The sequence below is a fragment of the Barbus barbus genome (genome assembly GCF_936440315.1).
Source record: "Barbus barbus genome assembly, chromosome: 9".
In the NCBI taxonomy this organism is placed as follows: domain Eukaryota; kingdom Metazoa; phylum Chordata; class Actinopteri; order Cypriniformes; family Cyprinidae; genus Barbus; species Barbus barbus.
In genome coordinates, this window is record NC_136737.1 from 26,816,615 (window position 1) to 26,888,703 (window position 72,089).

General features: G+C 39.4%; 1 protein-coding gene across 5 annotated transcripts; it reads left to right on the forward strand.

Moving 5' to 3' along the window:
* The first annotated feature begins 8,169 nt into the window (after positions 1–8,169).
* Positions 8,170–56,392, forward strand: LOC306874512 (ephrin type-B receptor 3-like). 5 transcript variants are annotated; one of them, XM_079424623.1, is made up of 16 exons: positions 8,170–8,489; positions 33,699–33,763; positions 37,906–38,578; positions 41,611–41,766; positions 42,436–42,771; positions 44,489–44,625; positions 45,708–45,870; positions 46,051–46,159; positions 47,486–47,538; positions 47,650–47,859; positions 48,799–49,046; positions 49,418–49,633; positions 49,735–49,884; positions 49,969–50,162; positions 51,840–51,995; positions 53,310–56,392. In XM_079424623.1, the coding sequence occupies exons 1-16, from the start codon at positions 8,426–8,428 to the stop codon at positions 53,416–53,418; spliced, it is 3,039 nt and encodes a 1,012-aa protein (XP_079280749.1). In that variant the 5' UTR covers positions 8,170–8,425; the 3' UTR covers positions 53,419–56,392. The 5 variants fall into 5 exon arrangements, with proteins under 5 accessions (XP_079280749.1, XP_079280750.1, XP_079280751.1 ...); XM_079424624.1 differs by having other exon boundaries at positions 45,714–45,870; XM_079424625.1 differs by having other exon boundaries at positions 44,489–44,613.
* Positions 56,393–72,089: the final 15,697 nt, after the last annotated feature.

Below are 72,089 nucleotides of genomic sequence, written 5' to 3' on the forward strand. Positions count from 1 at the left end.
GCTAATCCTTGACTATGAGAGCCAAAAGCCTGCCTTGAACATGTGTATGTATGTAACTCACAAAATTTACATCCAGTATGGGGTGGCACATCATTTTTCAGGCAAATTGTGGTGTTTAAGATAATAGGTTAATGATAATGTTCTGGTTTGGTGTTCTTTATACTTTTACAATTCAACAAGATACAGTATATAAATTGTGGTTCTAGCACATATATATATTTTTGTATGTTTTGAATGCAAACTAAAATGTACATTATTAAGTACATTAAGGGTATGTTTATGAAGCATTTTAGGTTCAATCATAAGTTGGTTTTATTGTATTAAATACATGACAGTTGGCATTATAACAGTTTGATTCTGTTCTGTGTGATTCTGCTGCCGTATTCTTGTCACATATAAGTTGTTTCTAAGGATTTCATCACTTTACCCAAGACTAAAACTTAAGATGTTAAAATTTATGTCATACTTTAATCATTATTTAATCATTTAATTATAATTTTGTTTGCCATGGGAAATGACGTATATCTTAAATAAAATAAGAAACACTGGACTGCAATAATCTGTGCTTGGATTTTATTGGGAAACTGTGCTTGGATTGTATTGTAGTTTGCTTGCATTGTTGAAGGCTGCACTTCAACATAGTTGTATATTTAAGATTTATACATATATATTGATCAATTTTGATCACCTTTGATCAATTTAATGCATCATTGCTGAATAAAAGTATGAATTTCTTTTAAAACAATTCAGAAAAAACACAGAAATAAATGCATAAAAAATATTCATATTTAAAATATATTCAAATAGAAAACAGTTATTTTAAATTGTAATAATATTTCATAATATTACTTTCTTACTGTATTTTTTGATCAAATAAACAGAGCCTTGGAGAGCATAAGAAACTTCTTTCAAAAACATCAATCAATCAAAATATGACTCGGATATGAGCAATCCATCAGACGCTGAAAAATATGAAAACCTGGTAACCAGTAGAATACAGCAACCAGCATCCAAAACATTTTAAGGCATTGATTTAGTGTTTTTAGCTTGAGATTTGATTAACTCAATATATCTTCGTGACTGTGGCATATTTATTGAGCTGGATTTCTCTCCGTTTGTAGTTTCCTGCATCCACGATGAATCTGCATTTGGGCTGCGTTCATAAACGTTGCTCAATATCTCCAGGTGTTTGCTATGACGCAATCTACAATAAGATTAATGAAGCCTACAAAACATTCCGACACTTGGAGACAAAGAACAATGATCAAGTGTGTGGATGTTTTGTAATGTCGGGATTTCTCCTCCTGAACGCATGCATCAGTCAACAGATTCCAGAGAACATCAGTCAGACGCAGGGCGTTTGGGCCTTTCGGCTCCACCAAAACATCGCCAGTGACTCTGGTTCCCATTACCCATGAGCTCTTGAGCCGGGAAATACGGGTGGTTTGATTGCACGCCGCACAGCCTTAGGGGAGCATGTTAGAAGTAGCATGGCTCTAATTCGAACAAGACACACTTGTGGGAAGGTGCATTACAGTAAACACTAAAGAGAGCTTTCAGCAAAGGTGCAAGAATGACTTTGCCCACCATTAGGCTGAAAACATTATAAAACATAAAACAAATTAAATGAGATTGTAATGGAACGGGTCTGACACAGAAGGTAAGTGAAATGACAAGGTGTTTATTTACAGGGTGAAACAGCAAACAGCAATCGTGTGGATTCTTCGGACTTGGTGAGTGTCACTTCGTGAGGTTAAGGAGATAAGAATGTCAATCACAATCAGTCTCTCTGTCTTGACAGATCCCGGGAATTGGCCGCGGCAGAGCGGCAGAGACATACGAGGATCCGACCAAGCCACCGGAACAGACGAGGAGGAGAACTGGAAGAGGACAAGGCAGAAGGTAAGTAAGGACAGGTAAGTAATCGCAGGTAGTTATACTCAGCTTATCGGGAAGCAGAGATGGTCCATGGAGTAATCCTGAGATCGGACAACTGGTGACTTTGGTGACTGAGTTTATATGTGGCTGGTGATAATGAGGTGCAGGTGCAGGTGATTAAAACTCAGGTAACTGGCTCTGGGAGGAGCCTGGTCCTTCTGTTACAGAGATGACAGATGGGCTTTTAATGCCCGTATATACGTAATGGACTTTTCTGGATAAAGAACTTATCAACTTCCTTGACCTTGGGATCACTTCAATCCTGTAATAACCCAGTAATGGTATCCGCAGTGCATTTGGAAATGAAAGTGAATTCCCTCTTGCCCCCCGAACGTCCCGCTTCCTATCAGGCTTTAGAGGCTGTGTTGACATTGACCTATTGAGATCGACTCTTAATAGCCGCTGCCGCTGTACGGGTATCACAGCGGTAATACGGCAAGACGGGACTGATTTAGATGATTGTGTACGAGAGGTCAGAGGTCAAATAGGAGAAGGGCAATGAGACTGAAGGGACGTCGCTTTGTATTTACATTTGTATTAGACTCTTTATGCAATATTGGTGGGATCTGAGTGGCTATTTGTCAGTGTGGTAATAGGCTGAGAGACATTTACCATCACATGTAAAAGGCCAATATAGACAGTATATATTACATATAATATAAATGTTTTTCTTCTTTAATATTTTAAAATATATTTATTTATTATATACATATATATTTAAAAAAAATTGTACATTTAGCATTTTGTAAAAAAAAAAAAAAAAAAAAAAGTGTCATGGATTTATTGCATTTTGTTTGGGGGGGGGCAGTTTTTATAATAAATCTTTGAAAATCAAAATCTGGATTTTTTTATGTTATTATAAGCTAAAGATGCTATGCGAAAGTTTGAAACAGAAAATAGTGGTTTTCATCTTGCCACTTACTTGGTAAATAAAACATATTTTTACTCAAATTAATCTAAATGGATTTTGGAACCAAACTCGTCATATATATATATATATTTATAGTAAATCTATAATAAAAACTTTACAACACCAACGATATATATATACTGTATATATTGTTGTTGTTATTTTTTTATTATAGATTTACTATAAATATATATATATATATATATATATATATATATATATATATATATATATATATAGATATATATATATATATATATATATATATACTGTATACATATTTGTATTTAATTATAAGAATTTGTTACACATTTGTTATTATAGTGGTTACAAATATATTGTTCTCAAGAGTATTATTTTTTGTCATATTAAATGTTACATTATAATTGTAATGTATTTATTTATTATACATATTATAGCATAAGACAATTAATTATAATAGTGTTTTGTCCATTGTTAAGCAATATTATTATTAATAATAAAAAAGTAAATAAATAAATAATGTACTTTAAAGTATATATCTGGCACATGTATTTGTCTATAATTGTATATATTTATTGTCCACAGTGCATATTTTTATGAATATATATTGTAATCTTTTTTTTTTTAGCATTATATTAGGAGTCAGGCATGACTTTCTGTAAGACCTTTGGTACTAATCAGAAACCTGAATGCAGGCGTTCAGTTCTGGGAACTGTATCAGTGTTTTCTGTTGGCACAGCCTGCTCTCTGTGGCACAGCAATCATGTTTTGTTCTGTGAGACAATACATTTCCAAAACCCTATACTTAAAGTGGGTGAAACCTGTCAGCCAGCATTTCACGCTCATGCCCTTATGCACATGAGCCCATACATGTCAGGTGTGTGTGTGTGTGTGTGTGTGTGCACGCACTGTTTTGGAAGGTTTATAAGGACCCAAATTTGTATAATGACATGGGTATGACAGAGGTATTACAATGTGAATGTGGTTTATGAGGACACTGCTTATGTCTCCATTTTTTAAAAGGCTTAAAAACATACTTAATGTTTATGTATATATATATTCTCCTCCAACGACACCATAAATTACATTTCTACATACAGTAACTTACAAGCACCTCACACATCACAATCTTGTTTGAAACTACTACTAGATTTGAGAAGATATTTCAGCATCCAAACTCATTTATGTGAGGTCAGGCAAATGGTGAAAATAAAGTGGCCAGAGCTGCTTTACAGTGCATTGAAATTACAAACGCCATCTATTTCTGTCATTTTGTCATATTAATAAAATATTAATTTGTGTCTAATAATTTTAAGAAATCTGTTTACAGAATAATAAGTTTAAGTATATATTAAACTTTAAAACCTAGGTATATATATATTTTTTACATTAAATTGTTATCCTTCCCAAAAATCCTGAGAAAATATTTTAGCAACCAAAGCTATTTATTTCAGCAATTTCATGCAAATGTAAATAAGAACATCATGCATAGAGCAAATATTTTTTTCACAATAATTCTGTCTTTTTTCTTAATATTAATAAAATATTTTGTGTATAATAATAGAAGTATTATTTACAGAATAATGTATTAACTAATGATATATTAAATAATATTTTTACAGCTTTAACAGATTTTTTTTTTGTACAAGAAATGAAATGGTAATTAAAGCATTAAGCATTTTACTTAGAATGTGAAACTGTAGTTTTCATTTTTTTTTTTTTTTTTTTTTTATCCTACACCCCAGGCCACTGGCATTACTCATTACTGGTTCAAGTCCAACATGTTTAAGCAGCTGATACAAAGCCCAATTTTCCTGCCCAGAACCATCTTTTCTTGTCTTCTTTTGAACCTTGCAGAATTCTGCCAAAAGCAGACACTAACTTCAGTAGACCAGGGCTGTATATCTCACAGCCTGAAGTTCATCTACACATTTTCACTGTATACACCCAGAAGAAAACAATATGCTCATATCCATATTGCTTTAGCGCTAGTGTTAGTCCAGCATCAAAGTTAGCGGCGGTGTTGGGCAGACAGGCCAGTAGTGGAAGGGGATCGGGTGTAAGTTTGAGAAATTTCCATATGTCCACATGGCAATAAAATGTCTGCCACTTTACTTATTGAGTTTGTAATGAATGCCAGATGCATAGTCTGTTTTTTCAAGGCACTCCATGGACATGCAACTAAAAGTATGTTTAAAGAAATCTCGCTGTTAGACCAAAAATAGACTTTTCAACTATTATAAAACAAGCAGAATGGTTATTACCATTTACAGGGACAATAAAACAGAAAAAAAGAGTTCTCAATGAAATCTAGAATTCAAATAACATTTAACCTTTAAAAACAGTTCACATATAATGACAAATAACCAAGCAATAAAAGTTTTGCAAAACAACACAGAATCTAAAGGCAATGAGGCAATCGCTCTATTAACTAGAATTTTCCATTCATGCAAAATAGACCCCAGAGTTTTGGCTCGACCTTATATTTATGGCTTCACACACATACTTCTTTTACTTTAACAAACATTCGTATTAGAAGACTTCCTCAGTGTGCGGCTAATCCCTGTTCTCATGACCCAACCCTCTTTCAGATCGCACATATGATTCCATTAAAACACAAGACTGCCTACACAATAAAACAAATCTCACTTGTGTCTTTATACAAAGGCAGCTCTATAATAAATATGTGACATAAATGTGGAATTACAATTGATAAGCTCTTGATTACACTTAGACTCATTCACTAGTGTATTTTTGTCGCAGTATTTAACTGGCCCTTTATTGTTAAAATAGGAACGGAAATTTGAAAATAGATAAATATAGTGTTTTCATTTTAGAAAGTTGAAATCTAAGATTATGATGTGAAGTAACCCATACTCAGAATTTGTGCTCTGCATTTAACCCATCCAAGTGAACACACACACGGAGCAGTGGGCAGCCAATGCTGCGGCGCAGTTGGGGGTTTGGTGCCTTGCTCAAGGATCTCACCTCACGTGGTATTGAAGGAGGAGAGAGAGCTGATCACTCCCCCCACTGACAATTCCTGCCAGACCTGAGACACAAACCCACAACCTTCTGGTTACAAGTCCGACTCTCTATGCATTATGCCACGACTGCCCCTTGGTTTAGCAAATAAAATAAAAATGATGCAGCTCTAGGTTAAGTAATTTATAACTTTGAATACAAAATGATAATGGATATGGATGCAGCTATATAAACACAACATTGTGCCAACTCCTGAAGCACTTGGCCTCTCAAGCAGGTAAAATATCTAAATTTGATCTGAAATACTTTTGCTTTTATTGGCAATCAACATTAAGCTAAAACTAAATTGAACATTTGGTGTGAATCAAGGCTCTATACTGGGTCATTTTATATTTAACCTTTATTTATACCTCAAAACAATATTATATTCTAATATTCTCATGAGAAGTACATATAATACTGTAGTTACACTTAAAACACGCTGCTACAAATTTCTAGATAATTATCTATTTTAGCCATACACTGTATATGTTTCAATGTATCAAGAGTATTAATCATATATGTCACAAAATATTTAGCTAAACAGGGGAATAAAAGAAGTCCAGAAAGAGAAACTGAAACACACTCATTTAAAAACAGCAATGTATTGTGAGAATTACATCAGAAAACCTTTTTAATATTTTAAAATCACTGTCATAGTGCATTGTCTCAGTTCCTCTCAATAACACACAGATATCGATGTATGACTTCATTACTAGCAGACTGAAAGGCAGTGCTCCCCCGTACAGTCTCCCCAACAAAAGTCTAGACCACGAATTATACGAACTGCTGCAACGCAAATGAACTAGACCATTCATTATCATTTCACCATTACTTCATTGATTTAAGAGAAATTATAGAATCCCTCAATTCACTTTCCCCTTTATAAATGTATACATCGTCAATAGTCTGCATGTAAACTAAATCGATAGTCTCCTTTATTGTCTCCTTTTTGTTTAACTTATTTTGTTCATGCAAAGCATTTTTCTGAAAGCTGTAAAAGGTCTGTTTTCTTGTACTCAACATACAAGCAGCTACTGTATGTATAACTTAGATTTATGAAATCGAGGCATGTGATTCAAAGTTGGTTGCTAAACTAACACTGAAGATAAATAAATAACATTTAAAAAATTCAATGGATTGAGAAATTAATTTATAGTATTTTTAAGTATAAATTAACCTATTCAAAATCAAATGTGATGCCTAGAACTTAAACCTACAGTAACAAAGAAAGTAAACAAACATTCAGCAGTATAGTAGAAGTAATAATAATAATAATTTAAAATACTACTGCATTTTACAATTTTACAAAGTGCAATAATGATAGCAGTACTTTTAAGAAAGAACCCGTTTAGTTTGGATACAGTCTCAATATTTAAAGGAGGCCTCAAAATTGTTATCTACTTCTTTTACCAGAAGTTATAAAAGGCAGAGAGAATAAGCGGGATTTCAGTGTGTAAAAGACAGCAAAAGCAAGATGAGAAGAACTTTGAGTAAGTCCGCTTGCAAAAGTACAGCATATAGCCTCTTCATGTAAAACACATTTTAACAGTATTTTTAGGGTTATGTCATCAATCATAACATGACAAAAAAAAAAAAAAAAAAAAAAAGATCAGACAGGTCAACGTGGCACATCTGAAGCCTTTCGCCAGACCTTTAACAAGCTGTATAAACTGTACTGTTTATAATAATAATCAAACCATCACAGTGAATATTTACTATAATATAGTTATGCATGTAAGTATTAAGCAATACCAACGAGCAAGTTTTGCTTATAGCCTACTTTGAGATAAATCTCGCAATAAATCTAGCTACGCATTTTTGCTGTCGTAAACGTACAACTCTAATAATTATTAAAATAATGCGCGTGTGCACATTGTAACATACAATGTTTCCAGAAGAGCATATACATTAGGTTTGTTCGTTTCCACGAGTTTGAAGACATGCAAGCGCTCAAACCCGCAGAGCGGCGCTCTCACCCTGCCAACTGCGCCAGATCTTCAGGGGGCGTGATCAGCAGAATGACTGACAGCTGATTCTGAGCGACAACTCCTCCCCCCACCGCCTTTCTCTCTCACTCTTTCACTCTTTCTTGATTTCAGAGCATTCCAGTGCACATGGAAAGGCAGAGGAGCAGGAACGGTCAGCGCTCGGAAGGTGAAACGCGCTCAGGGATTTTACGCGTAAAGCCGCTATAAGGTGATTTTTATACGGGGCGAGCTTTATTATTGGACTACAACAGAATGCTATTTGAGGAGGAATGGACATTTAAACAACTGTTCTCCGTGTAGGGATTTCACTGTGCAACATTTATAAACTGATGTTCTCCACTGATGAAAAATAAACTGGAAGGAGCATTTACCCGGTGGATGAGTTTTAAAGCTCTTTCAGTGCTGCTTTAGATATTTTTTTTTATTTTATTTTTTTTTTTGCATTTGAGGTTTATGGAAACAGAGCTGAGAAGAACACAGCTGAAGTTGGAGAAGAGGGTCTCGGAAGCTGGACTGAGGGTCTGACGGATTTTACAATCTACTTCTGGAGCTCCACTTTCATGTCCGAAGTCTCTGGTTTATGACAATGGATTATTTGTTGTTTTTATGCGGCTTTTTGCTGCCTCTGTCCTCTGCTGTTGAAGGTAAGATCGTTTTTTTTTTTTTTTTTTCCCATGCTTATCAACCCAAACTAGAGTCTGGGAGGCAAGTCACGGGTCGATATTATTGATGCGCGTCTACAGGAGTTGCGCTTCGGACTCCGTAAATAATAACCGGGTTTTACGGTTTTAGTTTCATGCATTTTAATCAATGCAGAAACACGCGCCCGGTCCGATGCTTTCCTGGGGAATAGATATGGCTATTGAATGAAACCAATACACATGCAATTACACTGCAGTACTTCTCCCTCCTAATTGTTGTTTATTTTCTTTCACCAAGACAATAGTTTCTGTCTTTCGTAAAGGAAATGTCTCTACAGGGAGTCCGACTTCAACAGTCTCTCTGTCAGTCAAGATGCAAATCCAGGTTCCTCAAAAGACACATGGTGGATTTTAAGCTTTTAATTTTTCTGAACAAACACAACGACGTTTGGGCAACCCATAAATTGGCATTTTATTTGCTTCTTTGTATCTGGAGGTTGCTCCCGTGTTGTGAATCAATTATGGCCCTTTTGGCGTACGTGCGCCTTTTAATCACAATTATGATTCGTTTATTTCATAATGACTCAGATCGGTGGTTTAGTTGGCTTTTGATTCAATTAATTCTTCGAAGTCTGGACCCCCATTAGACCGGGGGACCTTTTGACACCAATAAAGATGAAAATGAATGGGCGCTTAATAGATTTTCAGGGAGAACAACAATGTCGATTTATTTATTTTTTTATTGGTATTTTTTAACCATACAATTGGCGACAAGCATGAAATCGTGGACACTTGCTTATTGTACTGCTGCTCAGACTTGTCTATTGTGAGTGAAATTCTTTTAAACAGCACTTATTATTTAATACAACTCGTATAGTATTAATGTCGAGATATAACTAGCCTCTTTAGCCACAGTTAATCTTAAAATAAATAAATAAAAGATGAAAAGGCTTGCCTTACATTTTACTGCTTAATGTTGGATTAGTAGGCTACTATCTACACACTATTAGAAAATGAGAGGATATGTTGGTTCCCTTCTTTATTTTTTTTATTATTTGAATGTTTTAATGAGTGAAGTGGACGGATGTTGAATGCGGGAAGTTATTAGGAGTTCATACGGGTTGTTTAGTTAATTTTATTTATTAGTTTCCCCCACCGTGGTGTATATTTCTATATTAGCTTTGTAAAAGTTATTTTTAAAAAAAACTTCGCTGCGTGATTTATAATTTTGTCAGATAATATATCAGAACAAAATGAGTGAATGTTTATATGAAAGGCGCAGTCGATTACTAGCCTATATTGTTTGATATATTGCTGTACGCTCGAAAGCATCTCGAAAACCATGCAGAGCTTATTATTACTTATTACCGTTAATTGTTAAGTATCATATATATATATATATATTAATGAAAAGCATAATTTAACAAAACGTGATAAAAATAAAATAACTTAATCAGCGACTCAAATGACTCAATATATTGCTTAGGGCTTAAGACTCATCTTATGTCTCCATTTATACTAATAGATTTTACGATTTTAATTAATATTCTAGTGTTCTAGCTGACAACATTCATGCCATATTCTTGGGCCCTAAAGATTTTCCCAATGCAAGAGCCCACTGTATAAAAAAAGGGGATCAAAGCTGTCCAACATGCTTTAAAATGTGATTTTTAATGCATTTCTGATTTTTCCTGTAGCCTATATAGAATTAGTTACAAGTGAGTCTCTTCTTGTCCAATCAGTCAAAGCATTGCTTTTAATTCCTACTGTACTTATTATTTAGCACATAAGCGTATGATAAACATATTTTGTCCTGTATACTTATTCTGAGATAAATACAGTAGATTAAGATCTCATCGGAGCTATGGTAAAATAGTGAGAATGATGTAGACCATTTGACCTCACAAATCAACGTGCTTAAAATACTGAATTTACTCTTGTTTATCTTTCACCCCACATACAATGTATTTACAATATTTTAGTCATTAAAAGCAAGCGTCCTGCGCCTGTAGGAAAATGTTCTGCTGTTTTGTAGCATATCTATCTTCTTCATGTCCCAATGAAGTGGTAATTCAAAGGTAAACGCAGTTAACGCAGATAGAGCCCTTACTGACTAAATAACAGACTCATTTTGGGGGGCTAAACTGCATTAACATGAGAAACAAGAGAATAATTACAGGCCACATTCACTGCAAAAGAGCCGTAAAATGAGCTTGAAGAGAGGCCTAAGCAAAACATTCATTTGTATTTTTAGAATTCAATTCACTCTCTTTTTTTTGGAAAGCTGACATGTTATAGGCCAGGATGTGTCCATTTTATTTAAACCATTTTTGCCATTTTGCATTTACTGAGAATGTTTGCACTTTTAGTAACCATTTATTTATAGAACTGCTGATGGCAAACAATAAATGATGAAAAACGCTAAAGAAATCGTGACAGTCACATCGCATGAATTTTAGCCTTAAGCATAAACAATTTAGACTAAAATCTTGGTTCTGATGTTTTGACTTACGTTGTCGTTGTCAACGACAGTAATTTATAGACTAGGTACATCGCTATTAGCTATTTTTCCGCTGCTATTATTTTAATAGCTTGTAAATATAACATAAATTAATAATAATAATTATTATTATTAATAGCAGTATTAGTAGTAGGCTATATATTATGACAGCTGTTGAGCGCAACACCCGAATCCTGTAAATCGATGCGACTTCATCGATCTGTAAAATCTGCGGTCAAAAGGTTGAAAAAGAGGTCAAAGCATTGATCTGTTCTTCACACCAAACACACGGCCTACACTCCGCTGAGAGGCTCTTTTCTCAACTTAGTCAATTACAGAAAAGCCGTTTTAAATGAGCACAGTTCGGTCTAGTAAAATAATCAAAGAAAGTTATAGGTAAATTGTTTTGCTAAACTGTGTTTTTTTGACCTTGCCTATCTATTTTATCTATAAATGTAACCAAATATTCAAAATTGGAGAGGCCCAAATGTACAAGTTTAAGAAAACCCCATTCTGATTATTGGGTGGGACACGTTTCCCTGTTTCTGATGGTGGGCCTGCATTTAATGTATGCGCCACAGAACTTAAGTGTGCAGCCTTGTAGTCATTCCCTTTGTGTAGTATATTTAATTGCTTATTCATTTATTTTTTCATGAAATAAATATTTTTGCTTTTATATATTAGTTTTGAGCGAGAGCCATGGAAAGGTAATATGTTAAACAGAGGATAGGGTCCCCTGGCTTTGTTTCAGACTCTCATAAGGAGCTCAAAGGGGTCTCAGACTCAAGGCTTAAAGATGCTATGAAAACCAGGCAGAATCACGAGTGGCTTACTGTGGTGGTCCGTGTAAGCTCGCACCGCTAGCCTATAAACATTGGCACTGATAACCTTTTGAACGCAGGAATGCTTTGGCTGGAAAATTTGACAGCATTCTGAGCCCAGCGTGGAACAATAACGTGCGCTGAAGGGCAATATTTAACCAAGTGCTCTGTTAATTGATGAAGAAGTGGACTGGACGCTGACTGGAATGTACGATTTGTTCCTTTTGGAGTGTCCACTCAAAAGGACCATCCTGGCAGCTGACGCAAAGGCCTTATAGAAAAATAGGTCTTTGACACTCACGATAGTGTGAGGAAAGAATGTCTGGGCCCGAACACTGCCAAACCCCCCCCTCGGTGCTGTCTGCAGCTACAGAAGCGGAATGAGAGAGCAAAAGATAGGCCGAAAGAAAGAGGGATTGAGAGAAAAAGAGACATCGGAGCTTGGTTTCTGTCTTCGGTTGGTCAGGAGCAAGATGGGTGGCGCTGGCAGGGAATATATCTGCTACCAAAACGCCCATTGAAAAGGGGGGCAGCAGCGCAGAATACCCAAACAAAGTCACATGATGACAGGAACAATAATTTTTTCTTTCCATCTGAATGGTTTTCCCTCTCCAACTCAGCCACAGGGATTTTTAAAAAAGTTTAAAAATTTTGGAGTCGGACTGCTTGTGTGCATTGGTTCAGTGAATTTGCAGTCAGAGCCAATTTGATTAGAAAAAACACAGCAGAGAGTTTTTCCCTGCCCAGAAACTACTTTTTTTAATGCTTTTGAAATTTGTCACATTCGTGCACCATCTATGACTGTTATAAGATGTGTTTTATGGACACTTGAGGATCGTACCTCTGTAAAATCTAAAACTAGCAGCATTTTGTGACATGGTGGTTGTTTAAAACGATTTGCTTCAGTTTCAAACCACCATATAAAAGCAGCTCCATATTTCTATATGCGTGTAGTATACAAAGCACCTAAACGTAGCACACAATGTGAGCTCTGACCATGCAGATGACATATGATCGGACACACACATGTAGTCTGCTATACTGCTGAGAAATGGCTAACACATTTTTACAAGAATGTCATAGCCATTACTCTATAGTGAAGACGTTCAGCAAGTAGGAGTTTGGAAAAGCTTCCAGACTTTTTGCTACAGTGTGTTTCATCCTTTGCTGGACAATGTTTATGAGCTTTAAACCAGTCTGGCCTGCTCTGCTGATAAAGCAGAAGAGATCTTTGATAATAATGAAATAAATGCAGCTTTTAAACCCAAAAACAAACGAAAAGCTTGTATTAAGTGATAGTGAACTGACAAACTGTTAGAGAGATACTGTGCTAGTTCTCAACCGTAGTTCAATTGGGGGAATGTGTGATGTTAGAAGCCCTGCAAGAAATGGCTACTGCTAACACTAGGTGGAAATGTCTGCTTTGATTAGCAATACGGACATGTGCGAACAGGGTGGGGGGGTGTTAGGGCTAATGATGGCTTCTAAACTTCACGCTACCAATCAGAACAGGCCTCTAGATGGTTAAAACATGCTCCTAATCTCCACATCAAACACAGAGAGCCCCAGGCAGCGGCCCAAAAGCACACTGGCCCTTTACCCTCTCTGTTAAATCTAGACTTGAATTTGCACTTTTGAGTCATGCTGTTCAGTTACACATCTGTGGACTTTCTTAGCCATTCATTTTGTTAATGCGTGTATCTACAGAAATGTTCTGACTGGTTTATTTTTTGCATTTGGGAATATTTGAGGAAGAGGAAAAGGCTGGAATATTTTATTGTTGTGATTTATAGATTTCATGAATCCGTAAAAATACAACACTTACTGTTCTTACTGTAAAATAATTGTAAACTAAAATGGTACATTATTTAAATATTGTTCAAAAAGCATTTTGGATATTTATCAGTCTTTATTTTTTCAACATCTGCAATAACTATATTGGTGGTTATACTTTCTTGTATGGTGTAATTACGCATTTAATTAATATTAATTAACTTCATGTACTTTCTATCTGGTTAGGATTAGTATGAAGTTTTGGTTTAGGTTTATTGTTATAAAATTTATTGTATAAAGTTTATTGTTATACTATATTCTATAGTAAGTACATGTAGCAAGGACACAGTGAAATAAAGTGTTACCAACATTTTTTTGTATGCTTATGTAAGCATCATTTGTTTTAGCCGACAACACAAAATTAACTGGTGTTAGACATTAACTCTTTTAATGCTTACGTGATCTGACACCTCTTCATTTGGTGTTCGAGGTGAGAGCAATGGCACTTTGGCACGGTGCAAATGCAGGTACTTGTGAAATAGTGTGTGTCGTAAAAGTCCCTGAGGGCATTGCAAGTCTTTCTGTTTTAGCTGCACTTCGAGTGTTTTGAAATTCAGCTTGCTGGAAGTGGATCAGACGATTCATGTAAATGTAAAGCAAGTGCCACGTATGCATGTGCCACACTGTTATTTGGTGAATTCCTTCAAGACATTGATGGCAATCTCACTGTGCAGATAACATTTTTGTTTGAGTATGAACTTAAGATATTGCACAGTGTTCTATGTAATTTATTAATGACTTTGCTTCTGGAAGTATAAGCCGATATGTTTTTTCTCTCTGTTGCTCTAACATCACATTCAGTTTCAGCAGGGTCACCATACACATCCAATCAGGGATTCTGAATTAATATTTTGTGACTGATTCATTTATAGCTTGTTGTCAGGCTTGATTGATCACACTTCCTTCTCACTTAGCCTTTCTGGCAACTGCCCTTTCGAAATGTGCCAAGCCTTCTAGAGCTTCTCATTACCAGCTTATTAAGAGTGACAGGATAGAAGATCCAATGAGTTAGAATATAGTATCTGTCCAGTGATCTTCCGGTCAACTTCCTGTGCAGCTGGCATAGGCCAGAACTGCCATGGAAAAAGGGCGCTCGTCATGTCTCAAGAGCAACCCTGGAGATGAAATGACATGTTTCTGCAGCAACCTCAGAACTGCCCTTTTCCAGTCATGTCCCAAGTCTAAAGAACATTAGAGGCATTAGATATAAGGCAGGTAGTCGTGCTCCTGGCGATCTACTGTTCAATTGAACCCTTAACTATACTCCCAGAACCTGAAATAGATAATCAAAGTTTTGAGTGTTGATTAAAAAAAAAAAACAGTTGTGTTACAGCACTAAAGGTAGATGGTAGATCTCTAAGAGGAGGACTGAATACCCCTTGATATAAGGTATGCCGGGCACCCCCCCTCCCTCAAGTCACTTGCGAACCACGACGAGTGGTTTATCTGTTATTAAAGTGCCCTCAACCTGAACGGGAGAGATGAGGACATAGGCGAACAAAGGGACAGAGAAAGACTAAGAGAATTGTCCAGTATCCAAAAGGCACTTGGTACAGTACTGGTTGAGCAGTTAATCTGAAAAGGTGCTGAGAGGAGAGACAATGGAAATACATGGGAGCTGGTCAGATGGGGTTATGAATGCAGTGGGAATTGAGGTAGAGCTCAGGACAGTGAGAGCAGAGAGTTTTCATCTTCGGTCTTGGACAGCTGCCATGGATCTATCTCTGCCTCTTAAATTTAACTTGCTCGGCCTAGCTATGCCTGAGAGGAGATCATTGTTTCTGCCTTTTCTCTCTTTCCGTCTTTCTACCTATCACTCTCTTTTTCTGAGCTAGCCTAAGAAACTCTTGATGGGCAAGGTATATGCAAGGGTTTTTAATGAATCTGAAAAGCCGGCGAGCATCAATCAATGACGGTCTTGAGCCTGCACATGAAATCGGGTCCACCTGACAGCGGGAAAGTAGAAAAGAAGGTTACAGGCTGCATACAGAATGAATAAACTCTTGAGGCAGGAAAAATAGCTTTCCAGTGTAACAGACAGATGTTATCTCTTATGTCGCAACAGTTGGGGGCTTGACACTGTCACTCTTTTCACTGGTATGCTCATTTGTAAAGCTGCAACACCATCTAGATGCATGTCGACTGTAAAAGGGATGACAACCTGGAGAAAACCCAGAGGACAAGTGTGGGAAGTTCAGAGACCTCTCCCCCCAACAGGTGGGCTTTATCCAGACAGAGAGGCTAAAAACAATGCACCTCTTTCTCTACTCTGTTTACTTTTCTCTGTTCCACATCCCTTCTTTTCTACATTTTCCCACCATCTTTTTGCAGCTCTCCCTCTCCCCTGCTCTCCCTTGGCACCTTATGTGGCTGTTTATTATCAGGGAGATAATTTTAATTGTGGCATTATTTTTCCTATCTGTTATCTCACCCCTACAGTGATATCAGAATCCCAGAACAGGTCTAGAAGCTTGGGGACAGGGCCTATTTACCCACCTTTGTTGTATCCAGTCAATGATAAGATTTGTGACTCTGTGTGTGTGTTCCTACAACTCTATCCTGTCACAGTATCCTATGGGAGCTAAGTGGTGTGTCTATAAGCAATGAAAGTCAAGCTCTTGCGGGATGGATTTGACAAATTTAGTCTCTTGATACATTGCCCGTGGCTTTTAAGAAAGTCTCAGTGCAGATTCCCACTCTTGACATCTTATGTGAAATAATGAAGCTGCGAAAGCCTCAAACCATTGTCATCTCATGCACGGCTTGGATGAGAGTCAAGCAGAGGTCTCTAACTAAGAACAGGAATAAAATCAGCATGCTGACGTGACGCAAAGTCTCGTGGGGTGTGAAAGCAAGCATATTGACGTGAAATGGAGCTGGCACTAGAAACAAATTAAAATATCCCATGGCCAGATGGGGATGGTGAACTGAGGGGCCATATTTGTATCATGGGTGTGAGACGCACCACAGTGAAACAGCTTCATTGCCACTTTTGCCCCTTTGTGTCCTCTGGGAAATGACCTAAAAGGATGGTGATGATTAGCGATTCAATTTAGCCAGCCATCGGTCAATATGGCAGGCCGAGAGGAGATGGTTGTTGATGCTGCCTTGCCATCAAAATAGGTGGCGATCAAAATGTCTAGGGACTAGATTTCCCTTCCTTGGTTAATTAAGCAAGCAGTTTGTCACTCTTCTTACTTATTCATAAATCTTTCCTTCAATTTGAGACAGCTTGGTCTGAAGGAGCTAGCTAAGTAGGAAAGCACTTAAGAGTAATCTATAGAGTTCAACACTGGGCGCAGCTTTGTGCCTGGTTAATTAATCAAGACACTGTAGTGGCATCATAAACATGAAGATATACTTACGTATATCAAGGGGGTAATATCTAGAGATTTTTCTTTTAACTTAAGAGTTTTTGCCACTTTTATTGATTCAGAAGAGGAAATGAGCCATGATTTAAAGTGTTGTACAATGTTTGCTAACTGCTATGTCACCGCAGCAACTAGAAACATCCAATCATCCATCCATCCATTCTCCAAACCGCTTATACAATGTAGGGAGCGGGGATGCTGGAGCCCATCCCGGTGTCTCGGGCCAAAGTCAGGGCACCATCCTGGACAGATGGTCGGTCATAGAGCGAGCAACTTGTTTGTTTAAAAGTTTGAGTGTTCCGGAATGCAGAAATGGTTGGAAAATACATATCCTACCACATTAGATTTCTGAAAACTAAATTTGTCGTCAGCGCACTACATACATGTTTATTATTAAAGGATGAGCAATCTGTTTTCTTATCTCTTTGTTCTTTGTGTCATCCGTTTGCATCTTTGTACTCGCCTGCCCTCAGGTTATGAAGTTCAGACTTAGGGAAGCATGTCCATTCATGCACTACTCATAAGTACAGGGTTGTCACCAGTAAATATGGTCAGTCCTCCAGTGATGGAACTCCTGTGCAGCTGACTTGTTCCTATGAGTAATCTACGCCACGGTTTAGTACATGCCCTGTGGTTCTTATGATTAGCGCTTCCATGTCAAACTCATCCTGATTTGAGACCACCAAGAGATGTAAGGTACCTGAAATGCAGAAGTTCACGTGTAGGTTCCAGGCAGTCAAGGTGTGGTTAGCAGGTCTGTAATTAGAGTCGAGGCCATCGAGTCTTCGTGACGGCATGTCTATCTTTGTGTGCGTGCTGGATTTAGTGGATCTACGTGTGTGTGAGAGAGAACAACAGCAGAAAATTCCCAGACCTCTCATTATCTCGATACCTGTCAATTGCATCTCTTAGCACCTGTACTTCCTAAATTGAAGGGCGTTCTAACATAAAATTATCTTTCCCAGTCGTCGTCTTTGCCTTCTGTGCTTCTCAGGCACTTCACATTACCGCAACAAACCAACACTTGTACATTTATACCCCAAAATAGAGACTTTATTGGTTCAGTGTAGACACCGTTAAAAGCCACCGTGTTTGATTTATCAGTCAATGATTGACTCTAGATTGCTATAACCTTCCATGTCACCTGCACTACAAACAGACGCCCAGTAGCAGCCCTGCATTTCTCATTTCTGGTACACTGTTCCTGTTTATTCAACTCTGTTATCTCATGTGTCCACTTGCCTTAGTTCTTCCATTATCGCCACTGTCTTCACTGTGCCATTTTAGTGTGATGGCTCCAGATACACCCACATTTGGACTTTATAGATTTTATTATTATTCAGATTATGAGTGGGAAGTGTTTTATAACACAATATGGGCCTAAAAGTGTTTTAAAAATTACATAACCACATAGTGAAAGCATATATTGTAATAAAAAAAATGTGACCCTTCTCCTGTCTAACTCAGACCTCCCTCCATCCTTCTCTAACTCCCTCGGCCTTCTCACCAGGCCCTCTACTGAGACCCATAAATCAATGGAGCTCAGTAGCCTGTCGGGGGTTTACCATCTGTGGGGGGTTTTGGTGGCCCAGGCTCCCCAGCCGCTGGCTTTAGTTACACATCAATGAAGGGTGAATAATACATTAGTCAGCCCCTGACAGTATAGTTCTAGGCGGGCAGGCAGACGGAGCCTCCCCTGGCCCTTCATCAGTGCATCTGTGCCATAATCAGCCTCTGGAGATATACCTCTTAGCTTTGGCCTACCTCTCTTCCACCTGATTTACTTACAGTGTATGCAAATATTATGATGTTTAAACACCCACTCCGGGGGTTAAAGGGACAGTTCTCTCTAAAATAAAAACTCTGTCGTCTGTTGTTCACCCTCATGTTCATCCAGTACAAATAGTTGATAGGATGAACTGTATCTCTATAGAATATGGAGTGCAGATGGCAGTGTATGTAAGGTAATAAACACAAATAAATTTCACCATTCCTTTCGTTGAGGCCAGGAGCTGCAAGTGACACCCATAAAGTCTAGGTTAATGATTTGAAGCGGGCAGGAAGTATTGTGCCTGACCCAGGTCGGCCAGCAAAGACTGTGGAGATAGACTGTTGTGGAATAAATGGTTTCAGAACTGTAGCCTACTCAGCACAGTTGCACTGATTACTGATTTATATCTGGAGGTTTTCAAGTGGCCCTTCCTTGCACGCATAATTATAAAAAATCATTCACATGTATCAAGGCTTTTATTTAATTGTTTGGAGACATCTAAACCCCTGGCCATATGGGGCACCCTAGAATTGGATGTCAACTGTCTATCAACCTTCTCCAGCATAATTGCCCAGAAATGAACTTCAATCGCTAATACCTTCTGTCACAATCTGTGAGTCAATTTGCTGTAAGTGAAACACTTAAGTGCATGATTATGTGATCGCCAAAGACCTAGACGCCCATGTGTCCTAATCAGGCAGTTGTTTCTTTTTTAATCAACAGTCTCGGGGGTGGAGTCCATGAATAAATTACTCCAATGACCATCTTCCATACACTCTGCTAGCCTGTGTCTGTGCGTTAAAGAGCCGACAACCATTTAGAAAGGTCTAACGAGTCAAGTTATTACTGCAGCCAAGTGTGAGATTAATTAACTGAGCAGCAATTAAGAACATGGCTGAAAAGATCTAACAGATAAGCATAGGGACAATCGCAACCAACAGGTTTGCTTTAGCCAACAGGGAGGGTGCCAAGAGTAAACAGAAATAATAAGCTATAACCTTCAATTAGAACCCAGTTGCATTGGAAAAACATGCCTGTGGCGACATTTCTGCAAAGATATATTACGTTTCTTTTTGTTTGTTTCTCGGCACGTTCAAAGTGAAATGTCCAGTTGGTGGCGCTAAAATTGTGTTCAGTTTTTGCTGAAACAGGTGATATCCGGTAAGTGGTGCTTAAACGTTAATGCTTCATTGCATTTTGGATATATAACGCTTCATCTATGCTAAATCTGACACTAAATCTAACCGATAGTGTTTACAAAAACAAGAGTGCCATTTTTGTTTGTCTACAAGTCATTGAGCTCTTTTATCATCACTCATGTTTCACAGGATGTATCTGAGCACTTCTACTACAACAGAAAAGCCATACACATAGTGTTGGAATAAATATTGTTGGTATTTTTCTATCAATAGAGTTAATTTCAACTGGAAACTTCAGTGATTTGTATGTATAAGTAAATTTTTGTAGTTAGAGGGATGTTTTTCCAGTGAGCTTATAGCAAATAATACAATTATTGGTACGTTATTATGATTCACCTAGCTAGGACGTACCTGAATCAGCCAACTTTACTGGTCCCTGAACAAAATTCCCATCAAATGATCAGTTCCCTGGCTTGAGCTGTACAATGTTGATCGAGGAACTTGCTTTTTGGGGTAACATCACCTTGTGCTTGTATATACGTGTATATTCAGCTGTGGGAGCTTCTGAAATTTGCATATCTCTGCGCCCTACTTTCTTTTATTGACACATGTTCAAAGTGCCAAAGCTTGGTAGAAATTTCCAAAAAGAGTGTTCTCAAATATAGCATGAATGATGGTGTCCCTTTCACTCAGGACAGTTCCAAACCATGCTTTAGTCATTGAGCGCATTCAGAGACTACGTGTGGGTGTGTATTTGTTTTTTTGCGAGTATTTGTCGGCTCAACATTCACAAAGGCCCTACCCATCCACATTCTTGTCGGTAACTGCCTATCCTTTCTTTTCTGTTGCAGTTCTGAACTGAATCAGATAATAAGTGGGCAGGTAAACATTAACGAGTGGCTCTGGGCTTAATGAGCTAACGTGAGAAGAGCTAGTCGAAAGAAGCCTGTGCTGCCTCAGGCTAATCTGTCATATGTAGCAAGAAATGTAAAAAAAGTCCAAAGAACCTAACATAATGACTCCTATTACGCTGTGGTGTAGTTGAAGCCATTAGACATGTTTTCTTTGTTCTAGCAGGTAAACCACAACATATCCTGATAATTAGCATGCAGCATGACAGCCGAAACTGAGCTACGGATTTGTTCCCATGTCTTCAGCAGTAGCTGCCAATGCTAATATGTGACGGCACTGGGAAGTTAGCTGGGTTCTTGCCCTCACAGATGGGTTTTCTTCTCAAGAAATGAAAAGGAATTGCAACCTCACTGGCTGCCCCAGACGGTATATTTGAAACATTACGAAGCGATCAAAAGCCACTGGAACGCTGGAAATGTGGACCACATCAGTCCAGTAGCTGCTAACAAACATCTGTCCCGTGATGCAAAACAGAAATCTCATATTTGACAGCCATTAGAGGTTATTTGTATGTTTGCATAGTAAGATGAGACTGTATATTTGGCTGATGACTATATCAGGAGTAATTTTACCCAGACATATATCTCATTACATAATTTGAAGCAGAGCCATAAAAAATTCTAACCAAAGCCTTTATGTTTATACATACTACATTTTTAGATCCTTCTGAGAGACTGCAATGATGAACCCAAGAGTTTTAAGGTTTCTTGCATATTAGATTTTTATTTATTGTATGGTTTATATATATATATATATATATATATATATATATATAAAACTGTATTCATCTTTTTGCTAGATTGTCACAAATTATTTTTGCTACATTTTTAATGTTTTGAATGCTTTTTATAAAGCCTATATCTGATAGTTTTACATTTGTCACACACCTACATATCCAATCTTAAAATATGGAAATCTTTATTACATCTAAAAAATATATATATATATATATATATATATATATATATATGTATGTGTGTGATTTTGCAACCCCTGTTTACATAATTAATATTTTTGCTAGACTGTCACTATTTTTGATACATATTTATTTATTTATTTTTTTTGCTGTTGTTTTAAATTAGGGTCGACCGATTGATTATTGGCCTGACTTATTATTTCATTTTCAAAACCAATTTGCTGTCAGTGCCAAATTTTTACTTGATCTGTAATAATCAGTATTGGCCCTGAAAACACATATTGGTCAACCCCTATTTCAAATGTCTTTTTTGTAGGCTATATTTGTATGGTTTATAGCTTTAACCTAGACTTCCACACACCTCGACCAATCTTCAAGTATGGAAAGTACCTCCTTAGTGTTATAGCATGGCAAATGCCTTCCAGTGGTCCTGAGGTATCGTGCCATTACCATATATTTAGCCTAGATGTCTGTTGGCTGCCTCTGCAGTGGCATAATGAACGTGTCAAAGGGAGGTGAGTACGGCAAACAGGCTGTTGGAGGATGGAGATGAGTCCCTGGACAGCAGCTACAACAGACAGCTCCTCTCCACGGCTGACAGGCAAGGCCAGTGGGCAGCGCGGTGCCAAAATACCTCCATAATGAACCTGGAATGGAGGTATGGGGAAGTCAGACATGCCTCCCGCCTCATTCTTTGGCTTGGATTACAAAACACAGGAGGGGAATACAAAGGTATCTCCAAAACCAACATATTCAGGATTTTGAGGAAGGGCACAGGGCTCTCTGGAGACCGGGGCTAGTTGTCACATTAATTTCTCCAGTGAAAATTTCTCAGGGTTGATTTCTTTTCCAATTTCTAGTTGGACGTTTCTGTCTTTTTCACTGTTATTGCCCAGTAAGCAAAGATGTGTTGACTTTTCATGGCAACGTGCCTCAATAGCACTATATGAATAATGCCAGTGCACTTTGTTTTTGGTTTATGTAAAAACATCTCCATCAGTACCGTCTGCCAGATTTTGGGACATAGCTTGACTGATTATATGAGTTGTGGGTAATGATGCATTGAGCTCTCTATTTAGCGTGGAGGCATATTTTAGAGTTTCAATTTTGTTTTTTTTGTTTTTTCAGTATTGGCAGACTTGCATTCCTGGCAGTTTATTACAGCCAGAGTTGAATTTCAACCAGAATGAGAAAATCAATCAAAACATAATTATCGTGATTATAGTCCTTTTATACTTTTCGCTTGAGGAGAGGGAGAGGTGTTTGACTGTTAGTTAAAATGTGCTTATGCTAGTCTCAGCTAATGGCAGGGTTCATCATGCCCGACGGATTGCAATTTTCTCCACTCATTTTGAAATGAAGTTTTTACACATCTTAGAGGCTTTAGGCTTGTGTGAATGATGAACTAAAGCCACATTACTGTTTAAACTACTTCCAACTCTTCCAATTCTGCTGAGCAGTGTTCAATGCCATTGTAATAGTTTAATCCTTTTTATTTATTTATTTACAATTATTTAATTTAATTATTTATTGAACATTAGTGTCTTTTTAGAAAGCTCTATTTTACATTTAAACGGAACGTCTAAATGCGATGTTATTAAATGCAAAGGTCTCTAAAAGTTACTTGATTTTTTTATATATATTTCTGACTCTTATTTTTTTATTATTTTAAATAATAGAGAGATGACACCATGGTGAAACCAGAAACATAAATGCATATTCAGCCAAATTTTTTATGTTGCTCGAGAGGTGTTTTTGTACTGAATAGAAAGTATTTCTGTGAGTGGAACACAATGAAGCAAATTGGCACTTCTGCGGAACCCTTTGCTTGGGTCACATCACTGTGACGTTTTGTGATCAACATATGTATTATTATGTAGTCAGTGCCATTTACAAAATGCTTGAGTCAAAGTGTGCATCCTTCTCTTCCAAACCTTCCATAAACCTGTTTGCTCTCACCGGCTTGCAGTTTTCAACTGGCTAGTCGAGTCATCTGTATTTATTGTAGCTGGCCCTGCTCCCCACTGACAGTAATGGAGACCTGGAGAGCATGATGGACAGGGAGACAAAGAGAGAAGGGGTTTCAGAGATATGGGGGGAATGAGAGAGAATGAAGTGGATGGAAAGGATGGCTGTGATCAGCGTCGGCCTGTCAAAACACTTCCTGTTGACTGATACACCCTCAGATGCTAGGGAAAAGAAGACAGAGATAGAAAAGGTGTGAATGAAACATTAAAAAGGCAGAAAGAAAGAGCAGTTGAGACGCCAGCAAAGGATGGCTACTTTGAAGAACCTAAAAATGTAAGATATTTTAGGCTGTTTTAACATTTTTATGGTTGCTATGTCATTCCATCACCACATTTCCATCTGTTTTTACAAGTGCTGTCAAACGATTAATCAAATCCAAAATTAATCAAAATCAAAAGTTTTTGTTTACATAATGTGTGAACAGTGTATATTTATTAGGTATATATAAATAAACACGCATGTACATATTTAAGAAAAATAAGTTATGTTTATATTTTAAATATATTTATATATATAATATAAATTACATGAATATGAATATATACATGTAAATATTTTTTAGAAATATATACTGCATGTGTGTGTATTTATATATACATAATAAATATACACAGTACACACGCATATAATATGGAAACAAAAACTTTTTGGATACGATTAAACGTTTGACAGCACTAGTTCTTGCTATCGTTCTAAAATGCAGAAAATTAAAATAATAAAAATGTATTTGGAAATTTGGAAATCTGTGGAAAAAAATATATATTTCAATGCTTTTGCGTTGTCTGAGCAAAGTTTGTGTTTCCCAGAGAAAGTTTGCACTGGTGCACAAACGTTTTGCCCAAGAAATTTTGCGTAGTCGCAAAAGTCACAAAATCTTTGCGTTCAATCAAGAAACTTTGCGTTCACCTGCAGAAATTAGCATTTCCCTGAGAAACTTGCAAAGCGTTTGCGTTCCCACAAGAAACTTCACATAATCGCAAAGTTCTGCAGGCAAACGCTCTGAAATGTTTCTCTGAACATTTTTCAAGTGACAACTAAGTTTCTAAGGTAAACACAACATTTGCGACATAATACAAAAGCATTGGAATATAATTTGTCCCGCTATCTCCTATTTTTTCCATCACCACGTCCCTTATGTGTCTAAACTCTCATTCTAGAGTTTTCCTTTATAATTATGTACAAAACCCCAAACAGAAACTCTTACTTAGATGTCATAAACATGTGACCATTAATACGACACCAAAACATGACTGTGGGGAGAATCACATGCTCTGACACATACATTACGTTATGCTAGTGTTTCAGAGGAAGAATCTACATGAAACACATCATACATCATAAAAGTACAGCTGTCGTTCTCTCTGATGAGGAAACACTATCATTACAGTTGTGTAACGATGCCTGAAGAGTCAGCGGTAGCGAAGCCGTCATACTGTAACATTTTTAAGGATGAACTGGAGCACCAAAAAGTACACAAGCTTTTGAATTAAACCCTTGGTAGATATTGATTAGTGGAGAACACATTTGATTCATTTCTAACCAAAAACACCAAACTAAGATTATACACACAGATGAGGCCTATGTATTCTTGTTTGCCTTGCGGCCATACAATAATTTGCCTCTACAAGAAGAAACATGAACGCATTAATTGGTTGTACTCCTGCAGCAATGTGAGTCTAACAGACGGCTCCTGTTTATTGTGAAATCTGTAATCGGATCAACATTCGGTATCAGTATATGCCAGCGTGTTAGCTTAAGTGCTCATTAATAGCTGATCGTGCTTTATCTCCATCTCAACGCATCTTGTGTCCTGCCTAGCCACAACAGAGTAACTGATGCGCAGTATTGTAACTCTTTCACTAAGTGCTTTAGGGGACACGCGCCGAATTCATGACGATTGAACACAATGGGCGTAGGTGGTCAGGGCGAAATAGTTTGACTCATTCTATACCATGGCTTATGGTGTATATACACTTTCTGAAAAGCTGTCATTGGGGCTGTAGCATTTCAAAAGGTACTAATATGTACTCTTTAGTTATTAATATATATATTTAAGGTATTAATATGCATCTTTAGGGGATAATAATTACAAAAATTACCTTTTTAAAAAGGTACTGCCCTGGTGACAGCATTTGTATATAGTTTACAGTGATTTCCACTAGGAATGTCAAGGCCAAATGTTTTCTGTACTGCATAACCATGTAATAATATCTTTATTACAATATTATAATACTGTAATACATGCACTCTAAGAATAAAAATGCAAACATTGTACCCTTTGAGGTTAACTTTTTCCTATTTCCTTTAAAGGGACTTTTTTTTGTTACCTTATCTACCCATAAAAGATTCATAGTAGTACCATTTAAGGTACTAATATGCAAATTTCAGCCTTAAATAAGGTTCACCCCATGGCAGAGTGTATAGTGATTTTCCACTAGACATTTTAATGCCAAATGTTTTATATATTGAATAACAGTTCCCTAAAAGAGACATTTTGCACCTTATCTACCCCTCATTTTTTTTTAGTAGTACCTTTTAAGGTAGCCTACTAATATGCATCTTATAGGGGTAAATAAGGTACCCCAGTGACAGCTTTTGTACCTTTTGTTTTCTGAGCGTACATTTCTTTTTCACTACAAATTATAATACCAAATGTTTTATGTGTCATATAACATGTAATAATGTTTTTATTACAACATTACAATACTGTAAAACCTACACTCTCAAAAAAAAAAAAATGTGTACCTTTTGGGTACAACAGCTCATCCCTTGTCGTAGAATCCTTAAAGGGACATTTTATACCATTTCTACCCCTAAAATTTTAATAGTAGCAACTTAAGTGTACGTAATACTACTCTAAGGTATTAATATGAATAAATGTCAATCACATAAGAAAATATATTACAACCCTCAAGTTATTCACAGGGAGAGGGGGACATTGGGAAGGTCTTACTAGGTTTAACAGACAACATGATTGCCCTACTTCTTCAAGAGCTCTGGACATGCTAGTAATAAGGACATGCATTTAGACACTGTGAACGCATAGTTGTGAGCACACCTGGTTAGCAGACAGTTGCCCCAGGGGCTGCCTGTTCATCAGATTGACTGCGTTCTGTAATTAAAGGCCTTGAAAAAGGAAAGCAACGAGAACGAATGTGCGTAAGGAGGGCTGCGATGCCCATTTCTAGAGCTGAAGTTGGAACTGGAACGCACTACGGGGTTCATGCAAACACGAACAGGGCTTGAATATTCATCTTGGTCGTGGCTCATCTTTTGCTCGCTGTATGAACCCGGCATGCTCATCTTTTTGCTGTCTGTGAGCGTGAACGGCATGTCTGACTCAGTTTGATCAAAGCAAACTGGCTCATTTTCCCCACACCCATTCCCTTGATGTCAACTTCAAAATCAGACCCCCTAATACCTTGCGCCAATCCCGATGTCTTCTAATGTTAGCTGAAGAACTAATTAACACTACAAACAAAAATGTAGCAGACGCACTTATACTCTTTGTCATCTTCCTGTCAAATGCTGTCATCGTAACCGGTGTCAAAACGGTGTCAAAACGTTGAAAGAGATTTGCGCAACGACCACATGTAATTCCACAAAATTAGGAAATCGGTCAAAAATAGTACTTAATATGGGAAATAATATGCTTTAAAAGAATACACTTAAGGGCAAACGGAATACTTTTTTTTTTTGGACACATGATTGCATGCTTATTGTAAAATTATTATAGCTTAAATGTATTTAAAATACAATTAGCTGAATTTTACAGTGTTTTCTGACCCACTTAAGTATGACTTTAAATGTAGTTTTATTGTCTTTGAAATATTGTTAAAATTTACTGTTGAATATACCGGCAAGCATTTTTGGTAAACCATGTTTTTGGACACTTAATTGCATGTTTATTGCAAATGTATTATTGTGCAAATTTATTTAAAATGCAATTAGCTGAATTTTAGAGTGTTTTCCAACCCGCTTAAGTAGGTTAGAAATTACTATTTAATATACTGGAAAGCATGTTTGGTAAACTAAAATATACTTGACTGTAATTCCTATTGGAACTAGTATTTGTCATGTTTTTAAATATATTTGTAATTACACATTTATAATCATGTAGTGCATTTAAATGTATTACATTTAACAATTCAACTTTAAATATAATACCGAACAACACAAACACAAAATAAGCGCACTTCTTTAAAGCATTGCAAAATATTATTAAAACAATGACTTAAAAGTGTACTTTTAAGTTTACTTAAGTATTCTCTTTAAGTACACTTAATTGACCTTTTATTTAATTTATATTTGTTATCTACAAGTATACAATAAATAAATACTTTTAAGAATCGAAGTACGCTACAAGTGCACATTCAATACAATTAAGCACACTTTTACACAAGTAAATTATCTTGAATCTTTGAAGAAATTGATAGCTTGAATACTCAACTTTGAGTAGTAAAAGATATAAATCTAGCGCAAATTTGAATTTTTTTACATGACGACAAGTGTCAAATGGCAAAAAGCTGTGATTTCCTATAATTAAGAGTTTCCACTGTACAATTACGAATTCAGCAAAGAATTTTCAGGCAATTTTACTAGTAAAAAAATATGGTAAATCCACCATGAAATGAGCGCTACATCTGCCGTATTGACAGTGAGCCTTGTTAGTACGTAAATGGCCAGGAGAGTGACAAGCATTGTGCTGTGACTGACGGCAAGTGGACGGATGGGGATGAGGAGGTCCCTTTCATGGGTTTCCCATGGAGGATTCAGGGTGTTGGAGATCCAGCCACCTACATCAAGAAGCGTCGACCAATTAGAGGTTGCACGCCAGCTCGCCAAAAGCTGCCTTCTCCTCTAATCACCACACTCCAGTGCGGCACAAAAGCTCGGGCCGCTCACCACATTTCAATTTAAATAATCCCCCCTTTCCCCCTCCATCCTCTTTCAACGACTTTCCCCCTCTCTCCCATACTCTCTCCCCCACTTTCTGCTGCTTCACCCACTTTCCTTCACCCCCCCAAGAGCTAATAAAAGCAGCAAGTAAAGCACACACAAAGCAATCAGTCTAATAGCTTTAATAAGTTTAAAGCAGTGTTTTCCCCACGCTTTCGACACATCTCAGTGTTGGGTGGCAAAACAGAGCTCAAGTGTTTGGAGACAGAGAGTGACAGTCTTTTTTTGGTCACGGGGCCTGCCGTTCGGTACAATTTCACAACGGTGCAACGGGAGACAAAACTGGTGAACCTTTAGACGCAAGATGGAATGCAGAGATCTGAGAATCCAAGAGAGTTAATTAATTATTCGTGAAAAATAATGAGAAGTTGATTATACACTTGAGAATGCAATGAATATATATATATATATATATATATATATATATATGTGTGTGTGTGTGTGTGTGTGTATAGAAATTAAAATAAAATTTCAGCAAATTCACAAACTTTATTTCTCTAAATAATTGAATACTACTAAAATAATGTGTCAGTTTACAATAAAATACATTTCATTACAATTGATTCCAAAAAAAATATATATTTATACATATACATATATCATTTATTTTTATCTTCCAATATCTCGACCAGCTTATAACAAATGCATTGGCTCAACCAATAGTATGTGTTTGTGGGCGGGGCTTTTTGTTCGACTGACCAATGGCGCAGAGGAGAAAACCGGTTGAACAACTTTTCTTTTTGTTATCTTTGTAGCTCCATTTTGTGACGGTAATGGTGCAGAAATTACACACTTAGCCTCTAATTTTCATGAAATGCAAAATTATATGTAAATTCAGTTCTTTTTAGCCCTCAATGTGCACTCTCCCAGTCCAGTTTTTCTTACGTTCCACATCTTCTAAGCTCCAAATGACACACACAAAAAAAGACTGGGTAAAGGTGAAGCATAAATTGCGCCGTAATCTCTCTCACCTGTCTGCCCACACGCCACTGACTCAGTTTCTAAATCCACTGAACATTCTTTGTATCAATAGAGGTGGTTTTGTTCACATACCCCTCTTCAAAACCATTGCTTACTGGAACAAAGAAATATTTTAAGGAAACTCATAAACCCGGAGAATGTGTGTGAATGTGTGTGTTGATTCAAGTATTTCTCTGTCTTCTCTGTTATTAGCACTGCTCTGTCATTAGAGGATTAGAAAGGAAGAGCTGACCTTTCTTACATCAATATACGTGTGTGTGTGTGTGTGTGTGTGTGTTAACATGCAACTCTGAGAATGTGAATTTGCCTTTGAATGTGTGCATGTCATGCAACTTGTATGTTTAGTGTTTAAACCAAAAACACTGACTTATCATTTTATAATTTACACAGATTTCCATATTTACTTCTAAACATCCGGTGACACATTCATGTTCTTTCAGCGATGGTGTTTTGATATGTGCTTTAGTGACCTCACATTTCCTGGGATTTTTGAGTTTATATGGGACCCTCTTTATAAAAATCTAATAATATATATATATATATATATATATATATATATATATATATATATATATATATATATATATTTGTTTATACATTGCAATGTATTTTATATATTTATACTTTTTTCTTATATATTAGTATTTTATTTTTTATTTTTATTTTTCTTTAAAGAAGTTTAGTGTTTGGACCAATAACAATGACTTATAATTTTGATATGGCTGTAGTAACGTCAAATATTTATATTTCCTGAGATTTCTGAGAGTGATAATGTTAAACTTATTCATAAACCTTTCATTTATGTTATAATATGTGACAAAAATACTGAATAAAACAATCAAAAATAAAAGTATGTGTGTATAAAAGTGTGTGTGTATATATATATAATATAACATAAATATAATATAACATATATATATATATACACACACACACACACACATGTATGTATATATATATATATATATATATATATATATATATATATATATAATTTTACACAATAGTACTGAATAAATAGGTATATTTATATTATTAAAAATATTGTACTTAATTGCTTTTTTTTAGTAGTAGTAGTAGGTTATATAGTAAATTTTTATTATTTTCTTATACTTCAGTTTTTTTTTAGTTAAAAAAACAATTTAATAATTTTTTTATGACCGTTAAGTCAGCATGAGGTGAATAAGTAAACCTGGGTTTCATTTTGCAGCAGTTAACTTATGTGTCGGGCCTGTTTTCTCAAGTTTCATAAATGTTCTGCCTCACTGACTAAAGTTTATGGCGTGTGTTTTACGTCATGAGTTTATAGCCTGAAGTTTGCTCAAGCTTCACACTGAAACATTCAGGTTTTGCAAGGACGAGTTTTTGTCTCCGCACTCGTCAATCAGGTTCGCCGTCCTGCCAGAAAAGACCCATACTCTTAGGTTTTTCCTCAGAACTGAGAGGAACAGGAAATAAACTTCGTCTTCCGGTGGGCCATACAAAACTTTCCCTGTGTGGAGCCATTTTAACAGTAGCGAGGTGTAATGGAGGCTCGGTGCCGCTGCTGGAGTGTGAATGAATCGTCGCATTGAGGGCATGGCCTCTCGCCCCCCTGACTGCGGCGGGATGGGGTGCGTTCACTCTCTCATTGAGCCGGGACTTGCCTCCTCATCTAAATGCGCGCTCAGCTGACACAATGCTCGGCTTTGCTGTTTTTCAGCACAGCTTACAAAACACAAACAAAACAGAAGCTCGCTCCCGAACGTTCACGGCTCGCTTGCACTACACTACTTTTCTCTGGGTTTGTCTTGCATTTTATTTGCGCTAGCGTTTTCTCATCTGGCAGCTGACTTGTGGGTTTCTTTTAAACGGGTTTGAATATCGGCGGACCTGTCAGTCAGTGACACAATATGACGGTCCGGACGCACCGCATGACATCCCGACAGGAAATCAATGGCTGGTTCTGTCTGAAGAATAAACAGCTGCCTCAGATTCAGTTTCTACTTATTGTACAAACACCCACATGTTAGAAACTTCTCAACTTCAGCTTGATATTTCCTGTGGTGGGGATTTTTTTTTTTTTAGTGGTAGGCTACATCACACGAGTAAACAAAGATGACTAGAGAAGATAGAAATAATATAAACTTGGTATTAACATCTGTCTCGAGTGATATGATCTCAGTCAAATTAGACTGAGTGCTATGTGTGATTTGATTGACAGGTGAGTAGGCGGTCCTTAGCTGTCATCCGGGACGCATCAGGATGCATTGGCACTGAGCTAATAAATTGGTCTGCGCAATTAATCAAATCAAAATCGCAATATTGTGGTCACAACGACTGCAGTTTAATTTAAGGGCTCATTTTATTTTCCCGGCAAAATGAAAGCTTGTTGGTTTAATGTTTGAAAATCATACAGTCATATATATATATATATATATATATATATATATATATATATATATATATATATACATATATAATTTTACAGTTGTGTGATAAATTCATATTTTTTATTTTTTATTAAATGCTATTTTTTATTTATTATAAAAGTAGTATTTATTGTTTATTTTTATAGCAACAATAATAATTATAATGAAAATAAAAGGCATTATTATTATTAAATAAATAAATAAATAAATAAAAAGCAGCAGGGTTATTATAGTTAACTAAAACTAAAATGCAAAATAAAATAAAAAAAAACTGTTACTTGAAATAAAATAAATGTAAATGGAATTAAAATAAAAACAATTTGTTTGTTTATTTAATTAATTATTTTATTTCCAAGGCAACATTTCCCATTTTTATTTAATTCACTTGATGTATTAAAAACTTAAAACTAAAACCGAAATAAACATTTATTAAAAACAATAAATACATATTTAAAAACAACAAAAAACTAATAAAAATGACAGACACACAATATAATTACAAAACTTTTTACCAAAATTAACCCGAAAGCAAAAAAATAAAATAAATAAATAAATAAATATATATATATATATATATATAATAACAAAAACTATAATAGCATCTCAGTGGCACTTAAATAACACTGATGTGCAGATACGGAGTCATAATGAGATATCATTATAAAAATTATTATTATTATTATTATTATTAACAGCAACTTTGAGTTGTTTGGGGGTATTAAATAATAATAATAATAACCACCCTGAATGAATGTTAATACCAGGTGTAACAGTGTTTCTATTGCTCACTTTAGAGGAAAAGAAACATCCTCTGATATTTATTTTAAATACACCCATTCATCTAATTCAGTAAACACTGTCTCAGTATGCATTGTAACTGCAGCCGCAACGTATAAACAGCCGAAGCAGTTTGCGGAAGGTAAAATGGTTTACTCAATATGTTGGTAGTCTTGAGTGTGCTTTCATTATAATAAAAACAGAGAGTTGCACATATGGCTGCTGGGATAAAAGCAGAAACAAACAGACAGGCAGAGCATATTGAGGAAATGTGAAGATCTTCCTTTTGTGAGTTTTATGGTGCTATTCAAGAACTCCTTTGCTCTGTTTTTATATCCGCTTGTGTTTTACAGCTGCTAGTTTAAGGGTGCGAGTGTGTGGAGGTGTTGTGTGTGTACGTGTGGGAAGGGGAGCGGGTTGTCTTTCAAAAACACTTAGCTTTTCTTTCCCACCCAGCAAATACACGGCTAATTAAATCTAATTAGAGGAGGGCTGTCATAAATCTTTGACAATGCCTTCTGGATCACCCACAAAGCTGTTTCGCCTTTCTGCCGTCTTTTCACTGTTGATTAGCATTTCTCCGTTCCTGCACCCATGAATTTACCGCAATGCATTAATACCTATTAACAATATGGATAGTGACAGTTATGTGTCGCTTAGCTCATCCTGCACAGTGTGAAATCACTTCCTCCCAAGGTTTTCCATTTAATTCTCTTTTTTTTTTTTTTTTGCTGGTTGTATAGGCTAATTTTGTTCCTTAAACTGAGTGGATCTTTATTTTTTTGTTCTGCAGAAACACTGATGGACACCAAATGGGCCACCACTGAACTCGCATGGACCTCGCATCCTGAAACTGGGGTGAGTTATTACTCTTGTGTGTTTGACTTTGGTTAACCTGAGGCCATCGTGCTTATATGATCCGCTCCTTCAGTCAAAAATATAAAATATACAGAGGTGAATCTGCAAAAAATTCTCTCCAGGTCACATTTGACCTCAATATAAAATAAAGACCAGTATTTTATTGTTTTATTATATTTATTATGGAATTTATTTATTTTAAAAAAAAAAATTCATATAAAATTATATTTTATTTTATTTGTTTTGACTATTTTATTTTGGTTTCTTTGTTCCCTCTTGTTTGTTTTGATTTATTGTTTTACTTTGAATTTTTATTTTGTTTTTCCTTTTTTGTTGCAACGTTTTTTTGTTTTTCATTTTTGTTTTGTTTTCACTATTTTGCTTCATCGTTTTGTTTTTTTCCCCCCTTTTTGTTTTTCTTAATTTTGTTTTTACTTTTTCTACTATATATCCTCTTGAGTTTTACAGATGCTAGCTTAAGGGTGCGAGTGTGTTGTTTTGTGTGTGTGTGTGTGAAATTGTTGTTGTTTTATTCTCAATTTATTTTGTTTCCTCATTTTTTGTTTTGCTTTTGCTTTTTATTTTTACTTTTTTTTTGTTACATTTCTTTTTTTTTCAATATTTTCTTTCATCGTTTTGCTTTTCCCCCCTTTTTGTTGTTTCATTTACACAGTATATAAATTAAAAGTAAAATATAAAGCTGCTAGCTTTATTTTATTGAGTAATTTCTTCCCTTTTTGTTGTGGGCATTTTGCCATTATTTCCATATCAAATAAGCACAGTTCCTCCAAAATTTTCACTACCATAATAATAATAATAATAATAAAATGAATACAAAAATAGAAAAATATATATTTTTTGAAATACAGAAATGGCTGAGTTTTTTTTCTTTCTTTTTTCCCCCAATCCAGTAATGACACTTATAATTGTAATTAAAATAATTAAAAAATACAAACTTGTGAAATAGGCCTTATTTTCTTTAAGACAAATTTAATTTCTTATTATTTCCATTGAATATTTCATTTGAGGTTTAAAAATGACTTGCACATTTTCATGACCAGTTTCGTGAGATTTTCTCATAAATGTCTTAGTTCCCGAACCTTTAAATCAAGAGGTATTATAAGAGGTCCAGTTACAGTCTTGTTCAAATATAGTGTGTTAAACACAGGAAGCTCTGAGTTTCATCAGATAAAGGCAATGCCCAGATCAGATTTCACCCTAGCTGTGTTACATTCATTCTCCAAAAGTGAAATCTGTGCCCACAAGCTTTTGGCAAAGACAGCAGAAGTATCCTTCGCTCGGTATATCTTTCACCCAGACACTGCTGACTTTTCTTACTTCTTTTGTTGGTATTTGTCTGATTCTTTGGGTTTTCACCTCTCTTCCTTGTATCCTGTTCTTCAGGGTGCTGCATGTGTCCATCGCCCCCTTCTTGCCCCCAGCCACACCATCTCAGCTGTTGCAGTCACCCCTCCCCAAAACCTTTACTTCCGAGTAACTTAGCACCAATGCACAGAGGCACAAGAGACACAAATCAACTGGCATTTCACCTTCCCCGTCCATATATTATTCTTGTAAATATCCCTCCCGTCCCCATTAAAAGCACTAAAACTCACCAGCACAATGGGCCCAAGAACAACCCCTTTACACCCCAACAGATGCCGCTTTTCAGAACATACATTGTCCAATGTTATCCCGTCTGCTGTCTGTCATGCACACCACTATACATTTCACCCACACCAGCCCACTGTATTTTAGGACAGATAGGGGAAATGTGGCAGCGGTTTCTCCTTTGCCTTAAATTTCCCAGTGTTCTGGCCACTTTTTATTTCAATCCTCCTTCTGGAGCGGATCCCACAACAAATGTTATTTCAGATTTAAACTAATTTTCCCTACAAATTGTCATTGTTTTAATGCATTCAGACATTGTAATATGCATCACTCTCATTGGATTCTCATAACTGTAATACAGTATATGTATTTTTGTTTTTGTTTAAATCTGCAAAAAATAAAGGCTATACACGAAAAATGACCATGATCAATAAATCCTGTTGAATTTAAATATTTATTTCTTCATTTATTGCAGTTATGAGAATTTGGGTGAGGTGGGGGAGTGTGTTACCTACTTGTCATAATTAATAGTTTAAAACGTTTTTTTTAGCAAAATATAATTTCTTATTTCTGTTGGGGTGAAATGTAATTTTGACACTTTAGGCTAAATAAAAGGCACCCTCCATATCGGCACACTCGTTTCTAATCTTGTGTGACACTAAGTTCAATGGTATGTGGCCAGATAATAAAAACAGGAGAAAAAAGTTATAAATCCCAGTCTGACTCCGCAGTTCTTTTTCTCTTTTCATTTAATCTGCCACGAAAAAATAAAAACCTCTATTAGTCATTAGCCTGACACCTGTAACCCGAGAAATAAACACAGATAAATACAGACTGTAACACCATTAAGGATAAATAAACATAACGACCTGCTGTCGCTTAAACCTGACCTGCTAATTCTTCCAAGATAAACAAACCGAGTAAAAAAAAAAAGCTGTAATGCACTTATATATTTATAAATAAACCACATAATTCCACAGCAGCATCTGCTTCTAAAGTAAATGCATTCATCTTTTTTTTTTTTCCTCCAACAAATCGAAGAGATGCAGCAGCGGAAAGTTAATGTGCATAACTTTTCACATTGAATCCGAAGTGTGTGCTTTCGCATTTCAACATTTAACTTGCAGAAGTAGCTTAAAGTAGGCTTATTTCCCAAAAAAATCGAGTTGAAAAGAAATTGATTGGGCATATTACTCTTGGAAAGATGTATGTTTGGTGCCCAACTATCCCAGTGTGTGGGCCACTTCCTTGTTCCCATCTTCACTCTCTCAGCAATTTATTCCACTGAACTAAATGCCCATTTACACCTCATTCTTTCTCCTGTCGCATTGACCTGATGCTTATTATTGATCTCAGCACCCTTGGCTCAGAAAGGCAGTGATAAAGCAGAGACTTCTAGAAGCCCCCTGGGGCCCATAGGGATGAATGGCCTGTCCGCACAACATCCATATCTCTGTGTTAATGAAAGACTTCACCTCTACACAAACACTACGCTACGCTCTCAACAAATCTCTTGATGCCGTGCTAGTTTTCATTTTCCTTTTTGGCTACAGCTCATTCTCTCCTTTAGGATCGCTTTTTCTTGAACTCGCTGTAATCAAAAGAAGTGGGATGGTTTCCCAAGGTTGAGCATGAATCTAATTGTTCCTTTACTGGAATGAATATGAATCATTCCTTGTTGATATAGTATGCTGTTTGTTTAAACAAGCTGAGGTTGATGTAAAAACCTTCATTAGCTGCCAAGATTGCTAGCAGGCATTCTTACTCGACCACAGTCTGCGTAGTTGTCGTATCACATGGTTTTACCTCAAATGCAATCAACCTCTCACCTGTCTTTTCAAAAAGATGTGTGCTCTTAATTTTGGTAGATCAGGAAGAAAGGATTTTGGTAGAGCATTGAACATAGCTTGTTGATCTGCATGAATACAATGTAATCATGATGGTTTAATTGAAAGGTAATTGATTGTGAAGTGATGCAGAGAGTACTCCACACACTTGAGGTGTACGGTAAACATCCACTCGTCGTTTTTATTCGATGGAGTTCTGACACTCCACGGTAATTTTGATGAATTTTCCAGGCAGGTTTCCTCATTGAACTGGCGAACGCAGACCAGCGTACAGCTCCCCACTTAATGACACCACGCACAATGTGTAATTGAAAAGGCACAAACCAAAAAGCACAAAATTTAATCTCCCCTCTCTTTCAACCACCCCATTCACTCTTTTCTTGGCTTGCTCCTTCCGTTATATTGTTTCATAGCTCCGATGTGTGGGGCTGGAGCTGAGAAGCAGCAATTTATTGCCTGCCGTATCTCTGTAGCATAACACCTCAGAGTTCTAAAGACCTGGATAACATCAAAATGAGAATGCTTTCATTTGTAATACTGACAATAAAGCGTATTGTACCATACTTTAGATAAAGAATTTGTTATTGCTAGGAGAATCCTCCAATGCAGTGCAATAAAGTGCTAGCTCATTCTGGAGGTGAACTTGTGTGACTTAGTGTTCTCTATTTTCCCTTTTTTTCTCAGTGGGAGGAAGTTAGCGGTTACGACGATGCCATGAACCCCATCCGAACGTACCAAGTGTGCAACGTTCGTGAGCTTAACCAGAACAACTGGCTTCGCAGCGACTTCATCCCTCGAAAGGATGTTCTCCGTGTATATGTGGAGATGAAGTTCACCGTCCGAGATTGCAACAGTATCCCCAACATTCCAGGATCATGTAAAGAGACTTTCAATCTATTCTACTACGAGTCTGACTCGGATTCTGCCACCGCCACCAGTCCTTTTTGGATGGAGAACCCTTATGTTAAGGTGGACACCATTGCTCCAGATGAGAGCTTCTCTATGTTGGAGTCTGGCCGGGTCAACACCAAGATTCGCAGCTTTGGTCCACTTTCCAAGGCTGGCTTCTATCTGGCTTTCCAGGACCTGGGCGCCTGCATGTCTTTAATCTCTGTCCGAGCTTTCTACAAGAAGTGTTCCACGACCATTGCCAATTTTGCCGTCTTCCCAGAGACGGCCACAGGAGCCGAGGCTACGTCACTAGTCATTGCCCCCGGCACTTGTGTACAGAATGCTCTGGAGGTGTCTGTCCCTCTTAAACTCTACTGCAATGGAGATGGAGAGTGGATGGTTCCTGTAGGTTCCTGCACTTGCATGGCTGGGTTCGAGCCTGCAGTTAAGGACACGCAGTGTCAAGGTGAGTGCTGATATGTGTGTTTTTCTAACTGTGCAATTTGTCTTATCTCTCGGTATCACATTAAGCCAAATGGACAAATAATCCTGTTTTTTTTTATTGAAGTGTTTGGCCTAACAGCAAATTTGGTTGTTCGACCTCAATTTAAGCAGAGCAAAGCAATGCATAAGTCTGTATGTCTGTCAGAGTGGAACATTTTGCTGAGAGAAAGGAGCGGTCTTGATGAAAAACATATCAGGTTCAGGCTGAGGTGAATTAAGCCAGCGTGTAACATAGCCACGGTGAAAGTGAGCAGAGCAGACAGTGGGAGGTCAAGGGTCAAATTGAGAGCTGGGAGTGAGAGGAGACCGGAATCGATTTGCCGACCAAGGGCAAGGGCTGCAGTGAAACATTAATGAAGAGCACAAGATGGAGAAAGAATAGTAACCCTGACATGTCAAGGCCCCAGAAGTGAAAGGTCGCAAAGAGACAGTTGGTTCAAGTATTAAAAGAACTACAAAGACAGAGCCACTGAGCAGTGAACCTCTGGGGTAAAGAACTAAACTGAACAGCAAATATTTTGTGTATAGAGAAAAGAGGATTATTTGTGGTGTATGAGGTAATCATAACTGTTATGATTGTTCATACAGAGGGTTGGATATTTACACAAACACTTAACCCTACGTAGCCCTGTCACCCTACACTGTTATAACAGATACATAAATGCTACTTTAAACTGTATACTACTTATATATGTATATATATATATATATATATCACATATTTATTTATTTTTTTATCCTGAAAATATATGTAGTTGTCAAAGTAATGAAGGACTTTTTATACTACTGTTAAGTTGATATCAAACGTGCGTATACCTGTAGGGGAAAGTGGGCAGTCCTTTGGAAATCTGCTGCCTGATGTACAGTTAAAAACTAATTTGTTTGCTTGAGGTGGCTCAAGATGAAAACCCTGGCAGCTGTACCCTGATAAAATGTTCTCTAATCAAGCCAACCGGAAACTAAATGAGGGATAAATCTCTCTGTATCCTCTCTCTTGCCCGGGGAAGTCGTGGCCTAATGGTTAGAGAGTCGGACTCGTAATCCAAAGGTTGCGGGTTCGAGTCTCTGGCCGGCAGGGATTGTAGGTGGGGGGAGTGAATGTCCAGCGCTCTCTCCACCCTCAATACCACGACTGAGGTGCCCTTGAGCAAGGCACCGAACCCCCAACTGCTCCCCGGGCGCTGCAGCATAAATGGCTGCCCACTGCTCCGGGTGTGTGTTCACGGTGTGTGTGTGTGTTCACTGCTGTGTGTGTGCACGATGGATGGGTTAAATGCAGAGCACGAATTCCGAGTATGGGTCACCATACTTGGCAGTATGTCACTTCACTTCACTTCACTTCATCTGAAGGCCGTTGGTCTCATTAATACCCTGCCAGAGCACAATTAGGACATTCACATGAATATTAATCAACAAGACCCTTTTTTTCCCTTAGCGCTCCATATTTCCCTTATCAGTTCTTTCTCCCGACTTCCAATTTCACCACAAATTCTAATCACTCCCTTAAGTCCTATGTTCTGCTCTCAATGAGAGAGGGAGAGAGTGAAGAAGGTTTGGACAATAGAGTGTGAGCAATAGACTGTACAAGTAAGAGAAAAAAGCCACAGGATTTGCATTTACTTTGCTTTCTTTCACCTCTCCTCTCTCGCTCTCTCAGGAGAGCTGCTAGAGGAAGGATGAGGATGAAAGGAAAGGACTGACTTCTTACCTTCTTCGAAGCGATTAATCAGCACTTTCAACCCTTCAGAAAACAGCCTGTGTTTTTTGAAGGGGAATGTCAAGCAGTCTTTCATGGGGGGTAGAACTAGATGGTCTCATTTGTCTCCCCAAGATTTTGGTTGATTTATGTACATCTGAAATGCGAGGCAAAACACTGAGAACTCAATCTCCAAAGTGATACGTTATGTGCGATAAACCGAAACTCACAAGGCCTACACTCTTTCATTTTTATCTCTATGTGAACTGTTTTCTATGTTCCTTCTTCACTAACTATCTCTGGCCTCCCCTGATTAATGGTTAAACAAATAATCTCCTAAGTTAACAGTATCCCTGCTCTAATGAAGCCTTGTGTCAATATTGCACATTCTGAGATAGGGAACATCATCGTGTTGTCCAGAAACCAGATGTTCAATTCATTTTTTTTTTCTAAAAGAGCATAGCGACTGATAAAACAGCTTGGTAGGTTGGGAACTGTATCGTAGTACTTTCCTTGTTTGTAATAAACATAAACTGACTACTTGATCACTTAGACAGTTGAGTGACATTCTGAGCAGAAATATCACACTGGCATTGTGTGCCAGGAGAGCACTTCTGCTTTTATCGTAGATGCAATACAATGTGTACATAATCTCAGTAAATGGTGTCAGAGCTCCACAAAGGCCAAAGACCTGTGAATGACACACTAATCTTTGTATTCATAAGATAACAGCTCACACTTTACCTTGTAGTCTTTAATATGCTTTGTTTATCTTAGAGGAACACTTCATGCAGTACAACATTGACATTCTCAGTGTTTGAGTATTGATTGAAGGAGTTCATTTCCAAAAGTGCTCTTGTTTGGAACTAACAGGCATGTGTTTGTAATTGAAGTTGACGGTTAGCATATGCACATGGGGTTTATGCAAGGCCAGGGTATGTTGTTGGAACTCGTCTAGTCATGAGGGGGTTATTTCCCTGGAGGAAAACAACAGAAAATTAACAGTCCCAAACAAATACGTAAGCAAGAACCTGTGCGCCTTCGTATTTTACAGTGCAAGATGGAAAGGATTAGACCGCATACTGTGGGTGAGGAAAACAAAAGTAAGAAACTAAATTAAGGCAAGCAGATCTCACAAAATGCAAATTGCAAAAAGGAAATTGCTATTGATTTTGCTGCTGAATGCAAAGAAAAGATACCTAGATGGAAGCATACACCAAAAATGCGTAGCAAAAAAGTAAATATGCTATGAGTTTCTATCTCTGACAGTCTAAGTAAACAACTCATTTTCTCTTTAGCATGCAGTCCAGGCACCTTCAAGTCCAAGCAGGGTGAAGGGTTCTGCTCCCCATGTCCGCCCAACAGTCGGACAAGTTCTGGAGCCGCCAGCATCTGTTCCTGCAGAACCAGCTACTATCGGGCGGACAATGACTCGCCTGACTCAGGATGCACCAGTGAGTAATGCCCTCGAATAAACGGCCATTTCACCCATCATGAACTTATCTAAACATAAGGAGTGTTGTTTATTTGCCATGTTCTCTGCTCTCAAAACCCACATTGATCCAAACACCATATGTACATTCATATGCTCATCCATATGTAAAGCAATTCCTCAATCCAGCACGCAGAAGACTACTGGGATTGTTTCAAAACGTTTCCATTTCTCCTGTTTTATATTAGCTCTTTTCTGCTTGTGTTCATTGTCAGCACTCTGAACAGATACACACAACAAAAATGTTTTCCCAAGTGAACACCACAGCTATTTCTAGCCATTTTTGATGTTAAAATGAACAGCACAAGTGGGAAAAACAAGGTTTTGCTTAATTTTAGTTACATGAAAGCACTTAATCTGCATTAAGTGTATGTGAAGCCCCATTTGACCAATTTTATTTAAATGTCCTGCTTAAAAAAAACATTTTAAATTAGCCTACTTTAGCCTGATGGTCATAGCTGCTTACCGGGTTGGTTTTCTCTTCTCAGGCACTGCTTAATTTGGAAGTTTTGTTGGGGTTTAGGGAACTTGTCAATTGGTCAGCCAAACCAGCTTTGCTAAGGGACCTGCTGGGAAAGCAACTAACCAAGGTTAAACCTGCTAACACGTCAAAAATGTTTTATTTTTGCAGCCGTGCCGTCAGCTCCACGCAGCGTCATCTCAAATGTAAATGAGACGTCTCTTGTACTTGAGTGGAGCGACCCACGTGACCAAGGTGGAAGGGAGGACCTTCTCTACAATGTCATCTGTAAGAAATGTCTGCCTGAACGTGGTACCTGCACACGATGTGATGACAACGTGGATATCTCTCCCCGCCACCTTGGGCTTACTGAGAGACATGTTACGGTCAGAAACCTTCAGGCTCACACCCAGTACAGCTTTGAGATTCAGGCCGTCAATGGAGTCTCCAACAAGAGTCCTTACGCACCCCAGTTTTCCTCTGTTAACATCACCACCAACCAGGCTGGTAAGTTCAGTGATTTCTTTTGATGTCAAGCTGTTACCATCTGTCATGGTCCAAGAACTACCTAAACTATTTTAGTTCTAGAGACTCTAATAAACAGCCTTGACCAGCTAGATCATCTACCATGTTCCAACAGGTTACAAATATTCTCTTCCATGTGTGACCTTAAATGTTACAAAAAAAATGTCTTCACGTGATCTAGTTTGAAATAATGAAGTGTAATGACCTCTCTTAAGATATTTCCATCCCACGGCACTCTACCCAAAGAGCTCAGCCCACAGAATGCATTGATGCCAGAGAGCTGTGCTATGAGCCTCAGTAGCAAAGCTAAACTACTCTATGCTAGAGTGTGCTGGGTTAGTGAGATGTGGAGATGTATTAACCTTGTGAAAAAAGCCACTTATTGTGTGATTTCAAGTTTTGAATTGACACTGGACTTCCCAGGAGAGTTATGCATATGCATAACCCTCTCTTTAGCACTCTATGTTAGCACCCAGGTCCAAGAATGCCTCTGTTTGCTATCAGGGATTGGCCGAAGGCATTGTCATACAACCCAGGCAGTTGTTGCACATGAGTCAATCCCGGGGAGACATGCACACCCACACAGCAGTCCACCCCCATGGTTACAAAAAATCAGGAGGGTCTGTGATCAGATTATCTCCCAAAACTGTGCTTGAATATTCATCCTCCTTTTAAGACAAATAATAATACGAGCCATCAGCTCAAGGGACGTCATGGTTACTTCCACTGTCTGCTCAAGATGAGGCCCCTTAATCCAAGGGTGAAAGTAAGCAAGTGGGCTGCCCAGGGAACATTGTCTTCAGGGTGAGGCTTTTCTGAACAAGGCCTGGGTTAGGCCTGGAGAGTGAGATTTTGGGGGAGGTGGACAAAGAGACAGACAGAATAATAAAGAGCTACTAGGGAAAGCATCAAAGAACCAGACCCGGGGATTAAAATTCTTTTAACAAAGAATCAGTGAGGGAGAAAGAGACAGAGGCAAGAAAGTAGGGGATGTTGAGAGCTACTGTAGTGTGTGAACAGAACTTGATAACATCAGAAACCGGAGACGGCAACATCAGCTCTGAGGACAAATGGGCACGGTACAGATTATGTAAAGCTAGATGGAAGAAGTCGTGTTAAAACGAATATATGGGTAAAAAAAATACCAGGTTACGTTTAATCTTAAAAACAAACAATAGATTATATCGTACATAGAGGCAGTGTTAATGGATATGTTAATTACCCCAAAATTATTTGTTTTTAATTAGATACAAACATAACATAAAAATACTTTACAATTTAAATAATACATCTTTTTCACATAATAATTTGGCAAAGAAAGTGCATAATTATCCAAAAAAAAAAAGATATTATGGAAGACAGACAGTAAGAAGTCGTCATTGGTCATAAAGAGCAAAGGGAGAGGACAGAGGGTGTGTGCAGCTATACATATATTTGCATGTGTTTTTAGGTTGTGTGGACTGGATTTACCAGATACTAAGCCTTCCAGTTTGTCTGTCATGGTACTTTTCACAAGAGATTTTAGAATCCATTCTGTCTGAGAGGCTGGGGCCCCGAAAGGGCCCAAGACTAAGAGCTGTCTGATGCTTACACATCAACGCATCTTTTTGGTAATCCTGAATGTGAGCATGTTCTAAATGTGAAAAAATAGAAATTCAGCTTTCATTAAGATAGGATTTCTCTCATTTTCCCTACACAGCTCCCTCTGCAGTTCCTACCGTCCACCTGATGGAGGCCTCAGCCAACACCATGAGTCTTTCTTGGCTCCCCCCTGAAAAACCAAATGGCATCATCTTGGATTACGAGATTAAATACCATGAGAAGGTAAGAGCCAGTGTAAGTCAATGAAGCGAAGGGCATTCAATCACAATTCCACCACTGTCATCCTCTGCTCTATACATAATCGTTCATCCTGACAACAGCATCAACCCTTCCTCTCTCTCTCTCTCTCTCTCTCTCTCGTACCCTAACACTCCTCCCTAACTCCTTCCTTGATTCATCCCCTTCTTTTGAACGCTGATACCGCAAGGCAGTTGGAGCTTGGCAGGAATGGAGGCAGGAGGATTTGCATATACCCCTTTTCCACCAAGGCAGTTCCAGTGCTGGTTCAGGGCCAGAGCCTAGTTTCAAACCGGTTCTTTGTTTTTCGACACCCAAAGCACCAGCTCCGAACCAGTAAAAGCGGTTCGTAAGTAGCACCAAAACATTGCTGGGCTAGAAGGAAGAACCACTTGCATCAGGAGCTGGGGGCGGGGTTACTGTGACCAACAAGACGAACAGAAACTTGGACCGCCATATTTGAAATAGCAGCTAAACGCTAACACATTTGATTCGCCGTGTTTGGATGCCGATGTAGGTTCGCAAAGCCATGAACATCAATAGCAACGCAACGTCCGCCATTGCTGATAGTTTGTTTAGGTTTGTCCGGGATGGATCGGCGCTGCGCGGACCACTCGGTGTGAGGCATATTGGGGTGCTGCGGGAGCGACTGGAAAGCAGATGGCTCTTTATGCTTTTGGATCGCTCTCGCGGTGCTTTAGTGTTGTGTGCCGATCGATCGATCTGCGTGGCGCTGATGCACCTCGAACAAGCCTGTTGTGCCGCGCTAGTGAACCGAAACCTGAAACGTATTGAGTGACGTAAGCCCTGGCTCTGTATTGGCTGTCTAGCCTGTGGAAAAGCAACCGGTTCTTAAAGCGCTCGCCAGTCGAACCAACTAAGAACCGGCTATAGCACTGGCTCTGAACTAGCACCTGAAACTGCTTTGGTGGAAAAGGGGTAATAGAGGAGAAGAAAGGGCCAGGCATATCTGCTTCATGTTTGATGCGTTGTACTGACAGATTAAACCAGAGCTGCCAGACGCTTGCTTTTGGGTGCTGGCTGGTTTTATATGGCTTGTTTTATCACTGTTCCCACAGGACCAGGGGGAAGCTATTGCCCACACCATGACAGCCCAGCGTAGCTCGGCACGCATTGAGGGTTTGAAGCCGGGCACGCCGTATGTTGTGCAGGTTCGAGCCCGAACGGTGGCAGGGTATGGCCGATACAGCAGCCCTTCTGACTTTAGTACCAACCACCAGGGTATGTAAAGCAACCTATGTTATCACATAAAACCTGTTTTCTTTCAAAGCCTATCAAGCAACTGTGCGAATCTAAGAGTATAAATACCTCTCATAGAAAAAGAAAAGCTATAAATAGATCTGAGAAATACAATTCTCTTGAATACATCCCATGATATCTCTCTTTGTGCCTCTCACACAGCTGATGCAGACAAGACTCTACAGGAGCAGTTACCTCTCATTGTGGGCTCTCTGACAGCAGGGCTGGTCTTCATCATTGTTGTTGTGGTTATTGCCATTGTCTGCCTCAGGTAAATGGTTTGATTTTTCACTTACCTTAATGACATTCACAGTAGAAGAAAGAATTATAAGTCAAAGTATACCTATGAAACATCAGAATGTTTTGAGTGCATATGCAATTTAGTTGCTCATAATGCTTCCTTAGAACCTATCTGACAATTAATGAAAGCAGTTTGAGAAGCAGATTCATTCTGGGTTGTCAGTTATTTTGGATCTTGTACTTGGTAAATTGTAGCCAGTGGTCTCAAATATGCATGTGCCCTACATTGGAATTCCACAGTGTCCCGATGATCGTTGGCACTGGCACGTTCCATCTTGTGGCCACCTTCCCATTTCCACAGTTGAGGGCAAGGCAGCTGTGTATTTAAAGCCTTATCAAGCAAAAATTCTAAATTTGCACTCTTTTTCGTTTTAATCAGCACAGTGTGTCTTAGTATCTTAACTTGTCTGCGATTGAAAAAATGTAGGCCTTGGTATATTCCAGAACTGAATTTGAATTGGAAATGAGATACAAATCACCAGCGGGTATTATTGGCCCGGTTACTAGTTAGACAACAAAGGGATTGCATTAACATGTACTGGGGGGGTTGGGTTTGTTGAAATTGCAATTCATTTAATGGACTGATAGTGGAAAAAATGTGAAGGAAGGAATTAAGAGACAGGAGAGAATCAAACAATGTGCCAGTAAAGATTCCTTAGTATGTAACCGAAGCAAGACAGCCAATGCTGCTACTGTTGTTCTTAGCTGTCTTTATGCAGATTTGACTTCTGTCGTGAAGTGACAAGGGTCTGTTGAGGCTGATTCTGTTGTTCTCTTAATTTTCATATTATTCTCGTTCTTTAATCGACCTCAATCGACTGGGAAGTCGTGGCCTAATGGTTAGAGAGTTGGACTCGTAATCCAAAGGTTGTGGGTTTGAGTCTCAGGCCGGCAGGAATTGTAGGTGGGGGGAGTGAATGTCCAGCGCTCTCTCCACCCTCAATACCACGACTGAGGTGCCCTTGAGCAAGGCACCGAACCCCCAACTGCTCCCCGGGCGCTGCAGCATAAAATGGCTGCCCACTGCTCCGAGTGTGTGTTCACGGTGTGTGTGTGTGTGTTCACTGCTGTGTGTGTGCACTTTGGATGGGTTAAATGCAGAGCACGAATTCCAAGTATGGGTCACCATACTTGGCTGTATGTCACTTCACTTCACTTCTATGTCACTTCACTCAATTTATATCCCTAAAGGGGCTGGCAGGGAAAAAACAGGTTCTTTTAAAAATGCATATTTTCCAACATTAAGACAGGAAATGATCAACATTTTGTAACCGACTGTATTGTCTTTGGTTCACAGGAAGCAGCGCAATGGTTCAGAATCAGAGTACACAGAAAAACTGCAACAATACAGTAAGTCTCTACAGAGTTTACTTTGTCATCTGATGACTAACAGTGCTATACATATTGTGTATTACAGCAGTGTGATTCATACGGCTATTCGCACTATTGAATCCCCCATAGTCACTCCGGGGATGAAGGTCTACATTGACCCATTCACCTACGAGGACCCAAATGAGGCCATCCGCGAGTTTGCCAAAGAGATTGACGTTTCCTGTGTGAAAATCGAGGAAGTCATTGGCGCAGGTAACCAACAACACAAGCTCCTGAGCAACAGGGGGAAGACAGCTAGGCACACCCAGGCCATACCTTTAGAGGACTTCACACCAAGCGGTACTTCAATCAACTCATCCCGCTCCAAAATCCAAACCCTTAGCACCTTACCAACGTCTCTAACAGCTTTACTTACAAAATGGAGCTTCTGAGGTTATCTTCAGAGCTAACTATAGAGCTACCATTCCTGCTAACTTACCAAGCCTGTCCTGAGCCTGATGATACCTCTGGGACAATTAAATGTCCTCTTGACCCTGTGATCTGTTAACTTCTCCATCCATGGTGCTCATTCCTGCCCTTGAGACCACTCCCCTTTGTTTTGTAAATGTTCTACATCTTAACATTAGCAGTTTAGCTTCTAAAAGCCCAAAACAAAAATAAGTAGGATTATGGTCCAGTATGACTTGTAGTCATGTTGTAATCAGTTGAAGAGCCCCATCTCAGACTCCGAAAAACAAGGCTTTTAACATCTAATGCTGCTACCTGAACCTGTTGTTTCCTAGCTTTGTCTAAAGTGATGAACCCCTACCATGTCCTCCCCTGACCCCTTTGTTTCTCTTGCATTTGCTTACACATTGGCCTAGACTGCAGACGCAAGCCGTCCAATCCTCCCAAGCCTCTGTCCCCACCTACTTCCCACATTTCTACCCTCACTCCCTCTAGAGCCTAGCATTCTCTGATTGTACCCTTTACCCCTTCCTCTATAGTCTTACTTTTCCCATTTCCGCTTTGGTACCCCAACAACCCTCCAAGACCTTTTCCCATTGCAGCATTGCTGATCTCACCCTACCCCTTCCCTCGCCCCCTGGATACACTCCAATAGCATCACCTTTAGCCCTGGCTTCTCGTGCTGTCTCCCCCGCTTCCCCCTGGCTCCTTGATTCTAACCAGTAACTGTCCCTCTCCCCTTTCTCTCCCACACTCCTCCACTCTTCCCTCTCCTCTCTCCACTCCACCCTTTCTTCCTCTCTCTCTCTCGTCTGTCCACTACCTATGTAGGAGAGTTTGGAGAGGTGTGCCGTGGCCGTCTGAAACTCCCTGGACGGCGTGAAATCATTGTGGCCATCAAGACTCTGAAGGCAGGCTACACGGAGCGCCAAAGAAGAGACTTCCTGAGTGAGGCCAGCATCATGGGCCAGTTCGATCATCCTAATATTATCCGCCTGGAAGGGGTGGTGACGAAGAGTCGGCCAGTCATGATTGTTACTGAGTTTATGGAGAACGGAGCGCTTGATTCCTTTCTCCGGGTTAGAGATGCTTACCACTATAAAATTAATGTTTGATGCCTGGATTCTTGTTGTGGAAATGCAAGTGATACTTAAAGTGATCTACTTCATGAAACAAATACCATCATTGTTGCAGTCTAGCATAAGTTTTAGCCCCCCATTAGTTTTCTAAAAGAGATGTTCTTTCTAAAAAGAGATGTTCTCACCTGTACCCTTGAAAAAAAACATCCTAAACTTTCTGAACAGCGATGACAAATAGCATAGCTGCTAGCTGTGACTTTTAAAGATGAATCATCTGGCTGATGAGTCACATCCTGGAAAGTTAAAAACACTTAGACAGAGGACATATCTGTTATGAATGGGTCTGTGATTTTTCCCACTCTCTCCAACAGCTAAATGATGGACAGTTCACAGTCATCCAGCTCGTTGGTATGTTGAGAGGCATTGCAGCGGGTATGAAATATCTGTCTGACATGAACTACGTGCACCGTGATTTGGCGGCCCGTAACATTCTGGTCAACAGCAACCTGGTGTGTAAGGTGTCCGATTTTGGCCTTTCTCGTTTCTTGGAGGATGATCCCACTGACCCCACCTACACCAGCTCATTGGTCAGCATTCAAGTCTTTATCCTTTAATATTTATAGAACAATGTCCAGCTCACATTTGAGATTTAAAAAAAAAAAAACATTGTATGCTCTTGCATCTGTAGGGAGGAAAGATCCCTATTCGCTGGACAGCACCAGAGGCTATTGCTTACAGGAAGTTCACCTCAGCCAGTGATGTCTGGAGCTACGGCGTTGTGATGTGGGAGGTGATGTCGTATGGCGAGCGCCCATACTGGGACATGAGCAACCAAGATGTAAGTTTCCTCTCTATTTTGCATCTGTTCAACTTATTTTGAGGGTAAACTAACACCAAACAATAATTATTTTTTCATCAATAGGTGATCAATGCAGTCGAGCAGGACTACCGACTGCCCCCACCTATGGACTGCCCTACTGCCTTGCATCAGCTCATGCTAGACTGCTGGGTGAAAGAAAGAAACTTGAGACCCAAGTTCTCCCAGATCGTCAATACCTTGGACAAACTTATTCGCAATGCCGCCAGCCTTAAGGTGGTCACGAGCACACATTCTGGGTAAGGGCATATATGGACATATTAGTGTGTCAGTTAACATGTTTGCATCTCCTCAACTAACCAAACAAACTTGTTCACTCATTTTAAATTCAGAATTAGGCCAAAGTTACAGAGGCATTTGAATTAAGAGCCTATGGATTCTAGATAATTTTCAATTGACAAACAATATTGTAAGCTGATAAACTTTTAAATTAAGATGACCTTTAGTCAATAAAACATTCAGTTTAATTGCACCATCACTGGGCTATCGATTGTTTTGCCTGAGATGCTTGTTCTGGTCTACACTTACTAGAGCATTTTCTGTTTGAGATATTTATTTACATCAGCTGCCTTCCAGATGAAGTCACTATATAACATAATTTAGCTCATTGATCAGCATTTTTGCACAGATGTGATTGTTTCAGTTATATACACTGTAATTGTTAGCCAAAAGCTTCAGGACGATTTTGACCCACCTCAGGGTGCCTTCCTCTAGGCTCTAGGTCCTGGGGGAGGGCTTCTAACAACCAGGAAACAGTGGGAGACACTTTGTCTACTTTCCAATGATCAGATGATAAAGGAATAATCATTAGTTAATGTAATTGAGACATGGGAATAGTTTTAATTAATAAGTAACGAGATTTTAAAAGGGCCAGTGGAGAGGTGGCCTGCCTGCTGAGTCTAATGAAAGACTGAGAGATGGGGCTCCTGTTGTTGCAACATTTGATGCTCTGTGTACTATCTACAGTGATCAATACCTTAACTAAACTAAGGAGAGTTTAATTAGTTAATAGTTTTGCTCAATGCTGAGTTGAGTTTAGTTATACATTTCTCGCACTTAACGTCAGCGTCCCTAAGATGTGAGAGCCAGACCAGCTCTAACAATGCCCCATTAAGAAAAGCTGCCTTCCAGGTTAATGACCACAAACCCTTCAGCCCTAAAGGCAGGAGCTTATTAAAAAATCACTCTTCCCATCCATCTACAGACCTTGTCCTCAATAGAGCCTCTGTTCCATTCTTATTAACTTTTTTCTTATGCTTTTAATTGTTAATTAATCTAATGCCATCAAAAGACAGCTAGGTTCAGCAGAGCAGAGAGCTCGCAGACAGCAGTGTCTTTGCTCTAAAACTTTACCTCCCTATCCCCACTGCCCAGACCTCACTGTTAGTTATTAAGACCCCAATCTGCTCATAGATCAAATCTGGTCTCTGTTGGTTTTGTCTGATCTAATTTAAACTGGCTGCTTTTATGCATGACATTAAATTTAGTTGCGCTATAGCGAAAGAAGGGTCTTCTTGGGTGTATGCAGGCAAACATGATTTAACTAAAATAAATGTTTATTTTGGACCAATAAAGGAGATGGTCAGCCTACTTGTCCTACTTGGATAAATCAAGTCATGCATAAGCAAGTGATTTTTGTAGAATTAATGTAGAATTGGAGCATGTCGATACATCTTAAGTCCAGATATTTGCTTTCTTATACGGGCCCACACCCACAGCATCATTGCAGTTCTCTCCGGTGGGCCCTTGCACGTCTCCAGCCAGTAAGCCACAGTGGCTGGTTCAGGCCCTACAGGCCAGGAGAGGTGGTGGTGGGGGGTTTGGGGGTGAGGTTTCGGTGGTGGAGGCCTGGCATAACCTAACCCTCTCTCTCTCTCTCTCTCTCTTTTAATCTCCACTCCTCTCTTTCTCTGTAGGGCCTCCCAGCCGCTCCTCGACCGCTGTGTGCCTGATTACACCACCTTCACCACTGTGGGTGACTGGCTGGATGCCATCAAGATGAGCCGCTACCGAGACAACTTCCTTAATGCTGGCTTTGCTTCTTTTGACTTGGTGGCCCAGATGACTGCAGAGTGAGTGTCCAGTTCATTTTTTGGATTGCTCGTTAATTTCGAATTCAAGGCATTGTGCAACTTCTAATTGTTCTGAAGAAAAAAAAAAAAAGAGTAGTTTCATAATGATGCTTGTGGTGTGGACCAGCTGTGTAGAATCAAACTCTAAACCAAGCAACCTAAAACAGAACTTCAATAGGGAATTAAAGACACAATAAGGAAATTCAATATTATAGTGATAAGAACGTGGTTAGTGATAGAGCTTTGGAGCATGCAGTTATTCCCCTCACCTCGCTTTAATTTATTGCAACATTTCATCCTCAGAAAATGTCATGAACAAATTATCTTAAAAAGGACACATTCCAGAAAAGAAATCCATGATTTGTCGCTATGTTAAATGTCTAGACAGATGTGAAGAGAGCGGTTGGGATCAAATAAACTAATAAAGAAAAAAAATTATAAATTCATCACGCCCATTAAAGTGTAATAAAGGATGGAGGCAGGGGTAATTTGTTTCAATTTGGCAACTTGACAGTTGGACCAGTCGGTGGTTTTCTCGTGCTCTTAATGACTAATAATTCTCCTAATGGGCTCCATTTATTACCATTTTATACAACATTGTTGGCTTGATGGGACCAACAGAGGAAAAAGAGAGAAAACACTTTTACATTGTATGAAATTACTCTGCTAATGTTGTGTGATTGTAGAGATGAGAAGGGCAGACAGACTGGGGGCCGCCACGGGGCGCTTGCTCCCTGACAACGTCCTCTTTGCTTATCGGAAGGTGAAAAAAAAAAGAGTAAACGTCATGAGTCTGCGCTAGCTTTTAGCCACACTTGTTGCTGTGTAAACTAAAACCTCATGAAGGGATTAGATTACCTCAGCCAAAGAAACAACAGGAAGCATTTTTATCATAAAGCCTGTGGTAACCTTTACACCACACTCATTCTAAAGTATAATGACTGTCTGTTGTGCAGTGAAATATTTTTCCAAGTCACGTCAGTGGTTACACTAATAACACTTTCTTCACGTGAAATCTGACATCTGGTAGCCTTAAGTGCAAAACCTTGCAAATCATTGACCAGCACTTGACCTATCTCCAGTTTGAGAACTGGTTTTGCACCACAAACTTGTCCCAGTTCAGTAGCCAAAGAGTGGGGTTGTTCTATTTGCTTAACCTAGCGACAATTTGCTAACATATTTGCTCTCCTGGCTACATTCCCATGGGATTTTATTGCTACAATAACATCAATTATGTCCTCTCTTTTAGAAACCACTGCATTATTTATTGTATAACAGTCGCAATAAAAATGTTCCTCCTCTTGTTTTATACAGAGACCTGTTACGGATAGGTGTAACATTAGCCGGCCACCAAAAGAAGATTCTCGGCAGCATTCAAGACATGAGACTGCAAATGAACCAAACGCTACCCATCCAGGTCTGAGATCTGGGCGGAACTGTTCTAAAGCGAACTAACAGACGACCCCAGATCATCTCCACTAATCAGATGAAACTGGCTCGCAGTGCCTCGGACAACTTTTTCTTTTCCATTTTCCTGTTTTCCTGTAACGACTGCATTATTTTACACCCGACAGGATTAGATAAGATTATTTTGTACTTATTTTTAAGAACGGAGAGGAAAGCCTATATCCCATGCATGCCTCACAAGGCTCCGGTGTGGGGTTGGCGATTGCATGCGTGCGTGTGGTATTTTCTATTGTGAGGCTGGCTGGGAAGCCTCCCATAATGCATTTCTCTCTGAAACTGACTCTGAGGGACGAACTCTCCCAGACGGACATTGCTTAGGGAAGAGATACTCCTTTAATAGTACACATAACTTGAATATAAAAAGACAAAAAACTAGACGTGAATATAAAATCACGAAGTGTGTGGACACGATTGCGCAGAAATCCCTCCAATGCTAGCAGATGTTCTATTGTGCGTGTGATTTTGTGCTTATTCCCCATCTTCATATTGAAGGTGTTTTATTTAAGGGCACATGCCTCAAACGGACAGGAGGGAGAGGCACAGCCGAGGGCGAAAGATCACGGATGTCGCAGGACCGGATTTGAGGAAGTTTCATTTGTCCACCAGGTTTAAACTGACAAAAGGACCTCTTAGAATATACCTGGTGAACTCAGGATGCTTTCATTGTTTCAGATAATGGATTCTCAGCTGTGTTTTCACAATTTCAATCGGTGTTTTCTTTTATTCTCTTTTGTTGTTTTCCTTCACCCTGTTTAGTTTCTGTTCCATGATGAGTTGACATTTAGCTGGTCATCAGTCATTATGTCAGGATTCTTTAGCAATTAGAAAAGAGAAGGACTGTGATAACCTGTACTACACTGCAAGAAATATATATATATTTTTAAATCAGTACATTTGTCTTTTACCAGGACCAATATCATAACTTTACTGAAAAAAGATCAATTTGAGAAGTAAAATTGCACAATATATTAATACTTGTTTTCAGAGAATATATCTTTCAACATTTTTTTTTCTGTCAAATTCTTAATTCTTAAAAAAAAAAAAAAAGTTTCACAATACATTTCCGTCTTGTTTTGAGAATATTAACAAAATACTCATTTAAAAAATATATATATTTTTTTTGCAGTGTAAAAATCACTGGCCAGCTCTTCAATGAGTGAGTGTGTGTAATGTCAGTATGACTATGTTGTAGTGTGTATGCTTCTGTGTGTGTATGTGTATAAAGCAAAGGGAGAGTATAAGGATTATGCACACATTCTGTACATGAACGTTTCAGTTGTGTTCCCCAGTGGAGCACCAATGCATGAAAAGATTTGTGACAAGGAGCTCCATTTATATGTGAATCAATAATATTATGTGGAGAGATAATTTATTGTCTTTATTTCATGATTTTATTTGAACATATCCCTAGAGGCCAAAAGGAACGATTCATTTATTTAAAGATCTGATATAAATTTGAATGCTGACATTCAAAAAAGATGGTAAAGACATTTGTAGAATGCCATCATGATGAAAAAAAAAAAAAATGCAGAGGAAGTGTATTGTAATTGGTTTAAGAGAAATGAATAGAAGTGTTGAACATCTCATCAATGTTGGGCAGATCCCTAGTAAATCTTTTCAATAGTAAAGCTAAGCCTTTCCGTCACCACCACAAAGAGAAACTGTTAGTACCAATTATAAAGCTCACTCACCAAGCGTTTTGTTCATTCCTCACAATCATATTTCGGAATTACAGGATTTCTGGGGGCGTTTTCAAATGAGATCTTGAACCACAATGGTAATTCATAAAAATGCTATGCGGTAGGCAGGATACGTTGTACTTCCTGATACTGTCGGGTTGTCTTCCACATTTTTTAGCCTTTTTCTTGTGCGTAGGCTTGATGAAACACCGCACCACAGACTCCATGTGCTTGGGCCCGTCATCACAGCCTGCCAGTCTGATTAACACTAGGCTGATCTTGCGGGCAAATGTTTACAGCCTGGCAGAAACAGATGACCGACCCATGATTGTTTGCCTTCAGGATTTGAATGGCTCTTGTCTTCTGTTCTGGTCTGTTCTGATTAGTTTCCCCCCTCACCAAACAAGAAAGACTTAAAATATTCAAAATGATAGCATGTTTGATGGGTTAAGAAGCCAGTACAGGATGTTCTGTTAATCAAACTCTGTATCTAGACTAGTTTCAGTGCTTATATACTGCACTATGGGAAACGGTACTTCATATATTCTGCACAGTACTCCTCTGTTTGTGGTTTTGTTTCATTCCTAATTTGACAATTACAAGAGCTCCATGTAATATAACGCGCTAAAGCGATTTAGCCTTTTCCTTATATGACAGATCTTGATGTATATGAACCCTGTTCCTTTAAAGTTCCTAACTTAAAGAGCCGTTCGGGAACTAAACGTAGCTGCTTTTGACACTTTCAACTTGTCTGATGGTATATTCTCTCATAATTGGATTTGAGTGTGTGTATGTTTGTACGTATGACTGTATTTGGTGCTATTGTCATTGTTTTTTAATCGAAGCCGTTTTGGAACATAACTTGCATGATTTTGGTTCAATAACTCTGTGCCAATGGTCGCTCTCCATCTCGGACTTTCTCTTTCTCTTTCCTCCACTCCTCTCTGTGATAGTTATCCTGAGTTTTGAAGTTACTCTTTTTTATAGTAAGAATCAAGCAAAAAATGTTTTTCTTTCCAAGCAGTCTTCTCATAACATCCCAAATCACTGACGTGCAAAAGCGAAATGTCTGCTGAGTGCTGTACTTTTATTGAGAGAAGCAAGACACATTTCAAGACTTTTTTTCTTGTTCTTTTTGTTTTGTTTTGTTTTGGAAAGCATTGAGATGTATTTAATGGTGAAGACAAAAAACAGCGATTAAATAATGCATTCTTGTAGAAATATTTTTAAAAAAACCCTTTTGCAATTAAATTATTTAAGAAATACCTGCGTTTCCTGTCTGATTTCTTTACGGCCGCTGTTGAAAGTTATTGTGTATCGACATGCTCAATTGTTGTCCTTTCTCAGGCATGTTGGGGCCACAAATTCTTGTTTAATTGAAAAGCCTGAGGATTTTTAAGACCGTTCTCCTCTATAAAACACTCTGGCCTGTATTTGAGTGGGGAAAGCTTTGATCTTTACAGGTCAGGGCACCTGCCTTACAGATACGGACTGTGAGAAAGTATGTGGAGTTCACGTGCTGTTCAGACTGATCTGGACTTTACAAAATGGAGGATCTTCATGGTCAGGCATAACTGCAGAGATATTGGCCTTGATGTTTTATTACTTAAGATTTCATTGTTTATCTATGCAATATGTGGTTTTTACAGTCTTCATATGCATACCACTAGTAAATAGAGGGGGGTATATTATAAACAATGTATAATGGCCTCCAGGTATTCATACACTTTCAAATGTTTTAATGTAATAATAATAATAATATTTTTTAAATGTACAACCACAATTTTTTAAATGTACAATTTTTTGTTTTTGTTGTTGTTTTGTTTCTTTTTTATTTATTTATATCTCTATATATCTATGTTAGGGGTGTCCTCGACTAAGGATTTTCATAGGCTGTGTCCAAATTCAGGGTCTGCATCCTTCGGAGTACTCATTTGAAGGATGTTACGTCACAGCGCCGCGACGAAGGCTGTCCAAATTCGTAGGATCCTTCAAATGCGGCCCACAAATACGTCCTCCTTTTCCCCGAATTGGAAGGATGGGTGTGGTGGATCCTTTCCCGTCCTACCTATCCCATAATTCTTTTCGGCAGAGCGTAATGGCGGACGAAGCGAGCGGTAGCGGACTCGGAGAGGAGTTTCTCTGACAAAACAAGCTAAAGTTTATGCTTCGGCTCAATGAATTTGTAGGAGAAATTAGTAGAATACTTAAAAACAAATAAAAATAGGCTATAATGGCTTACCTGGATGTGACTGTCTTGTAGTCTGATATAAAAAAACTCTCCGACAACGAGCAAACAAAGTATTTATTTAATTGCTTTATTTCTTCCAAAAGAATTAAAATGAGGAGAATAACTCTTTGTTTGTCCATTTTCCCGCTTCTTGCTTGGCGCTGTCACGGTTGCTAGGCGACAGGATATGAGCAACGGGTAAGGGAGGGAACTGAAAGAAGGGTAGGCTGTCCAAATTCACAAACACCGACTTCCGGGTTTTGCGGACGTCGGAGGATCCCTCCTCCTTCAACCGGATAGGAAGGATCCTAAGGAGGATGCAGACCCTGAATTTGGACACAGCCATAGTCGAATCGGAATTTTCGAATCTTGCCGAGTCTTGTTTGGGGGCGGGGGCAAAACACACCAAGAGTTAAGTCATTCCATAATTAGTGACGTTAACACAGGGGAAATGAGTATCGGACCCCTCGGAGATAAACAGGCATAACATACAAATAATGTTTTGATTAAAAGATAGTTAACATTAAACGTCAGCGAAACCATACGAATTCACAACATTTTTTACAACAGTGCTCTCATTATAAGGTTATGTATATGACAGTAGTTATTAATGTTCAGCATTTCTGTTTTGAGCTGCGCGCGCTGAAGATGACCAGTAGAATGAAGCATTTGATAGCAGGTTTATAATCAATGGGACTTAACTTATCATTTATCTCATACAGAATATACTTCGTTATTTATACAAGCTGCACAAAATGCCTCGAACGCATGAACGCATGAATGTTCTTCACGCAACAACGCGCAGAAACACGGCAACTAAACTCTAAAAATGTACAGCGTTTATTACAATAGTGTTCTCATTATAATGTTATAACCAGGTTTCCATCCAAGGATTTGTTTGCGAAAAAATATTTAGCGCTTTAAAATATTTAACTGATGGAAATGCTGTTTATCGATTAAATTTCTCATGTGTCGACAAAATCTTTTCCCGTTTAACTTTAGCGCATAAATTCCATATCGACACTTCAAATGTCACAAAAATTAGTTTGGAAACACTTTTTGTCGAGAAAAGGGGCTTTAATGCAAATAAATGTGGTGTCACATGACAGAATTAGCCTATAGGCAGCTTCCGTGTTCATGGTGTTGCTCTCGTTAAAGCACTGTTTCCCTGTAGTTCAAAAGCGCATTAAATCATATCAATATTATTAAATTGTATCTAAAATTATTTTATACATGTAAGAAAAAGACAAGTTACCTCTCAAACATACTTATCTTAATTTGGTGTTAGTAGGCTAGCCTACGTTTACATGATTATTATAACTTTTTTTTTTTTTTTTTTTTACAGTGCACTGTTCAGTTTAAATAGCCTGTAGTGCGTGCCATTCAGCTTGACCACCATAACCCCGTGATATTCTGCCAAGCACATTTTGTTTTACATGAACCTGAAGTACAACAGTTTAAATTAATTCGTTTTGGCTTGTTAGCGTCTTATATTTTTATTCTTGCTTTGTTCTGAGTTCTTTCTACCGTTAAATTTAAATGATTTGTTGTGGAGTGAGGGGAAAAATATTTTTTTTCATGTTTCTTCAATATTTTTGGCTGACTGTATTTTATTATGACATGAAGAGGCTGCGTTGTGGAGTCAGTAGGCTATGCATAACTGTACGCCGGCGCAATCGCTTGTGTGTTTTTGTTTGTTTTTATCCCCTTGTAAAAGTGGAAACAACTTGCACTAGCCTACTCTTTCATTTGTGGTCATATAAGAGCAAGACATTATTCAAAATATTTATTTTATTTGTGTACATTCACAATAAAAAAACAAAACATACTTTTGTGAAATAAAGGAAAACTGCCGCTTTCTCAAGAGTGCATCACAAAAATGAACCGAAATTCTGCATATAGGCTGCCAATTGTTGCAGTTTTTTTTCTTTCGTTTTGTTAATTCGTTATGGGCCTGTTTCTTTTATATACAATAGCTTATGTTTTTCTCCGTTCGCAGAAGCGCTGCAGGTGCGTGAATCCTCACCTTCATGTTGTTTATGCTGCTTTTTGCATGTATAAAATGAATCCCTGGAAAACAAATTTAGGTATTTGTAATGGGTCAAGCCACCTGTCAATTTAAATTTAATTTAATTGTAATTTAACATAAACTTGTTGGTTAACGGTTAATATGACGGTCGGTTAGGAGAAATAAAATAACCGTAATGAACATTCATATTTCCTATAAAAGTTAATCATAAAAATTATAATAATACAACTGCAACTGTTTATGACCATTGCTTGATTATCAACAGTGGCCTATCTATCTAGTCTATAACAAAGTACAAAAAAAAAGCTCATGACACTTAATAAAAAAATATTTTATGTAGGCCTATACAATATAGGCTAGGCTTTTTTAGATGAAGAACAGCTAGCCTAGCCTATAATTTACGCAATAGGATAAATTATGCATGGAAACAGCTCAAGGGCAACATTTTTTTTGCAATACACCAAAACTTATGCGACAATTCGTTTTTTTAGGGATGACGTCATGACGCACACCATTTTATCTGTAAAAGGTCAGTTAGATGAAAACAGGCTGTAGACAGCAAATTTCGCAAAGTTTTTTTTTTTTAACGCATATCTCTTTGTCGATAACAAAACAGCGCAAAATCTGGATGGAAACTTGGTCATAGTCATTAATAGTATTGTTGTTTGTCCTGCTCTCGCTGCACACTGATATAATCATTGTACAATGAAACGCTTTAGTGCCGCATATCTCAACCTAATGCATCTTATAGGAGATAAAGAAAACACGATATACATATAACCCAGCTGAAATGTTTTGAAATTACTTGTACCCTGATACCTGTTTGAAAAAATCCAGTCTTTCACTCTGTGTCAGTTCGAGTCGAGTTAAAGTTTTAAATCCCTGCTGCCAAGGTGCTCCTGTGAGATTGGGATTTGAATCAGGCTCCTCCTATCGAAGCATCGAATCGTCCACTATTCGGAGTCACCCCTAATCTATATATGTGATTTTTGTTTTGTGTTTTTGTATTTCTGCCTGTTGGTTGAACCATACAATTTAACAGACACAAATGTGAATGTAAAACATTGATAAGCATTAAGCAGAAGTTTAAATACCGAAATTAATGCATGTTGGTTTATTTTTTAATTAAGACAGAAAAAGTATGACATTAAATAACAAATTATGAAAACAAGTGGTGTATGCAGACAAGTGGTGCAAGTTTGATGCTATAGCTCTTGGGAAAAAGAAAAGTAGGAAACCATACAAATGATTTCTTAGCTTTTGCATACCTAGGCCTGTGTACTAGCCCTTCTCTACTTTTCTTGTTGTCAAGGATCTGTGCGCTGTTGCATGTTTCCTTCGAGACTGCAGCGATACGCTCAGAGGTCCTTAAAAGGAGGATTACTTGTTTGTTGCCTGCACAGAATGGAGAGCAGGAGAGAGAGAATATAAAGGAAATGTTACCACACCAAGCCCCGTCTGCAACCGTTCCTTGGCTGTGCCAGATAATAGATTCAGTTAAGCAAGCCCTGACAGATATTATGGGGCAGGAATGTGATGAGACAGTGCTTGTATTGTGTGTTATCTCTTGATTTGCAATGGTAACCAGTCACTGTCAGTCTCTGCGGTGAGAGCCGTGACATTACAGTGGCTGGCGCGCTCACAAGAGCTGTTGTCAGATTGGAAAGGGAAACAGAGGTGTTTCCAGACGGGGAAACCGCACATCCTATACGGCAAAATGTTGTGACAACAGCAGACATGAAAGCTTCATTTAACAGAGATAGCGTTTGCACAGATTTACGTGCTTACAGTGCACTATTGCTTTGCATTTGCATCATTTCAATAGTTTGCTAAAGCAAGCCTCGCTATTATTATCATCAGAAATCACACATGCTATTTCACTTTTTTGGGTGTACTTTCCTTTTGATAAATTCTAACTATTACTAAAGGTTTTCGTACAGTAATTCAAAGGCTATTTTGCAACTGGGATTTAAAAGCTTATATTTTGGGGCCCTTTAGATGTTTTGACATGCTCTGACATTTTTACTTATTTCAGCTACTTATAACACACTATTGCTCAACATGTCATTTTTTTTTTGTATTCAGCACAAACGGTGCTACAATAATATGTGAGAAAGATGGATGTACATGTCTGCAAAAAAAAAAAAAAAAAAAAAAAAAAAAAAAAATATATATATATATATATATATATATATATATATGCATGGTTTGTGTGACAGGAATTCATTAAATTAGAGTTCATTTTCAAACGCGTTTCAGAATGGACTCTAAGAGAGAAGGCACAATGTGCATCCTGTTATTTTTATTTTATTTATTTGTTGTTGTTTTTTTGTGAAAAGCAAAACATTTTGTTTTTATTGTGAGTGTACCCCAAAAAATAAATAAATAAATAGACACTTCAGAGTTTCAATTGATGTATCACACTTATCTGTATGACCAAAATCGACAGAGTATTTTTAGTGTCTTTCGAGTTTGTCGCACCAGGGAGTTAATGATTGAATATCACATTGACATGTTTATGGTTCTCTGATTTTAATGAATGGACAAATGGCATGCAGGTGAAAATATTTAATATTTAATATTTAAATAAATAAATGAATAAATAAATTATTGTTATTGTTATTAATAATTTGCAATTATGTATGTCTTTGTTATGTTTTATGATTTTATAAATCTGTTTATCTCTATACACACACACACACATATGCTATTATTGTTATTATTATTATTATTAATAATAATAATAATAGTTATTATTATTATTTTACATTTATGTAATTTTTTAAATTTTATGTTTTTACAAACAAACAAAAATGGCAAAACTGCAAAAGCATATACACACATTAAATACACAAGCAACAAATATAATTAAAATATACAATGTAACAACATGTATATATACATGCATGTATAAAGCAAAAACAAAAAAGCAAATAAATAAATAAATATTTATTTTATGTAGACAACAATCCCAGAATCCTCTGTAACAATCTCAGTGGCAATCGAAATAAAAAAAAATGGTGGAAGAGAGAAAAATGTTGATCGTAATTATATATTTATTTGCACATTATATATATATATATATATATATATATATATATATATATATATATATATATATATATATATATATATATATATATATATATATATATATATGTGCACATTACGATATTTTTACACAAAATGATTATGTATTAAAAGGCTTTTTCGAATACATGGCGATGCATTACGTCAACCTCCACAATGCATTATACATGCAGGCTTCACAGACAGCACTGACTATTTTAATAGACCGAGCTTTACCCAGTGTGCTTTGATGAATATTGTGCCCCATGTTTTGGTTAAAGAAATGATCAATACAGCCTCTGAACATACAGAAACTACAGAGAGCGAGAGCAGCCTTCCACCTTCCTCCCGGCAAAGCCTTTCTATGTGTTCTTTTATCTTATTCCCATTAGATTCGCCTAGTTCTCCACCTACTCCTCTCCCCCTCACTCTGTTTTCATCCTCGCCCATCTCCTAATTTCATACTCCCGCGCGGTGCAGAGGTTCGCCTAATTGGTCACATCTGTGAGGTGACAAAGGGAGCTGATATAATTGTTGGACAAATAGTGTGCCATTTAGCATCAGACCTGTCTTGGCTAAGCAATATGCAGACAGCAACTGACTGGAAACGCTAATTACAGACCCAGCACCACAACGTTTAATTGGAAGAGGGCTCCCACAAGAATGGGGGTGTTTGTGTGCTTATGTGTGCAGTTCAGAGGAGCTGACAGCGGACTGTGTTCGCAGCTGAGGCCGATGCCAAGACCGGGCAGAAAATACACACTGCTCCTTAAGGGAAATTAACACACAAGCATGACATCTCTGTGTCAGTATAGGTTTTAAGTGTTTTTCCAGTGGTTATTTGTTGGATGGTCACAAATCACAGGTCTTATTATTTTGTGCTTTGTGTTGTTGTATCTTATGACTTTTGTGTTCAGCTTTGTTGTGTTTATTTTATTAGTTGTGTTTTGTTTAGTTTGCTTCTTTTCTATGTTGTGTTTTTCTTTTATTGTTTCTTTTGCGTTTTGTTTAGTTTGTTTTACTTTATTATGTTGTGATTTTTGTTTTAATTGTTGTGTTTTGTTTTACTTGTTTTTTTGTTTGTTTATTTTGTGTGGTATTGTGTTTTTAATAAGTGGTGTTTTGTTTTACATTGTGCTGTTTTTTTTGTTTTATTTGTTGTGTTTTGCTTTAATTTTATTGTTTTGTTTGGCTTTTTTGATTTTTTGTTTGTGTTATTTATTGTTGTGCTGTTGTTGTTTTTTGGAGCTGTTTTTTATGTGTTGTACTTTCATTTTGTTGTTTTGTTTTTGTTTCATTTGTTGTGTTTTGTACCATTTTGTTTTGTTTGATGGCTTTTTTGTATTTGTTTTGTTTTGTTTTTCTTCATTTTACTTATTTTGTGTGTGTCTTTTTATACTGTTTTTGTTTTATTTGTTGTATTGTGTTTTTCAGGTTTGTGCTTTGTTTGACTTTTTGTTTTTGTCTGTTTAATTTGCTGTGTTGTATTTTGATTTTCTTGTTTGGTGTTTTTCATTTGATGTGTTATGCTTTGTTTGACTTCCTTTTTGTTTTATTTTCATTTTGTTTTGTGTTGTGATTGGCTCAATTTCATTGTGCTTTGTTTTGATTGTTTTTGTGTTTGTTTGTGTTTTTTTCTTTTTTTGTATTGTGTAATTAAATTTTTACTTGTTTTGTGTTTAATTTGTTGTGTTTTGTTCAACTTTTTATGTTTTGTTTTTGTTTTATTTGTTGTGCTGTTTTGTTTAAATTGTTTTGATTTTTATTTGTTGAGTTGTCACGTGTTTGATTTGTTTGATTAAATTTTTCTGTTTTTCTGTTTTGTGTAGTAGCTCTTGAAGAGAATTTAAAAAAAAAAAGTTAAAACATCAAAATATTGTTTACATTTATTTTGGAATTGAGATAAATAGTGGCATGTCAATTGCATTTAATATCAAAACAACTGGTGCAAACAAACAACTTATAGAGCCTTTCCCAACAACCAGCATCAAACTTGCGCTTGCAAGAAAATGAGGCAAAAACAAAAACAATTTCTTTGTTTTTACATAACATTGCCTGTGTCTGAAGAGGGCGTTCACAGCTGAGGCCGATGCCAAGATCTGTCAGAAAATACATATTGTTCAATAAGGGAAATTAATACCACAACAAGTCACCTGGACTGCAGAAAAGGGAATTATGTAAAAATGCTGTTTGTGGACTACAGTTCAGCGTTTAACACCATAATTCCCTCCACACTCACCTCCAAGTTGGAGGTCCTTGGTCTCAGCACATCCTTGTGCCAATGGATCTCCAGCTTCCTGAAGGACAGACAGCAAGCCGTACGGATGGGTAAACACACCTCATCCTCCATCACCCTAAGCACCGGAGCCCCTCAAGGTTGTGTTCTGAGCCCCCTGCTGTACTCACTGTACACTTATGACTGTGTGGCCACTTCCAACTCCACCACCATCATTAAGTTTGCTGATGACACTGTTGTGTTGGGCCTGATCTCAGACAACGACGAGACGGCCTACATACAGGAGATTAAGAACCTGGAGAGTTGGTGCCAGGTGAATAGTCTACACCTGAACATCAGCAAAACTAAGGAGCTGATAGTGGACTTCAGTACGAAGCAGGAGCGGTCGTACCAGCCGATCACGATCAGCGGGACTCCAGTGGAGAGAGTGGACAGCTTCAGATACCTGGGTGTTCACATCACGCAGGACTTGACTTGGTCCTGTCATACCAGCACCCTGGTGAAGAAGGCCAGGCAGCGTCTGTACCATCTGAGACGCTTAAAGGACTTTAGACTTCCCTCTCGGGTGCTTAAGACTTTTTACACCTGCACCATCGAGAGCGTCCTGACGGGCAGCATCACTTCCTGGTTCAGGAACTGCACTATGCAGGACAGACGAGCCCTCCAGAGGGTGGTGCGTTCAGCGGAACGTACCATTCACACCGAGCTCCCTAACCTGCAGGACATCTACAGCAAGCGGTGCCTGACCAGGGCCAGGAAGATAGTGAAGGACCTCAGCCATCCCAACAATGGACTCTTTTCTCTGCTGCGTTCAGGGAGACGCTTCCGCTCCATGAAGGCGAACACAGAGAGAATGAGGAGGAGCTTCTTCCCGCAGGCCATTCGGAGTCTAAACCACTCTCCACTCTAATCACATCACCCCACACTTCCACTTTGCACATTTTTCAAGTACAATCTGCACTAATTTGTAGAAGGTTACGAAAGGATAAATGAGTGGGACTTACATACCATTTGTCTTTGTCTTTAGTATCCTTTTACTCACTTATACACTTTACTGCACTGCACAGCACAGCACACGGACACTTTATCACTGACATACACTTTACTTTTTATAGAATCTATATAGAATCATATTCTATTTTTTATTCTCATATCTATTTGTTATTTTATTTTATTGCTAGTTTATTCTGTATATATGTTTACTGTACTTTTTCTATTTGTATTTTTGTAAACTTGAGGTTTTTCTAATTTTGTTGGACAATTTGTTGGACAGTCGTACAATACATTTCACTACATGTCGTACTACGTATGTATATGTATGTGACAAATAAAATTTGAATTTGAATTTGAATTTGATTTAATACACAAGTATGACATATCTGTGTCATTAAAGGTTTTAATTGTTTTTCCAGTGGTCATCTGTTGAACAGTCACAAATCGTACTAGGTTACGCTGAAGGCGTTCCCATAGCGTTTTCGGACGTAGAGCTGCGTCAAGTCATGAAGCAAGCGCTGGCAGGGATGCCGGAAGTGTGGCTACGAGACGCAGCTCTCGTTCCCTTCAGGGAACCTGGGTTACATACGTAACCTAGTACGTTCCCTTCCAGGAACTTCGAGCTGTGTCCAAAAACGCTATGGGAACGAGATACCAACGCCGCCAGACTGACAAGTCCCTGCCTGGTGTCAGGACGAAAGAACGGAGGAGCCTGGAGTGGCTCGGATGTCTAGGTTATAGAACCTAGCGAATGTCAGGGGCGTGGACCACCCAGCAGCGTTGCAGATGTCCTGCAAGGAGACACCTGCCAAGAAGGCCTTGGAGGCCGCCACACCTCGTGTTGTGTGCGCTCTGACTCCCAACGGCGGGGGACGCTCAGTGGCCTCGTACGCCAGATTAATGGCATCCACTATCCACCTACTAAGAGTGGGCTTCGTAGCAGGAAGACCCCTCTTAGGCGGACCAAAGCACACAAGCAATTGGTCCGACTTTCTCCACAGGGCAACTCTGTGGATGTACGTGCCCAGTGCTCGCACTGGGCACATACAGTTGTGCCTTTCCTGGTCTGGCTCCCTGAAGGGAGGAGGACAGAAGGCCTGGAGTACGACAGGCTGTGGTACGACCGTTGGAACCTTCAGTACGTACTCCGCACGGGGGTAGAGAAAGACTTTCGCCGAACCGGGCGCAAAGTCAATACACGAAGGGGCCGTAGACAGGGCCTGAAGGTCACCCACCCTCCTCAGAGAAGTGATGGCCAACAAGAAAACGGTCTTAATGGTGAGGAGTCTGTCCGAGATCTCCTCAATAGGCTCAAAAGGTGCCACACACAAAGCCTCCAGTACCTCCAGTACCACAGCCAGGTCCCACGTGGGGACACGTGATCGTACAGGCAGCCTCAGCCTCAGCGCACCGCGGAGGAAACGTGTAACTAGGGGGTGTCTACCCACTGACTGGCCACTACTAGGGGCGTGGTATGATGAAATAGCTGCCACGTAGACCTTAATAGTGGAGTGAGTTAACCCTGCGGAGAAACGGGCCTGTAGGAACTCCAGAACTGCGAGAATCGGGCAGTTAACTGGGTCGAGCTGGCGGTCCCCGCACCAAGAAGTGAAGAGTTTCCACTTCAAGGCATACAGTTTTCTCGTGGAGGGAGCTCTGGATTGGAGGATGGTCTCGACAACCTCGGTTGACAGACCGGAAGCTATGAGTTGTGCCCCCTCAGGGGCCATACCCACAGCTTCCACAACTCCAGGCGAGGGTGCACTATGGTGCCCCTGGCCTGTGAGAGGAGATCTCTCCTGATCGGCACCGGCCACGGGGTGCCGTCGAGGAGAGAAATCAGGTCCGAGAACCATACTCGGCCCGGCCAGAACGGTGCTACTAACAGTAGACTGACCTCGTCCCGGCGCACTCTCGCCAGAACTCCCGGGAGCAGAGCGATCGGGGGGAAGGCGTACAGACGAAGCCTCGGCCAGGTCTGTACCATAGCTTCCAGTCCCAGAGGAGCTGGAGAGAACCAGAGGGGACATTGTGCTGACTTTCTTGTCGCAAAGAGGTCCACCTGTGCCTGGCCAAAAACCTTCCAGATCTGCTTCACCACCTCGGGGTGAAGCATCCATTCCCCGGGCCTCGGCCCCTGTCTCGACAGGACGTCTGCTCCCACATTGAGATACCCAGGAATGTGCACAGCTCTCAGTGATAGGAGCTTGCCCTGGGACCACACAAGGATCTGGTGTGCCAGCTTGTACAAGGGGCGCGACTGCAGACCTCCTTGGTGGTTGATGTAAGAGACCACTGCCATGCAGTCGGTGCGGACCAGCACGTGGTGACCTCTCAGGTCCGGGAGGAAGTGCTTCAGTGCACGGAACACAGCTAGGATCTCTAGCCAGTTGATATGCCACGTCAGGTGGTGACCACTCCACAGACCGCGGGCAGGGTGGCCACTCATGACCGCACCCCAACCGGTGAGGGAGGCGTCCATCGCAAGCGAGACGCGGTGACAAGGAGCTCCCAGCACCGGGCCCTGAGACAAGAACCAAGTTTTCCTCCACATGTCTAAGGCACGGACACAACGGCGTGACACTTTGACAGCGTGGAACGGGTTTCCCCTCAGGGAGACCCCCTTGGTCTTGAGCCACCACTGTAGGGGCCTCATGTGCAGCAGGCCGAACGAAATCACGTCGGACGCAGCTGCCAGGAGCCCATGCCGAGCAGGGGTCAAACGAGCCTGCATCGTGGTCGAATCCCACACCACACCTAGATAAGTGGTTCTCTGAACTGGAGAAAGGACACTTTTCCTGGCGTTTAGTCTTAACCCCAAGTCTTTCATGTGGGCGAGAACGACATCTCGATGCCGAATCACCAACCGCTCTGATTGAGCAAGGATCAACCAATCGTCGATATAATTGAGTATGCGGATGCCCTGCAGTCGCAATGGGACCAGAGCTGCATCCACACACTTGGTGAAAGTGCGGGGTGAGAGTGCTAGGCCAAAGGGAAGAACCCGATACTGGTACCCTTTGCCCCCGAAAGCGAACCTCAAGAACTTCCTGTGAGAGGGAAGGATGGAGACATGGAAATAGGCGTCTTTGAGGTCTATTGTGACAAACCAGTCCTCGGACCTGATTTGTGACACGACCTGCTTGACAGTGAGCATTTTGGACTTCAGCTTTCTGGCTGAGCGGTTCAACAAATGCAAGTCCAGTATGGGCCTCAGCCCCCCATCCTTCTTTGGAACAATGAAGTACCGGCTGTAGAAGCCGGTGTGAACCTCGTGAGGAAGAACCAACTCGATGGCTTCCTTCCTCAGCAAAGTATCGACTTCCTGTTCCAAAACCAGAGCCTGCTCGGGGCGGACTGCAGTCACAACAACCCCATTGAACGGCGGAGGTGGCCCATCGAACTGGATGCAATAGCCATTCTCTACCGTGTGCAGGACCCAAGGAGACACATTCGGCAGTCGCTGCCAGGCTGCCAAATGATCTACTAAGGGAATCAGTCTCTCGAGACTGACCTCTGGTGTCAGAGAAGCGGCCAGACCGCTACCTCGATGCGGCGCACCGAAAGGAGACGCGCGATCTGGTGGCTGAGGCGAGTGTCTCAGGCCTACTGTAATCACAGGCGGAGAAACCTGAGGAAGATACTCGCTGGGACCCGCTGCGCTCTGGAACAGCGGCAGGTTTGGTAGACAGGTCCCTGGAGGGCACCGTGGGGAGACGGTCACCGAGTACCGCAGTGTAAGCCGCTCCACCCCAGTAGGGGTCGCCCTCCGTAGTCCTGGGGCTTGCCCATCAGGACTTCTTTGCCGAGGACCTCTTGGCTGACAAGACAGCCCTCAGATCTGCCTTTGGCCGCGAGGTCCCCCGTGCAGAGCGCCGCCGCTCTCGGCTCCGCTGCGGGGGAGCACGAGAGGCGACTCTCTGTTTTTGCGCTGCCCTGTGTGAGGAGCTGGCATGCGGAGGAGGCTGCTCCCGCCCAGCAGCCTCCAGAGTTAGAGAGCGACGGGGGAGGAACCGCTGTAACGCCTCCGCTTGCTTGCGAGCCTCCTGAAACGTGTCGACGACAGAGCTCACAGCGTCGCAGAACAGGCCAGAAGGCTGAAGTGAGGTGTCCAGAAGGCAGACCCTGTCCTTTTCCTTAATATCGGACAGGGTCAGCCATAAATGCCTCTCCGTTGCCACCATAGCTGCCATGGAGCGGCCGATGGCACGGGCCAACTCGTTGGTGGCACAGAGGGCAAGATCAGGTCCTCCTGAGCTCGGAGATATCATCAGCTCTGATATCCCCGCCCTCATCTAACTCTCTCAGCAGTTCGGCCTGGTACGCCTGCAACACTGCCATAGTGTGCAGACACGCACCGGCCTGACCTGCTGCCGCATACCCCCTGCCCACTAAGGATGATGTGGTGCGCAGAGGCTTAGTGGGCAGAGTAGGAGCCTTCAGAGACGATGCCGTGGAAGGAGACAGATAGCTCGCGAGCGTCTGCTCGATCTGGGGCATCGCCTTGTACCCGCGCACATCCAATTCCCGCACATTACCGTAGTAATCAGATGCGGGAACGAATGGGCGGGACGAATAGGGTTTAACCCACGATGTCGAGATCGGAGAAAAACGGAAGGCTCCTGCGTAGAGGTGGCGGCAGCGAGCGTAGAAAACGCTCATCCAGGAGACTATAATGCAGCACAGGTGTTTGCTCGGGGGGCCAACTGATGTCGAGCTTGGCCACAGCCTGAGTAACCACCTCTATCAACTGGGGCGAGAGAGGCGGCAAAACCTCATCAACGCTCATCTCGGGGGGAAGGAACCGCTTCCCCGAGAGACGGGACACCAGATCTGGCGGATACGGGAGGAGATAGGGACATGCCCGTCTCACTCTCGCCAGCCAGATCAGCCTCCGAGCTCCACGAGTGCAGCCGCCGCTCTGCCTCGGCAAAAGCGGGACCAGCACCGCGTGGGGTGCTCTCAAAGAGAGCCCTCCGGGTGCGGAGTGTGTGCAGCGAGAGCCGCTCACAGTGCGGGCAATCGTCTCTCGAGAGAGCCGACGCCGCATGCTCCGCATCCAGGCAGACCAGATTGTGTGTGTCCCCACTCGTGATGTAGCGAGGGCAGGGACTAACACACAACCTGAAACGCAATCTGGGATCGACCAACGTCTTGGCCTTGGATTTAGGCATCTTTTGAGACAGACAACACTAAATAAGACTCACAAGACACAAAACGTACTGACAACATACAGAGCGCTTGCTGAAAGACAGAAAGCTGACGCCGGCTCCGCAGCACGTGCTTATATACTTCCTGGTTGTGACGTCACCCCGCTCGTGACGCCTCGCCTTCTTTTGACTGATTACAGGTGATATTCAGAGCGTGGTCATGCTGAAGGCGTTCCCATAGCGTTTTCGGATGCAGCTCAAAGTTCCTGGAAGGGAACACAGGTCTTATTATGCACCATTTCATATAGTGTTTTATTATGATTTCTGACTGCATCCTGATACAACAACCGCGATCTTACCAGGGGACTAATAAAACCCGTTTAATTAATTCTCGTCATGTCTTCAGTTCTGTATTTGATTAATGAGCTTGAATCTGTATTTTGGAGTACTGCATGCTTCCTGTTGATTCAATCTAAGTTAAATTGCAGAAGGTGTTGGCGACATTACATTGTCCTCTGCTTTCCCATGTCACTGAGTGTAAAAAGTCCAAAAACAGGGCTTTAGCTTAGAAGGGGTTGCTAGAAGTGAGGCTTTTCTCCATTTTGACTCCACTGAACTTTCCCAACCACGTCAAGACGGATTATCCCATTCCAACCTCCAGGCCCCCAACGAAATGCTGTTCGCCTTGACTGATCCATCCAAAATGGCAGCCTGCAATGACAGTGGTCCAACAAGCAGGTCTTTGTTGAGATCTTTGAGCGCAGCTGTGCACTCCAGACTGGATTAGTTCACCATGCGCTGTCTGTGTCATAACTCAAACAATACATTAATTATCATCTAGCATAAAGTTTCAAATTTGTCAAGCAGCCTGTGTTGCGGTATTATGAAGTGCAAGAGTACACAAGATAGCAAAAGGACAGAAGACTTTGGGTGAATTTGTTATTGAGAGCAGTTCATTTCATTAATTTAGCTAGAGGTTTAGAGGTTTTCGCTTTAAGCTACTTTTTCAAAAGTACTCAGCAACAATTCAAGCTATTAACAAATTGGAATCAACTAAACTTTGTTTACAAAAAAAATTAAAAATAAGTAAATAAAAGTTAGCTTTATTAAATAAACTTTTAAAACAAACAAACAAACAATGTTTAGTTTTGCTTTGTTTACTCAGTTTTGATGTGCTTTATTTTACCTTGTTATCTTTGTCTATTTGTATCAAAGGGCAGGAGACATTTAAGTATAAAAAA

Bases quoted from the DNA above. Each gene is read 5' to 3' on its own strand.
- LOC306874512 (XM_079424622.1), top strand. From the start codon at position 8,426: ATGACAATGGATTATTTGTTGTTTTTATGCGGCTTTTTGCTGCCTCTG. The intron at 42,772-44,488 runs GTAAGTTCAGTG...TTCCCTACACAG, and splicing joins CATCACCACCAACCAGGCTG to CTCCCTCTGCAGTTCCTACC. The intron at 51,996-53,309 runs GTGAGTGTCCAG...TGTTTTATACAG, and splicing joins GTGGCCCAGATGACTGCAGA to AGACCTGTTACGGATAGGTG.